We start from the raw sequence: 72089 nt of genomic DNA on the forward strand, positions 1-72089 counted from the left end.
CCTGAGGCTCCAAAGTCCCAGGTTCAGTCCCCACACCACCATAAGCCAGAGCTGCGCAGTGCTCTGATGTTTCTGTGTTTTTCTCTGCATCTCTCTCAAAAATAAAATAAATAAAGTACTTAAAGAGAGAGAGAGAGAGAGACCAGTAACACTGCTTTACCACACATGAAACTTGCCCCTTTGGAGTTGGGGAGCAAGGGCTCGAACCCAGCTCCTTACAAGTGGTGACATGTATCCAGAAGGAAATATTGTCACTATGCTGGTAATACTGCAGATTACCTAAAATCGTGGTGGTTTTGTTTTGTTTTGTTTTGTTCTGTTTTTTTGGGTTTTTATTGTATTTGGTCTGGTTTCCCTATATTCCTGTAATCCAGTCACCAGGGTAGGGGGTTGGGAGGGGTGCAAATTACGTGGTTTTTGTACAAATGTATTTCTCATGTTATTTTGGGAAAATAAAGTGAGGGAGTTTGGGGAGATTAGAATAAATTGATGAAGAAGATCTGATCCCCTTTTTCAGTGAATAAAACAGAACATCATTTGTGGAAAAAAAAAAAAACAACAAGTGGTGACATGTGCACGTTCCAGCATGTGCCATCGCTGGCTCCATTAACATAATCAGCCATGATGAAATTTAAGCTATGAACAGGGCAGGGGGTGACAGCACAATGGTTATGCAAACAGACTCTCATGCCTGAGGCTCCGAAGTCTCAAGTTCAATCACTAGCACCCCCATAAGCCAGAGCTGAGCAGTACTCTGGTTAAAAAAAAAAAAAAAAACTGGGGGATCAGGCGATAGCACAGCAGGTTAAGCACACATGGCAAAGCACAAGGACCAGTGTAAGGATCCCGATCGAGCCCCCAGCTCCCCATCTGCAGGGGGGGTCTCTTCATGGGCGGTGAAACAGGTCTACAGGCGTCTCTCTTTCTCTCCCCCTCTGTCTTCCCCTCCTCTCTGGATTTCTCTCTGTCCTATCCGACAATAATGACAGCAATGACAACAACAATAAAAAACAAGGGCAACAAAAGGGAAAAAAATAGCCTCCATGAGCAGTGGATTCATAATGCAGGCACTGAGCTCCAGTGATAACCCCAGCAGCAAAAAAAAAAAAAAGAAAAAGAAACAACTATGAACATATCATAAGTTGATATTTCAGACCCAAAGCTTTAAGAATAAACAGCTTTATTAGAAGATTAAAACAAACATGATTTCCGTGATAGCCTATCCACACCCACACTCGTCGACCACCATGTTTTCATAGTGCCGCAGAATGACATTGTCATTGTTGTCCTGGTAGAGCATGGAGATGGGGGACAGCTTGGTGGGGATGCAGACGGCCTGGGGGACCTGAGGGTCCACGGCGTGCATCAGCGCCTGCATGAAGGCATAATTGGAGCTGTTGAGAGAGGTGGTCAGAGAAAAGGGACACTCCCCATGGCAAAAATTGGCCATGAAGCCCTTGGGGGCGATGATCCACTTGTGCCAGTCCAGGTCCCGGAAGTTGATAAACAGCTGATGGCGGTGACACAGGTTCTTGCAGGTGGACTTAGGGGCTGGGACTGCTGCCCTCCTTTTTCGGGAAACCAGGTGGCACTGCTCAGGGTCTAGGGTCACCACCAGCAGGTACGTGTGCAAGGAACGTCTCAGCCTCGAGCAGGTGTCCTGGAGATGTCCATCCAGCTCCCAAGCTCCATCTCCCTTCACCAGTATCTGGAGCAGCAGACCTAAGCTGGGCCAGGAGTGGCTGTTCCAATTCCTAACCATACCCTGCAGGTTGAATCGAAGGGCCCCCTGAGGCCAGGGCACTGACTTCACCAGCAGCACCCTGCCTGCCTTAGGAACTTTTGAGCCCCACACTTGGGTATCTGGGACCAGCCACAGAGCCAACTCCAGTTCTGGCCCCAAGTTGAAATAAGTGTTGGGTCCCAAGTCCAGGCCGAGTTGGGCCATGGTTAGCTGTTGCTTCTCCTGAATGGTGGACAGGTTAAAATAGAGGAGCTTCTGAAGGCAAGGGGAGTCTTGGGGACGTGTCTTGGAGTAAAGAAAGAAACCTAGATGTAAACAGATTGAGTCACCACTCGTATTTTACTTCATATCCACCTATGATACAAATGCCAAATTACTCATATATATAATCCATATGTATGTGTATACATATAACGCATATACATATATTTATAAAAATATATACATATATCCATACGTACAAAACAATGGTAAGAAACTGTCAGTCATCCTCAGTCCCCACCATATGGGAGGAATTGTTTCTCACATTCCTCATGCAAAGCTAGATATTTTGGGCTGGCAAAATATCCATAGCTCACCTGGGTAGTGGTTCTGCTTTGTTATATGCACCACCCAGGTCCAAGCCTAGCCGCTGCACACTGGAGGAAGCTTCTGGCCAGAGCACTGGAAGTGCTGTGCTATCTTTCCATCTCTTTTTTTTTAACAAACTTTTTTCTTTCTATTTTTTTAAATTTATTTTTCATTGGGGAATTAATGTTTTACAGTTGACAGTAAATACAATAAATAGTTTGTACATGCATAACATTTCCGTTTTGTTTTTTAAAGCATCAATATATGTCATGCATATTCCAAACTGCTATACAGGTTGTATCTGGGACTTTGAAGCCTCCTCAGGCATGAGTCTCTTTGCATAACCATTATGCTATCAACACCTGCCCATATCTACAAAATAATCTAGTTTTTAAAATACAGAAATTAGAAATACTTCGCTAGTAATACAAATTCCATATAAACATTTCAAATCAAACTGACAACCAATAAAAATTTACTCAGTTAAAACATACAAACAAAAAAGAAAAAACAAGAATAGTATGAAATTGAATTTTTGCTAAGCACTATCTGGTTAGCATTAAAATTCTTCTTTACATATAGGAAAAAGTACATACATGAGTGATATGAGAAATAGAAAATCTGATTAGAATTTTATAGGTAAAATCAGAGATATACAGGATCCTGTTGCTCTAGTTCTTAATTGCTCTGAGAACATTGCTCAGTTTTCCATATAACAATACAACCTCCCACATGCCATCATGTTTTCTTTTCATTTTATTTTACCAGAATACTGCTCAGCTCTGGCTTACAGTGGTATGAGGGAAGTGAATCTGAGACCTTGGAGCCTCAGGCATGAGTCTCTTTGCATAACCATTTTGCTAGCTCTCTCACCCCATCTCTTTCTATCTAAACAAAAAAGAATTCTCAGGGCAGGGTGGTGATGCACCTGGTAGAGTACACAAATTACAGTGTGACAACAAGGGTAACAACAAGGGCAACAAAAGGGAGAAAATGGCCTCTAGGAGCAGTGGATTTCATAGTACAGGCACCAAACCCCAGGAAAACCTGGGGAAAAAAACTACAGTGCACAAGGAGCCAGGTTCAAGCCACTGGTCCCCACCTGCGGGGGAGAAGCTTCAGGAATGGTGAAGCAGTGCTGCAGGTATCTCTCTCTCTCTCTCTCTCTCTCCTTATTTATTTATTTACTTATAACTACCAGAGCACTGCTCGGCTCTGGTTTATGGTAGTGCAAGGGACTGAACCTGAGACTTTGGAGCCTCAGGCAGGAGAGTCTGTTTGCATAACCATTATGCTATCTACCTCTCCCCCATCATCCAGTTCCCTCTCAATATCTGGCTTTCTAGATTAAAAAAAAAAAATTAAATAGTATTCTTGGAGCAGGGAAGTCCCAATAAAAACAAAAATCAAAGTAAATAAATTATTTTATTATTAAAAAAAAAAAACTTTTTAACCAAGCCACTGCTCAGCTCTGGTTGAACCTAGGACCTCAGAGCCTCAAGTATGAAAGTAGTTGTTTGCATAAGGGGCCAAGTGATGGTGCACTAGGTGGATTCTACACATAATCATTTGCAACGATCTGGGTTTAAGCCCCCGGTGCCCACCTTGCAAGGGAGAAGATTCATGAGAAGTGAAGCAATGCTGCAGTTGTCTCTATCTTTCCCTCTCAATTTCTCTGTCTCAGAAAAAGAAAGTTAAAGGAAGGAAAGAAAGTTTGCATAAACACTATGCTATCTCCCCAGTCTAAATTAATTCATTTTTTAAAAGCTTGGGCCAGCAAAATAACTGACATGGATAGTTTGCTGCTTTGTCATGTGGGCAACCCAGGTTTAAACCCAGTCTCCACTTTACTGAAGAAAATTTTGTTGCACCTCATCAAAGCAAGGACTATAAAAGCTGAGTCCTGGCATACTTTAACGATGACTCTTTAGTCACTAACAGGCCACCCCATAAGCTGGGGCCCTATTCGGGGAGTCTGAGATTCGCAAACAGACATGATGGGCCTAGACCTCGAATGAATCCCTCTCTCCATTGTTACTGGTCATTCCTATCAGGAACAACACAATAACCCCTTTGTGGGCACCCCATAGGACCTTGCCCTCAACTTGGATCAACAATGGTCGAGAATGTTCCATCCTCTGAAGGGAGGCTGGGCAATATACTCTATGCTACACCTGAGGAAGATGGGTCCTGATATTGGGACAGCTTGGAATGTTCCAACTTATGACCATAGAATGTGAGCACAGAACTATAGAGAGGCAGAGGTCACGTAGGCTCCTAAGCTGAATATGGGCCCCAGATCACATCAATGATGTGGGTTTACAGTCAACAATATTTATACACCTTTCCTATATTTGGGATCTACTCTCTTTCCTGATCCAGCTTTCTAGTCCTTCTGCCAGCCATGACATCACTTCCTCAGACAATAATTAGGATCCACCTGCATATCAGGAAAAAAAAAAAAAAACTACTAATATAGCCATAGGCCCTTTGGAAAATAACTAAAATATTCCTACTAGCTTTCTACAAAATGGAGACCCCCACCTCCCCAACTCTTCATCTGGACTATTCCAGCCTTTAGGTCCATGACTGGTCAACAATTTGTTTGGCTTTGTAGGTTAACTCTATTTTCAACCACCAGGTTCCAGATACTAGCAGATTTCCCTGGACAAATCCCACCAACGTGTCCTGGAACTCTGCTTTCCCAGAGCCCTTCCCCACTAGGGAAAGAGAAATACAGGCTGGGAGTATGGATCGACCTGTCAATGCCCATGTTCAGCAGGGAAGCAATTACAGAAGCCAGACCTTCCACCTTCTGCACCCCACAGTGACCTTGGGTTCATACTCCCAGAGGGTTAAAGAATAGGAAAGCTGGGAGTCTGGTGGTAGTGCAGTGGGTTAAGCGCATGTGGCACAAAGCACAAGGATGGTGTAAGGATCCTGGTTGGAGGCCCCACCTCCCCACCTGCAGGGGAGTCTCTCCTCACAAGCAGTGAAACAGGTCTACAGGTGTCTATCTTTCTCTCCTCCTCTTTATCTTCCCCTCCTCGCTCCATTTCTCTCTGTCCTATCCAACAACCAATAACAACAATAATAACTATAACAATACAAAGGCAACAAAAGGAAATAAATAAATATTTAAAATATATATATACAAAAAGGTGAATGCTTAAAAAAAAAAAAAAAAAAAGAGGGAGTCGTGTGGTAGCGCAGCGGGTTAAGTGCACTATAGCACAAAGCGCAAGGACCGGTGTAAGGATCCCGGTTCAAGGCCCGGCTCCCCACCTGCAGGGGAGTCCTTCACAGGCGGTGAAGCAGAGTTTTCAGGTATCTTTATCTCCCCCTCTCTGTCTTTCTTTCCTCTCTCCATTTCTCTCTGTTCTAATAATGACATCAATAACAATAACAATAATAACTACAACAAGGACAACAAAAGGGAAGATAAATAAAAATTTATAAAAATTTTTAAAAAAAGGAAAGCTATCACGGGAGGATGGATACAGAGTTCTGGTAGTGGGAATTGTGTCAAGTTGTACTCCTTTTATCCTATGGTTTAGTCAATGTTTTCTTTTTATAAATAAAAAATTACATAAAAAAAAAGAAGGGGGAATCGGGCGGTAGCGCTGTGGGTTAAGCGCACGTGGCGCAAAGTGCAAGGACCAGCGTAAGGATCCAAGTTCGAGCCCCTGGCTCCCCACCTGCAGGGGAAGTCGCTTCACAGGGAGTGAAGCAGTTCTGCAGGTGTCTGTCTTTATCTCCCCCTCTGTCTTCCTCTCCTTTCTCGATTTCTCTCTGTCCTATCCAACAACGACGACATCAACAACAACAAAAAAAACTAAAACAAGGGCAACAAAAGGGAAATAAATAATAAAATAATTTAAAAAAGAATTGGAGACCAGATGTTGAAAATAACAAGGAAACTTAATGACCTTTAATTTTGTCAGTCATTGAGCTAAAACTGAATGTGTGTGTGTCTATATATCTGAAAGAAAAAAAAAAGCCCAGAATGATATTCCTGACAATTCACCCCCCCACCTCCTGACTGATGAAAGCATAAATATAAAACAGTGAAGTAGGTAAAAGTATAAAAGCATGTGCAAGAGGTAAAAGTATAAAAAACTAAGTCTAGGGGGCAGGAGGTGGCATAACTGATTGAGTGCACATGTTACAATGTGTAAGGAACCAAGCAAGGGCCAAGCTCCCAACCCCCACTTGCAGGGGGAAAACCTTGTGAGTGGTGAAGCAATGTTGCAGGTGTCTCTCTCTGGCTCTCTATCACCCCCTTCCTGTCCATTTCTGGCTGTCCCTGACAAATAAATAAATAAATAAATAAATATAATAAAAAAGAAAAGAAAAGAAAATTTTGTTGCTGTCGGCTCTTTTCTTCTCTCTGTTTCTAACACAGGTATAGGGACAGGGGTAGGGATAGGTAGATGTGTCTTTTTCTTCCATCACATTATGCTGATTGCATGTTCTTTATCATTTCTCCTACAAAAATTTACAGTTGAGCTACTTCTGGCTAAGAAGCAACTGGTAATAAAATCAGGTGTAATTCAGACATTGGAGTCATCCAAATCCACTGGGGAAGGAGGCCATTCTGCTTTTGCTTCTTGGCCAGAAATGGAGCACATATTAATGATGTGATAGGTCAGTAGCATCTCTGTCACAGCAGGCAAGAAAAGAAAAGCACCACTGGTATCTGGACAACAGGAACCCTTTCCTCCTCTGTTTCTGTTTGGAGACTCAGTAGTAAATATGTGAAAGCACTGTTTGAAAATGCACAGGTTTTGCACGCATGAGATCCACAGATGCCAGGCACTCCATCTGCCAGAATAATCTTATTTCATGTGCCAGAGTAGTGTTCTGTCCTCTCTCTTTCTCAGTCTCAGGAAATAATTTTTTTTTTTAAATTTTTTATCTTTATTTTTATTGGATAGAGACAGCCAGAAATTGAGAGGAATGGGGAGATAGGGAGAGAGACAAAGAGACACCTGCTTCACCACTCATGAAGCTTTCCCCTAGAGGTGGGGACCAGGGTCTGGAACCTGAGTCCTTGCACATCGTGACATGTGCACTCAACCAGGTGCACCACCATCTGGCCCCAGGAAATAAATTAACTAATATTTTTTTTAAAGAAGTGTGGAAAGACTTCAAAATTTTATTTTTCATTTTTCCCCTTTTGTTGCCCTTGTTGTTGATCATTGTTGTTGTTATTATTGTTGTTGTTATTGCTGTCATTGTTGTTGGATAGGGCAGACAGAAATCGAGAAAGATGGGGGATGGGAAGAGAGACACCTGCAGACCTGCTTCACCACCTGTGAAGCGAATCCCCTGCAGGTGGGGAGCCTGGGGCTAGACCCCAGTTCCTGATGCTGGTTTGTGTGCTTTTTAAACCCCCCTTTTTTTTTTTAAAGATTTTATTTTTATTTTTCCCCTTTTGTTGCCCTTGTTGGTTTTTGTTATTATTGCTGTCATCGTTGTTGGATAGGACAGAGAGAAATCGAAAAAGGGAGGGAAGACAGAAGGGGGAGAGAAAGATAGACACCTACAGATCTGCTTCACTGCCTGTGAAGTGAACCCCCTGCAGGTGGGGAGCCAGCGGCTTGAACCTGGATCCTTCAGCAAGTCTTTATGCTTCATCACGTGCGCTCCCTTTTAACACCTTTTTAACCCGCTGTGCCACTGTCTGGCTCCCGAAATAAATTAACTAATAATTTAACTAATAAAGCTATGTTAGGGGCCAGGTGGTGACACACCTGCTTGAGCGCATGTATTACAATGCGCAAGGACCTGGGTTTGAGCCCAGTCCCCGCCTGCAGGGGGAATGCATTGCGAGTGGTGAAGCAGTACTGCAGATGTCTCTCTGTCTCTATCCCTCTCTATCACCCCCTCGCTTCTTGATTTCTGGCTGTCTCTATCCAATAAATAATGATAATAACTTTTTTTTTTAAAAAAAAAAAAGCTATGTTAGGAAAAGATGACCAGAAGACTCTGAACTCCAATTCTATCAGGACCCAGATAGAGAAGAGGAAAAAAAAACAAGGGAGGGAGGGGAACACAATCAGACATAGTAGGAGTGATTTGGAAAAGGAGACAAGAAGGCAACAAAATGGGAAAAAATGGCCTCCAGGAGCAGTGGATTCCCAGTGATAACCCTGGATGCAGAAAAAAGAGTCGGCACGAGTATAGAATAAAATGGGCAAATATACAGAAATACAGATAGACAGTTATAGTCTACCCATATCTGTGATGTGATTTTTTTTTAAGAATTTGTTTTTTTAACATCTTTTAAAATTTTTATTAATTAATTTATTCCCTTTTGTTTCCCTTGTTGTAGTTATTATTGCTGTCATTGTTGGATTGGGCAGAGAGAGGTGGAGAGAAGAGGGGAAGACAGAGAGGGGGAGAGAAAGATGGACACCTGCAGACCTGCTTTACACCCTGTGAAGTGACTCCCCTGCAGGTGGGGAGCCGGGGGCTGGAACCGGGACCCTTACATGGTCCTTGTGCTTTGCGCCACGTGCACTCAACGGCTGCACTACTACACTACTCCCCATATCTGTCATCTTGGTAGAACTACTGCAGTTTCCAATGGAGGGAATGGGGATACAGAACTCTGGTAGTGGGAACAGTGCGGAATTATACCCATTATCTTATAATTTTCAATATTAAATCACTAATATAAAAATTTAAAAAGAAAATAAACCTTTGATTCAATACAAAAAAATCAAATCAAAGACATTTAGTCAATCAATTAATTTAAAAGAGCATTTGGTGTAGTTAGGGAAATAGTTCAACTAATAGAGCACTGGCCTTTCATGCCTGAGATTCCCAGTTTGATCCCCTGAATCATATGTGCCAGAGTGCTCTAGCTCCTTTCCCCCTCCCCTGTCTCTCCCTCTCCCCCCTCCTTCTCCCTCAGTCTCTGTCTCTCTCCCTTTCTTTTAAATATTTATTTGACTTACAGAAAGAAATTATCATAGGAAAGGGAGACAGAGAGTGAGAAAGACAAGACACCTGCAGCCTTGTTTCACTGCTCATGAAGCTTCTCCCATTCAACCAGCTGCACCACCATTCTTCTCCCACTTTTTTATCTCTGCCTCATATGAAACACTCTCTCCCTCACATTAATAAATGAAATGAATAATAAATGAATAAAATAAAAACATTTCAGCTAGAAGGTGAAGCAGTGGACAATAAAGCATTGCAGTCTCCAGCATGAAGTCCCAAGTTTGACCTCTGGCATTGATAGCATCTAGTTCACTCTGTCCTCCACTCTCTCATAAGTATGTAAATGAATTTTTTTTAAGTATTTATTTATTTATTCCCTTTTGTTGCCCTTATTGTTGTAGTAATTATTGTTGTTATTGATGTCATCATTGTTGGATAGAACAGAGAGAAATGGATAGAGATGGGGAAGACAGAGAGGGGAAGAGAAAGATAGACACCTACAGTCCTGCCTCACCACCTGTGAAGTGACTCCCCTGCAGGTGGGGAGCCGGGGGGTTCGAACTGGGATCCTCAAGCCCATCCATGTGCTTTCAGCCATGTGCACTTGTGAATCGACTCCCCTGCATGTGGAGAGCCAGGGACTCAAAACAAATAAACATTTTTAATGAAATACGTAAAAAGCATTCAGCTTTGGGCAAGTGGTTCAGTGTTAGAGCACAGGACTTGCAGGACCCTGAGTGGAATCCCAGGCACTGCGTACACCAGAGGGATGTACACATATAAGTAAATATAAGTAATAAGTAATAATAAGTAAATGCATGTTTTAGAAAATATTTAAAGATTACCTAAATATCTCTCCCTTTCTTTTCATTTACATGTATTTATTATTTTTAGATAAAGAGTGAAAGAAATCACAGCACTGAAGTTTCCTTTTACTCAGTGGGGGCCAGGTTTGAACCTGGGTCACACATAGGTCAAAGTAACAAACCATTCAAGTGAGTTTTTTCACCAGCCCACCATTTATTTATTTTTTCATGGAGCTAACAATGGTTGACATTAGTATACATGTTTCAGGAGTGCTTAAAAAAAAAAAAAAAAAAGATCTGGCACCAAAGTAAGAAAGCAGAAGTATACTAGAGTTTGCAGTGAGTACCTCCCTAATACTTCCTCTCTACTTTTCCAAGCTTTGGGTCCATGATTGCTCAACAATTTGTTTGGCTTTGTATGTTAACTCTCTTTTCAGTCACCAGGTTCCAGGTGTCATCAGGATGCCGGCCAGACTTCCCTGGATTGAAGACACCACCAATGTGTCCTGGAGCTCAGCTTCCCCAGAGACCCATCCTACTAGGGAAAGAGAGAGGCAGACTGGGAGTATGGACCGACCAGTCAACGCCCATGTTCAGCGAGGAAGCAATTACAGAAGCCAGACCTTCTACCTTCTGCAACCCTCAATGACCCTGGGTCCATGCTCCCAGAAGGATAGAGAATGGGAAAGCTATCGGGGGAGGGGGTGGGATATGGAGATTGGGCGGTGGGAATTGTGTGGAGTTGTACCCCTCCTACCCTATGGTTTTGTTAATTAATCCTTTCTTAAAAAAAAAAAAAAAAAAAAGATCTATTTATCTATTTGTTTTGGGAGAGTCTGAGAGAGAACCAGATTATCACTCTGGCACAATCAATCAGTGCTTGGGATCTCATGCTGAAGAATCCAACACTTTAGCCACTGCACCAGCTGCTGGGCCTGCTCAGCAGTGCTCTTTACAACTCTTCAAAAGTAAGCTGTCACACCCTGATGTCACCAAACTGTTGGGATTCCTCTATCACCATCTGTTGTACCCTCTACCCCCTGCTTCCGCCATGCGCACCCCCTCTGGCAACCTCAGTTCTGCAGTCTGAATTCAAAGACTGGTCTGTCTGTCCCCTTGCACTGTTTCTTCATATCTCTCATATTTAGTCACTAGTTACCTTTTTGAAAGACTACTTACTGCCTCTACTTCATTTCCTTTCCTTTTTTAAAAATTTTTTTTGTTTATTACTGAACAGAGACAGCGAGAAATTGAGAAGAGAGGGTGAGACAGAGAGGGAGAGAGAAAGACACCTGCAACACTGCTTCACCACTCATGAAGCTTTCCCCTTGCAGGTGAGGATCCAGGCTTGAACCTGGATCCTTGTGCACTGTAATGTGTGCACTTAACCAGGTGTGCCACCGCCTGGCCCCTCCTTTCTTCTTCTTTTTTTTAAAGATACAGCCATAAAAGCAGAGAGAGAGTGAAAGAAACCACAGCATCAAAGCTTCCTTCAATGTGGCTGGGACCAGGATCCAGCCTTGGTCACACATCTGGCAAATCAGTATACTAACTATCCAAGTGAGCTGTTTTACCAACCCTACTCCTTCCACTTCTTATCACATATTCTTCTGTACTCTTCCACTTGAGTGGTAAGTGTAAGTACACCATTTTATATCTTTCTTAGAGTTGTCTTACAGTTGTCTGCACAGATGGACATGTTTTCCCAGCACTTATCCTGAACAACTACTGTGGACAGTGGATAGCTAGCTATCTCCTGCTCAAGCCTAGCTCTACTACATTGGTCTCCCTTTTTATTTATACCACGGTATCACATTTATTATAACACTGGTGTATAAGACTATGTTTTCTGCACGAAGCGCAAGGACAAGCATAAGGATCCCGGTTCAAGCCCTCAGCTCCCCACATGCAGGGGAGTTGCTTCACAGGCGGTAATGCAGGTCTGCAGGTGTCTATCTTTCTCTCCCCCTCTCTATCTCCCCATCCTCTCTCCATTTCTCTCTGTCCTATCCAACAACGACAACATCGATAACAACAATAACTATAATAATAAAACAACAGGGCAACAAAAGGGAAAATAAATAAATAAATATTTTTAAAAAGGACTATGCTTTCTGCAGACACAACAGTTTCATACTTCTTCATTCTTCATGGCTGCCACTGAAATAACACTATCCCTTCAGCAAAGTCCACTGGCTAAATTACATTCTTTTTTTTTTTTTCCTCAAGATTTATTTATGTGACAAGAATGAGAGGAGAGAGGGAACCAGAGCATCACTATGGCACATTCAATGGGAATCAAACTTGAGATCCCATGTTTGAATAGTCCAAAGCTTTAGGTACTATGCCACTTCCTGGGCCACTATTCTTTTTGTTGGTGGCTCTTGGTTTTAACAAATCACATTCTTTAGGTATGAAACCCCAAGAACAGGAATAGAAAAGATGCTCAGCTATGGCTTATGGTGGTTCCACTTTGGAGACCCATACATGAAAGTTTTTGTTTATTTTTACATAAAAATTATGCTATCTCTCCACCACAAATAAGTTATTAAAAAAAACAAAAGGTTCTTCAAGGACCTGTATTTGAGCTCCTGGTCCACACCTACAAGGAAGAAGCTTCATGAGCAGTGAAGCAGGGCTGCTGCTGCTTCTCTAATTCTTCACCAAAAGAAAAGGACTGAGAAGATAACACAATAGTTAATGAAAAAAAAAAAAAAGACTCTCATGCCTGAGGCCTTGAGGTACTAGGTTCAATCCCTTACACCATCATAAACCTGAGCTGAAGAGAGGGGAAACAACATTAGGGGGAAGATGACCAGAGGGTTCTAAAATCCAATTCTATCAAGACCCCCAAGACCCAGAGAGAGAAGAGGGAGAAAAGGATGAGCAAGGGGCCGGGTGGTGGTGCACATGGTTAAACACACACATTACAGTGCACAAGGACCAGGGTTCGAGCCCCCAGTCCCCACCTGTGGGGGAAAGCTTTGCAAGTAAAGCAGGGCTGTAGGTGTCTATCTGTCTCTCTCCATCTCTATAGCCCTCTTCCCTCTTGATTTCTGGCTTTCTCTTTCCAATAAATAAAGACAATAAAAATTAAAAAAAAAAAAAAAAAAAGGATGAGCATTTGGAAGTAGCAATATATGTACGTGTGACTTAGAAAGGAAGGGAAGGCAAGATCATAGAAAAATGGGCAAATATATCCCCACACCTATGGGCAGCTAATCTTTGATAAGGGGGCCCAAAGGATTAAATGGAAGAAGGAGGCTCTCTTCAATAAATGGTGCTGGGAAAACTGGGTTGTAACATGCAGAAGAATGAAATTGAACCACTTTATCTCACCAGAAACAAAAATCAACTCCAAATGGATCAAAGACCTAGATGTCAGACCAGAAACAATCAAATACTTAGAGGAAAACATTGGTAAAACAGTTTCCCACTTACACCTCAAGGACATCTTTGATGAATCAAACCCAATTGCAAGGAAGACTAAAGCAGAAACAAACCAATGGGACTACATCAAATTGAAAAGCTTCTGCACATCCAAAGAAACTATTAAACAAACAGAGAGACCCCTCACAGAATGGGAGAAGATCTTCACATGCCATACATCAGACAAGAAACTAATCACCAAAATATATAAAGAGCTCAGCAAACTTAGCACCAAAAAAGCAAATGACCCCATCCAAAATGGGTAGAGGATATGAACAAGACATTCACTACAGAAGAGATCCAAAAGGCTAACAAACATATGAAAAACTGTTTGAGGTCTCTGATTGTCAGAGAAATGCAAATAAAGACAGCATTGAGATACCATTTCACTCCTGTGAGGATGGCATACATCAAAAAGGACAGCAGCAACAAATGCTGGAGAGCCGGTGGGGACAGAGAAACCCTTCTGTACTCCTGGTGGGAATATAAATTGGTCCAGCCTCTGTGGAGAGCAGTCTGGAGAACTCTCAGAAGGCTAGACATGGACCTTCCATATGATCCAGTAATTCCTCTCCTGGGGATATACCCCAAGGACTCCATAACACCCAACCAAAAAGAGATGTGTACTCCAATGTTCATAGCAGCACAATTCATAATAGCTAAAACCGGGAAGCAACCCAGGTGCCCAACAACAGATGAGTGGCTGAGAAAGCTGTGGTATATATACACAATGGAATACTATGCAGCTATCAAGAACAATGAACCCACCTTCTCTGACCCATCTTGGACAGAGCTAGAAGGAATTATGTTAAGTGAGCTAAGTCAGAAAGATAAAGATGAGTATGGGATGATCCCACTCATCAACAGAAGCTGAGTAAGAAGATCTGAAAGGGAAACTAAAAGCAGGACCTGACCAAATTGTAAGTAGGGCACCAAAGTAAAAACCCTGTGGTGAGGGGTAGACATGCAGCTTCCTGGGCCAGTGGGGGGTGGGAGTAGGTGGGAAGGATGGGTCACAGTCTTTTGGTGGTGGGAATGGTGTTTATGTACACTCCTAGTAAAATGTAGTCATATAAATCACTAGTTAATTAATATGAGAGGGGGAAAATTAATAGTATGTCTCGAAGTTTTTCAAAACACAAACTGAATCTTTTTAATATATAGGCTGTGTAATTGATATGCAGACTCTCTCAAAAGCCTAGACCAAGTAGATCAGAAGCAACCAATAGCACAGCTATATACAAGATACTGGGTACTGTACAGCAAACCATAACAAAAGGACTTTTCAAAGTTAACCCAATTACCAAATAATGTGATGATAACATTAACTATCCATTGTCTTTTTGAACCCTAAGACAGCAGGAACCTCACATCTCCACTATAGAGCCTCTACTTCCCCCGGTCCTGGAACCCTTGGATAGGGCCCACTTTCCCATATGCCTCTCCCAATCCATATCAAATAATATTGCATCTGCCGATCACAACCTAACCAACGCAGCGATTGCCACCTCAACATGCTTCACTTCAGACTGTGTTCAGAGACTTCACGTGTGGAATGACAACCCTTCAGCTTCATTACTCGGGTGAGACCTTTCCTTTCATAGTATACTCTAATTCCATCTCAGGTGGTTCACTTTCTAACAAAGTCCCAAAACCTAGATATACACCAATTTCTGTGAGAGAGAGCATATGTTCACATGTATCCGTAAACTAGTGCAAAATATATACCTGAAAGCAGAAGTACACTAGAGTTTGCAGTGAGTACCCCCCTAACATTTCCTCTCCACTATTCCAAGCTTTGGGTCCATGATTGCTCAACAATTTGTTTGGCTTCGTATGTTAACTCTCTTTTCAGTCATCAGGTTCCAGATGTCATCAGGATGCCGGCCAGGCTTCCCTGGACTGAAGACCCCACCAATATGTCCTGGAACTCCGCTTCCACAGAGACCCACCCTACTAGGGAAAGAGAGGCAGACTGGGAGTATGGACGGACCAGTCAATGCCCATGTTCAGCGGGGAAGCAATTACAGAAGCCAGACCTTCTACCTTCTGCAACCCTCAATGACCCTGGGTCCATGCTCCCAGAGAGATAGAGAATGGGAAAGCTATCAGGGGAATGGGTGGGATATGGAGATTGGGTGGTGGGAACTGTGTGGAGTTGTACCCCTCCTACCCTATGGTTTTGTTAATTAATCCTTTCTTAAATAAAAAAAAATTAAAAAAAAGAAAAATGGGCAAATATATATAAATAGTTATAGAAATAATAGTCAGCCCGTAACTGTGACCTTGGAAGACAGTTTCCAACTGAGGGAATGGGGATGCAGAACTCTGGCAGTGGGAACGGTGTGGAATTAGATCCCTGTTTTCTTAGAATTTTGTAAATCAATATTAAATCATTAATAAAAATAAAATAGAGAAAAAGGAAGGAGGAGGAAGGAAAAGAGGGGAGGGAACGGAGGGGAGGGAAAGGGAGGAGAGGAAAGGAGAGGAGAGGAGGGGAGGGGAGGGGAGGGGAGGGGAGGGGAGGGGAGGGGAGGGGAGAGGAGGGGAGGGGGGAGGGGAAGGGGAAGGGAGAGGAGGAGAGGGGAGGGGAGGCGAGGCGAGGAGAAGAAAAGAGGAGGACAAAAGAAAGCCAGGAGTCAGGCAATAGTGTAGTGGGTTAAGCACAGGTGGCACAAAGCATAAGGACCTATATAAGGATCCTGGTTCAAGCCCCCAGCTCCCCCACCTGCAGGGGAGTCACTTCACAGGTGGTGAAGCAGGTCTGCAGGTGCCTTTCTCTCCCCCTTCTGTCTTCCCCTCCTCTCTCTATTTCTCTCTGTCCTATCCAACAACGACATCAATAATAACTATGACAATAAAAAACAAGGGCAACAAAAGGGAATAAATAAATAAATATTTTTTTAAAATTTTTTTAAAAAAAGAAAGAAAGCCAGCTACTGGGAGAGGTGGTAGAAATGTGCACTGTTTTCAGCCCATCTTGAACGGAGCTTAAAGAAATCATGTTAAGTGAAATAAGTCAGAAACAGAAAGATGAATATGGGATGATCTCACTCACTGGCAGAAGTTGAAAACCAAGATCAGATGAGATAACAGGAAGCAGAACCTGGACTGGAGCTGATGTATTTCACCAAAGTAAAAGACTCTGGGAGCGGGGGGGGGGGGGGGGGGGGGGGGGGGTGAGGGTACAAGTCCTGGAAAAGGATGACAGAGGACCTAGTGAGTGCTGTATTATGTGGAAAACTGAGAAATGTCACACATGTACAAACTATTGTATTTACTGTTGAATGTAAAACATTAATCCCCCAATAAAGGGGAAAAAAGAAAGAAACATGCAGGCCTGTAACTCCAGAGATAGCTCTGGTGTCAAAAATCTGAGCTGATGTTTTAATACCAGGTTGGTAAAAAGTTAAAAGAGAAAAGAAATAAAGACTGTTAAGGTGTTCCGGGAGGTGGTGCAGTGATAAGGCTTTGGACTCTGAAGCATGAGGTCCTGAGTTCGATTCCCGGCAGCACATGTGCCAGAGTGATATCTGGTTCTTTCTCTCTCTTCCTATCTTTCTCATAAATAAATAAATAAATAAAAATATTTTTTAAAAAAAGACTGTTAAGACAGAATGGTGATTACTAGAGAGGAGAAGGAAAGGCAGATCTGGCAGAAATGAACAATTAGCTGGTGGTAGCTGGTGATTGGACATTTAAGATGGGCATGATGTGATAGGTGCAGTTATAAGATGAAAAACTGATACAGTGTTATAAAGGAATGATATCTCAATTAAAAGAAAAAAAAATCAAGGGCTACAGGCATAAATCACTGGCAAGTACCTGCATGGCCATGCATACACTCACACAGCCCAGATCTGAGTTCCAGCTCCAGCTCCAAGTGAGTGTCCTAGCCCCAGGGGGCAGCTCTGACATTATGACAACTTTCTTACCCTCTCTCCCTCCATCTGTCTCTACTTAATGAAAAGCAGCCCTGGACTCGGGAAATCACAGTGTGCAAAGCACTGATCTGTATATTATTTTACCAGATGGTCATCAAATATAGCAATAAGAATGAGCTGCAAGGGAGTCGGGCGGTAGTGTAGCAGGTAAAGCGCACGTGGTACAAACACTGGTGTAAGTAAGGGTCTGGGTTCGAGCCCCCAGTTCCCCACCTGCAGGGGAGTTGCTTCACAGGCGGTGAAGCAGTCTGCAGGTGTCTTTCTCTTCCCCTCTCTGTCTTCCCCTCTTCTCTCCATTTCTCTCTGTCCTATCCAACAACAACGACGACATCAATAACAACAACAATAATAATAACAATAAAAAACAACAAGGGAAACAAAAAGGGAAAAAATATGTATATAAATAATGAGCTGCAAATATAGACAGGCTGGTTAGATTTCACTAATATGATGCTGAGTGAAAGAAGTCAGACGCATTCCATGTCTGTATTCTTAGGAAGTTTATAAACAGGCAAAGCAGGGAAGATAGCATAATAGTTATTAGGAAAAAAAAAAAAAAACTCTAATGCCTGAAGCTCCCAAAGTCCCAGGTTCAATCCTTCACACCACCTTAAACCAGTTTGGCAGTACTTTGGTGAGGAGAAAAAAAAAAGCCATGCACACACAGGAAAGCTACTAGGTAATGAAGACTATCAGGCTAGAGGTTACCATTCATGAAGCAGTGATGTGGTTAGGGAAACAGCTCAGCTGGCAGAGTGAAAGATTCACATGCCCAAGGAAAATGAAAACAAGAGTAAATAAATGGGATTACATGAAATTAAAAAGCTTCTAAACGCCAAAAACAAAATACATAATGATAATCACACACATACATAATGATAATCACAGTAAATGGGAGAAGTTATTTGCACATCACACATCATACAAGAGGCTGATATAAAGCATCTATACCAGAATTGGTACAGATCTACAAAAGCAAAAACAACCCAATAAAAAAGTGGACTAAAGAATTAAATAGTTTTCTTTCTTTTTTTATATTTATTTATTTATTCCCTTTTGTTGCCCTAAATAGTTTTCTAAAAAAGAAATACGCATGGCCCACAGACACATGAAGAGATGCTCCACTTCACTTCTCATTAGAGAAATACAAATTAAAACCACACTGAGATACCATCTCACACCTCAGAGAATGGCTTCCATCAACAAACCAGGAAATGACAGGTGTTGGAGAGGTTGTGGAGAAAAGGGATCTCTGCTACACTGCTGATGGGAATGCAAACTGGTACAGCCCCTTTGGAAGACTGTATGGACAATCCTTAAACAAATAAAAATGGAATTGCCTTATGATTCAGCAATGCCACTCTTGGGGCATTTATCTAGTGTACACTGAAACACTAAGTCAAAGGAACATAAGCACCTCTATATTCATTGATGCACTATTCACAATAGCCAGAGTGGAAGCAGCCTAAATGCCCATCAACAGATGACTGGCTAAGGATGTTATTGGGTAAATATTCCATGGAATACTACTCTACAATCTAAATATATATATATATAATGTCCTTTGGAACACAATCAATGGAACTAGAGGTATTATGCTCAGCAAAATAAGTAAAGAGACGAAAGACAACTATTAGATGGTTTTACTTTTATGTGGAATCCAGGTCTCTTTCACTCTCTCTGCCTCTCTTTCAAAGGGGTGGAAAAGAAAAAAGACATGGAAGCACTAATTTGAAAGGACATATGCACCCCTATGTTCATAGCATATATATATATTTTACCAGAGTACTGCTCATCTCTGGTTTATGGTGGTGTGGGGGAACTGAACTTGGGACTTTGCAGCACACAAAAAAAGTTTAGCTTCTCTCTGAGTCACATATGAATGGTTTTTTCTGTTTGTTTTGCTTTTGCTTTTGTTTTCCCCAGAGCTCTGCTCAGCTCTGGCTTATGTAGCACTGGGAATTGAACCTGGGACCTCAGAGTCTCAAGCACAAAAGTCTTTGCATAACCAATATGCTGCCTCCACAGCCCCACATAAATTTTTTTAAAGACTTATTTATTAAAGAAAAAGAGGAGAGTGAACCAGTGCGTCACTCTGGCACACATGATGCCATGGGCCTCATGCTTCAGAGTTCAATGGTTTTTGTTGTTGTTGTTTTTACCAGAGCGCTGAAACCAACTTTGGTTTATATTGGTGCAGGGGATTGAACCTGGGACTTTGGAGTCTTGAGCATGAGTGTCTTTGCATAACCATTGTTTTCTACCCTTGTCCCAGAGTTCAATGCTTTATCTGCTGTGCGACCTCTCAGTATGGTATGCCCCTCCAACCTCTTTAGCCTACCTCCAGGAAGTTTCTCTGAACCCCTACTTCCAAAGCTCTGACATACTCCTTAGCACATATATGGAAACCATCTATAAATCCTAAAACAGAGGCTTTAAGGCTAGAGAGATAACACCGTCAACAGGCTTTCATGCCTGAGGCTCAGAAGTCCCAGGTTCAATCCCAGCACCACTATAAACTAGAGCTGAGCAGCATGCTCCATTTCTAATTAATTAATGCAGCATTTAACCTCAGTATTCTCAAGGTCATACAACTTCCAGCCAGCAGTGGGTGTCCAATCCTTGCTTTTTGGACAAATAAGTATTGTAATCCCATCTCCGGTTGCAGTAAAAGTAATTGAGGACGACTCTCAATTTTGCATCTGAACCACCTGAAAGGTCTGTATAGAAATGCAAATTACAACACCTAGCTTGGGCTTTTGAATAAGAATCTGATAGGAGAGCCAGGGGCTGGAGCTAGGGAATCTATTTTTAACTCAGGACCAGTTGGTGGGTGGTCATTTGGTAAACTATTGAAAGACAGCTACGTGTGCATATACAACGGATATGACAAAAAGAGCCCATTATTGATCGATAATCACAAACCAAGGGCGGCCATTTCAGCAAACAAAGTTGTCGAGAAGTCTCATCAAGAAAGAAGGTGAACAAACTGTGTGCTTCTGTTTGCCATTCCAGAGGCACCAGGGTGAGTACATTTTAAGCTAAAAAATGAGAGACTGAGCCCTTCTCCCACTTAAATCGAGAAAAAGTTACAGGTTCAGAAGAACCTATTTTGAATCCTGACTTTGTCCGTGCACTGCCTATAAGATCTTACTTAACTAGATTGCAAGCTATCTGCTGCTGAAACTTTAACATCTCTACTGTTAAAAAGTTGATAAGAATAACCACCTTCTAGACAGGATCATCGAGAGAGCTGTTAAGTGAGGATAAACACACACACATATACAATAGGGCTGAGGAGACAGCATAATGGCTCTGCAAAAGATTTTCATGCCTCAGGCTCTGAGGTCCCAGGTTCAATCCTCAGCACCACCATAAACTAGAGCTGAGCAGTGGTTTTCTCTCTCTCTCTCTCTCTTCCCTCCTTCTCTTAGACCTTTCATCAATAAATAAATTTAATTTAAAAATATAAAACACAAGGTGATTGTGCCTAGTGAGATAAATAAAAAGAAGACAACTACCAGCTGTTTTCACTCATATGTAGAGTCTAGAGAAATGATACACATGAACTTGCCAAAAACGGGAAAAATATCCAAACAAAACAGACACAAGAAAAATGGTGATTATTTGGGGGAGGTGGGAGGGTGGGGATTCAGAACTCGATGGCTGTGGTGTGGAACTATACACTGTAATCTTACAATTTTGTGACAAACTATTAATAATAAATTAATATATATACATATATATATATATCATACAATGCCTGATCAAGGCCTTCCTGAAACCACTCAGCCATTGCCACTTTCTTTCTTTCCTTCCTTCCTTCCTTCCTTCCTTCCTTCCTTCCTTCCTTCCTTCCTTCCTTCCATGCCACCCACTGCCAAGATTCTCTCTAGGGGACACACAGGGGTCCGTACCTTGATCTGGGAGAAGTCGGAGGACGTTCCCACGGACACCCAGCTCCTTGATGTAACACACGTCTTGGGGGACCCCGGCGGTGGACGCTGCCTCTCGATCTTGGAGAATTTTCCTCAAGAGAGTAGGCACGGGTTGGAACTTTTGGGGAGAAGGCACCTTGTTTAGCCCCAGGAACTGAAGGAAGACATATTCCGGGAATTGGAATGCCTGGCCCAGGGCCAGAGCTAGCAGGAGGCCCGGCACCCAAGCGAGCAGGGACGGAAGCATGGCCCCTGAGCCTCGCAGAGGTGCCTGCAGGGCCGGAGGCAGCTTGGGCGCCTGACTGCCCCCAAGCTCGGGTGCTGCTAATTTATGTGATGTGAGATAATCAAGTGTGAATTGCTCTCTTCCCAGCTCCTCAAAAGCAATTGGACGTGAAAAGACAGCCCACCCCCCCCTTCCCTTCCTCTACCCTTCCTGAAAACATTCACTAAACAAGCTCATCAGTGCATGAACCTAACTAAAAATCTGAGGTCCATCAGTAACAGGTACTGTGGAAGGAATAGACTGTTAAACAGACTAGATATTCAGATGAGCACTTGGGAACACAGCAATGAATAATTCTGCCTGGTAATTCATAGTCTAATTAGACAAATGCATAGGGAAATTTCTATTTGACTATATTACCCTCTGTACAGGAAACCAAACCGGGAGAACATCCCATAAGAGGGGTTATGTCAACATTCCCCATTCGTTTTCAATTCTAAGAAGGACTGAATTTTGTTTATCTAAGTTGCGTTTCTTCTTTCCTTTCTATTATTTTTAATAGTTTTATTTATTTATTTATGAAGGAGAGATATTGAGAAAAAGGTAGAAAAGGAGACACCAGCCCTGGTTTATGATGGTGCCTGAGGACTGAACCTGGGACCTTTGGTGCCTCAGGTATGAGAGGCTTTTGCAAAGCCTTTATGCTGTCTCTGCAGACCTTTAATAGATCTCTATTTGTGATTCAGCCATGTTTTACAAAATTATAAAATTCCAGGGTTAGTGGCTTAGTGGCTGGGGAAATAGCTCAACTGGTAACACATTGGACTTTCCTGCCTGAAGTTTCTGACTCAGTCCCCAGTACCACACATACCAGAGTGATGTGCTTCTCTCTCACTCCCTCTCCCTCTCTGTTTCCTCTCTGCTTCATGTAAAATTCTGTCTCATATGTAGCAGATAAAATAAATTTTGGGGACTAAGTGTAGATAGCATAATAGTTATACAAACAGACTCATGCCTGAGGCCCCAATGTCCCAGGTTCATTCCCCAGCACCACCATCAGCCAGAACTGAGTAACTGCTCTGGTAAAAAAAAAAAAATCAATTAATAATAATAATAATTAAATAAATAAAATAAATTTTTCAAAAAAGATTTCAGGAGTACAATTTCACACCCATAGATGGTATGTGGGAGTCACCTTACCTTCCACCAAACCTTTTTATGGTTCTCTCCCCACTATTACGCATACATAACCACAAAATCTTTCATACAGTCCAAGAGATAATTTGGTCAATTTCGTGTTTGTGTGTGTGTGTCTTTTTTTTTTTTACTTACTTTATTTTATTTATTTATTTATTCCCTTTTGTTGCCCTTTTTGTTTTATTGTTGTTGTCATCATTGTTAGATAAGACAGAGAGAAATGGAAAGATAGACACCTGCAGACCTGCTTCACCACTTGTGAGGTGACACCCCTGCAGGTGGGGAGCCCGGGGCTTGAACCGGGATCCTCATGTGGCTCCTTGTGCTTTGCACCGCCTGTGCTTAACCCACTGCGTTACCGCCCAACTCCCTGCTTTTTTTTTTTTTTTTTTTTTTAACAAAAGCACTGCTCAGTTCTGGCTTAATGGTTGTGCTGGGGATTGAACCTGGGACTTTGGAGCTTCAGGCATGAAAGTCTTTTGCATAACCATTATGCTCTCTCCTCAGCTCTTTGCACATCCATTTTGTTCCAAATGATAAAAATCTCATCTTTTTTTATTGCAGAGTAGTATACCATTGAGTATACCATAACTTCTTTATCCTGGAACATATTTTTAGCTGTTGTGAATAGTGCAGCTATTGGGCAAGGGTTGATAGCATTATATTTATGCAAAGAGACTTTTGTGCCTGATGCTGCAAAGTCCCAAGTTCAGTTCCCCCATACCACCATAAACCAGAGATGAGCAGTACTCTGGTAAAATATATATATATGCTATGAACATAGGGGTGCATATGTCCTTTCAAATTAGTGCTTCCATGTCTTTTTTCTTTTCCACCCCTTTGAAACAGAGGCAGAGAGTGTGAAAGAGACCATAGCACCAAAGCTCCCTTCAATAGGGTGGGGGCCAGGTTCAGACCTGGGTCATGCACATGTCAAAGCAACTATCCACGGGAACTATTTCACTGACCCTCCAAGTTCTCTAGATGTATGCTGAGGAGTGGTATTGCTGGATCATGCAGTGTTCCTATTTCTATTTGTTTGAGGGCTCTCCAAACTGTTACCAATGGGAAGCTGCAGCACTTTGCATTCCCACCAACCATGTACCAGAGCTTCTTTTTCTCCACATCCTCTCCAACACTTGTTATTTCTTCTTTTGTTGACATAAGCCATTCTCACAGGTGTGAGATGTTTATCTTTGCCTTTCTTGATTGACAGTCACAAGTCAGACCAAATAGGCCTTATTGCTGTCTGATATTAGACATGTCACTTAACCTTTCTATTTTCTATCCCTGCTGAAAATTTTTTTAAAATTAATTAAATAAAATAAACAAACAGCCTTCTGTGCTATGTAGTCCTAGGCTTTGGCATGCATCTTGTAGAAATAAAGCATGCCAGCAGATTGCAAACTCAAGATATGTTTTATCTATTACCAAATGGGACTGATAGTGGGGAGAGTGAGCTGAGCTAGTAATTTGCTATAGGAATTGATAAGACAAGACAAAGCCTTTGAAGTGCACGGCATGATGCCTACCAAGTGGTAAGCACATGCAGTGTTCACATAGCAGAGAGCTTCAAAGTTTGAGTAGATATTTGCAGTAAGACAGCTCAAGACTGAAGGAGCTTTGTGAGAAAAGGCAGACATGCTGTTAAAAAGGTTAATGTAGGTGCCAGGCAGTGATGTACCTGGTAGAGTGCACTTGCTACCATGTATGCTGGCTTAACCTCCTGGTCCTGACTGGCATGAAGGAAACTTCATGAGTGGTGGAACATTGCTACAGATGTCTTTCTCCATCCCTTTCTCTTTTTCTCTTTGCATCTATAAAAAAAGGGAGGGGGAAGGCCACTGGGAGTAGTGGCAACATATACCTATTTCTGGCCTTATCTTTTGGACAAATTATTAGAAGGTTTTTAAATGTTATAGAAGAATTAGCGAATCTATTGCCAAAATCATTTGCAAGCTTTTTGAAAGCAGGTACTGAATCATTTTACATTATCTTGCAAGAGCTCTCTCTCCTCAAAGAAAAAAAAAGGTATGTCTATTTTATTTATTTACTTTTGTAACTAACGTGCCATCATTTCCTGTGATCATCAGGATCCAATCTAAACTCTTAGGTTTGGTATCCAAAGGCTTTCTTGGTCTGACACCCACATGCCTAGCCAACCTCATTTCCTTCTACTTCCCATAGCCGCCATCAGTGCTAATGCTCTGATGATATGAACCTATTTGTAGTTCTCCTGTGAGCATCTTTCACCTCACAGCCTTGCACAGACCAAGTCAAAGGTCACTCTACTGCAAAGACTTCTTGACTCTCGCCAAAATAGATTCAGAGGTTTCTAGTTTCTCCCACTGAGACTGGAGGCATTCATTACAGCACTTATCACTGTGTCTTTCATTGTTTTCCCTGTGTCCCTCCCCTCTGCGGTTTGGAACCATGTCTTTTCTAAGTGTCTCCACTGCTGAGGAAAATATCTGGCAGTGAGCAGTTACTCAATAAATGCCCTGTGCAAGAATGTATGAATTAATTCATGAATGGGTGCTATTTCTAGATGTCTAGGTGTTTTACTTTTTCACAGTCTTATTTTCTTCATTCCTATGTCTCCTATCTCTTCCTACATGGTCTAGTTAGCAGTTATTAATTAATCTGCAGTCACACTGAAGAAGACTTTAGTGCTATGGTCTCTCTTGTCTCTCCCCCACCACCACCACACACATATCTGTCTCTATCTTAGAAAAGAAAGAAATTTTATCTTATGAAATAGCAGTCTGGGAGGTGGTACAGTGACTAGAGTGTTGGACTTAAATACATAGGGTTCAGAGTTCAATCCTCAGCATTGCATGTTACAGAGTGATGGTCTGATACTTCTCTCTCTCCTTTCTCTTTCTTTCTTTTCTTCTTTTTCTCTCTTCCATCCTTGATAGAGACAAAGAGACAGAGAGAGAGAAAGTATAAGAGAAAGAGACCACAATACCAAAGCTTCCTTCAATGCCATGTGAACCAGACTTGAACCTGAGTTGAGTGCACATGACAAGGTGGCACACTGTCAAAGAGAGCAATTTTGCCAGCCCAGATACACTTATTTCTAAGATATTACAGTAGGGCTGGAGCAATAGCATAATGGTTATACAAAGGACTTTTGTGTGCTCGCTTTGGTAGCACATATATTAAAATTGGAACAATACGGAGAAGATTAGCATGGCCCCTGCGCAATGATGATACGCAAATTCGTGAAGTGTTCCATATTTTTTAATAATATTTAAAAAAGAAATCACATTCATGAAGACCAGGAAAAAAAAAAAAAAAAGAACTTTTGGCGGAGGGCAGATAGCATAATGGTTATGCAAACACTCTCATGCCTGAGGCTCCAAAGTCCCAGGTTCAATCCCCCACACCACCATAAGCCAGGGCTAAACAGTGCTCTGGTTAAAAAAAAAAAAAAGGACTTTTGTTCCTGAGGCTCTGAGGTCCCAGATTCAATCTCAAGCACCACGATAAGCCAGAACTGAGAGTGCTCTATTTATCTCTTTATATTTCTCATTAAAATAAATAAGTTAATTTTTTAAAGATATTATGGAATTTGTAAGTTGCTATCTTTTGAAGTGGTTCAGAATATGCTACTGCCCACCATATGATACCTGGGCACACATACACACAGATATTTATACATATGGGTTTAGTTTTTGTTTTGTCATTACTGGGGTTTCACCTCTCCAAATCAACTTTCTTTTTTTAAAAAAATATTTATTCCCTTTTGTTGCCATTATTATTATTGTTATTGATGTTGTCATTGTTGGATAGGACACAGAGAAATGAAGGAAAGGAGGAGAAGACAGAGCTAGAGGAGAGAATGATAGACACCTGCAGACCTGCTTCACCGCTTGTGAAGCAGCTGCCCTGCAGTGAGTCCCCTGCCCAACTCCCCAAATCAGTTTTTTCAGACAGAAAGGCAGAGGGGGTCAGGCGGTAGTGCAAGGCACAAAGAGCAAGGACCGCATGGCATTAAGGATCCTGGTTCAAGCCCCAGGCTCCCCACCTGAAGGGGAGTCGCTTCATAAGCGGTGAAGCAGGGCTGCAGGTGTCTATCTCTCCTCTCTGTCTTCCCCTCCTCTCTCTGTCCTGTACAACAAAAGCTGTAACAACAATAACAACCACAACAAGGGCAACAAAATGGGAAAAATAGCCTCCAGGAGCAGTGGATTCGTAATGCAGGCACCTATAACCCTGGAAACAAACAAACAAAAAAACCAAAAAAATAAACAACTTCTGGCTGTCTCTGTCCAATAAATAAATAGGGGATAATTAAAAAAATTAGTAAAGGGGACGGGGTGGTGGCGCACCTAGTTGAGCACACACGTTACAGTGCTCAAGGACCCGGGTTTGAGCCCTTCCTCCTCACCTGCAGAGGGAAAGCTTTACAAGTGGTGAAGCAGGACTCAGGTGTCTCTCTCTCTCTCCCCTACCTTCTGTCTCTATCCAATAAATAAAGATAATAATAATTTTTTAAAAAATTAGAAAAGAAAAGGATACCAGGGTGAAGGGTAGATATCATAATGGTTATGCAAATAGACTCTCGTCCCTGAGGCTCCCAAGTCCCAGGTTCGATCCCCTGCATCACCATCAGCCAGAGCTGATGTGCAAATACTTCTTTTTTTAAAAAAAAACAACACTCTTTTTTGTATTTATTTATTTTCCCTTTTGTTGCCCTTGTTTTTCATTGTTGCTGCAGTTATTATTGTTGTTGTTATTGATGTCGTTGTTATTGGATAGGACAGAGAGAAATAGAGAGAGGAGGGGAAGACAGAGAGGGGGAGAGAAAGATAGACACCTGTAGACCTGCTTCACCGCCTGTGAAGCTACTCTCCTACAGGTGGGGAACAGGGGTCTTGAACTGGGATCCTTCTGCCGGTCCTTGCACTTTGCGCCACGTGTGCTTAACCTGCTGTGCTACTGCCCGACACCCGCAAATACTTCTTTAGTGTTCAAGTCCTGAAATGTTTCACCAATGTATCCCATGTGTTTTATAATTTCAGGTCTAATATCCAGATCTTTAATCCATTTTGAGTTAATTTTGGTTAATGATGTTTGGTGTTAGATGTTAGATGTCTAGTATATCATTGGTTGTCTAATTCACCTAACACCGTTTGTTAAAGAGGCTTTCTTTCCCCGTTGAGCAGTTTCGCCTCCTTTATCCTATATAATGTACACATACATGTGTGTATTTAGCTCTGGACTCTCTATCCTGCTCCATTTGTCCATATGTCCATTTTTGTTCCAGTACCACACTGTTTTTTAACTACTATTGCTTTGTAATATAAACTCAAGTCGGAAATTGCATTGGGTGGTGGCACACCTGGTTGAGTGCACATGATACAATGTTCAAGGATGAAGGTTCGAGCCTCCATTGCCACCTGCAGGGGGAAAGCTTAATGAGTGGCGAAGCAGTGTTGCAGGTGTCTCTCTTTCTCACTCTCTCTCTCTCTTTTTTTTTTTTTTTTTGCCTCCAGGGTTATCACTGGGGCTTGGTGCCTGCACACAAATCTACTGCTCCTGGAAGCCATTTTGTCCATTTTGTGGCCCTTATTGTTTATTGTCATTGTTGTTGTCATTGCTGTTGCTGTTGGATAGGACAGAGAGAAATCAAGAGAAGACAGGTAGACAGAGAGGGGGAGAGAAAGATGGACACCTGCAGACCTAATTCACTACCTGTAAAGCGACCCCCCTGCAGGTGGGGAGCCCAGGGCTCCACCGTGATCCTTATTTAGGTCCTTATGCTTCGCGCCATGTGTGCCACCACCCAGCCTCATCTCTCTCTCATTTAATTTTTTTTTTTTACTGATTAGCTCTGGCTTATGCTGGTGTGGGGGACTGAACCTGGAACTTTGGACCCTCAGGCATAAGAGTCTCTTTGCATAATCATTATGCTCCCTACCTCTGCCACTATCTCTCTTCCTCTCTATATCCCCTGTCCCTCTTGATTTCTGGCTGTCTCTATCCAATAAATAAATAAAGATACTTTTTAAAAAAATTTTTTAAGTCAGGAATTGTGATGCTTTCATTTTTCTTCTTTTTCCTTAAGAGAGCTTTTGCTATTTGTGTTTTTTTTTTATAGTTCCATATAAATTTTTGAATAAGTTGTCCAATTTCCTTGAAATATGTCATTAAGGTTTTCTTTTCTTTTTTTTTTTTTTTATTTATTTTCTCTTTTGTTGTCCTTGTTGTTTTTCGTTGTTGTTGTAGTTATTATTGTTATTGATGTTGTCGTTGTTAGATAGGACAGAGAGAAATGGAGAGAGGAGGGGAAGACAGAGAGGGGCAGAGAAAGATAGACACCTGCAGACCTGCTTCACCGCTTGTGAAGCGACTCCCCTGCAAGTGGGGAGCCAGGGGCTCGAACCGGGATCCTTGTGCTCTGCGCCACCTGCGCTTAACCCGCTGAGCTACAGCCCGACTCCCGTCATTAAGGTTTTCATAGGGATTGTACTGAAACTGTAGATTGCTTTTAGCAGGATTGACATTTCAATGATATTTGTTCTTCCAACCCATAAACAGGGGATGTTCTTCCATTCTTTTATGTCATCCTCTATTTTAACAGTGTCTTATAGTTTTCCTTGATAAGGTCCTTCGCCCCCTTTGTTAGATTTATTCGTAGGTATTTTATCTTTTTGGGTTCACTTGTAAATGGGATTGCTTCCTTGAGATCCCTTTGGTTTGGCCTATCTTTTGTATAAAGAAATGCCACAGATTTATGTATATTGATTTAATAACCTGCTACTTTACTGAACTTACTGATGATTTCCAGTATATAGATATTGACAGAATTTTTGGGGTCCTGTATGTATAACAGCATGTTGTCTGCAAATAATGATAACTTACCTTCATGTTTTCCGATTTGAATTCCTTTGACCTCTCTTTCTTGCCTGATTGCAATGGTGAGGACTTCTAGGACTGTGTTGAATAGGAGTGGTGAGCATAGACATCTTTGCCTAGTTGTTAATTTTAGGGGGAAAGCTTTCAATTTTTCCCCGTTGAGCGTGATGTTAGCCATGGGTTCGTCATATATTACCTTTATTATGTTGAGGAACTTTCCTTCCACTCCCAATTTTTTGAGGGCTTTTGTTATAAATGGGTGTTGGACCTTATCAAATGATTTTGCTGCATCTGTTTATAAAATCATGTAACTTTTATCTTTCTTTTTGTTAATACGGTGTATTACATTGATAGACTTGCTGATGCTGAAACCATTCCTGTTTCCCAGGGATGAATCCCACTTGGTCTGTATGGATTATTCTCTTAATACATTGTTGGATTCAATTAGCCAGGATTTTGTTGAGGGGGCAAGAGGAGATTGAGTAATGATTATACAAAGAAACTTTCATGCCTGAGGCTCCCAAATCCTAGGTTCAATACCACCATAAACCAGAGCTGATCAGTGTTCTGGTTTAAAAAAAGGTGGGGATGGGGGGCAGGTAGTGGCACAACTGGTTGAGCATACACATTACAGTGCACAAGGACCCAGGTTCAAGCCTCCTGTCCCCACCTGCAGGGGGGAAGCTTCAAGAGTGATGAAGCAGTGCTGCAGGTCTCTCTCTGTCTCTCCTTCTTCTCTCTCCATTTCTGGCTGTCTATCCAATAAATAAATAAAGATAATAAAAAAATTTTTTTAAGTTTTTTTTTTTTTGAGGATCCTCTTATCAATGTTTATCAGGGATAGAGGTCTATAGTTTTGTTTTTGTTTTTTTTTTGTGAAGCCCCTTTCTGCTTTGGGGATCAGAGTGATATTAACCTCCTAAAAATGTGTTTGAGAATGTTCCTTCTTCTATTTTCTGGAAGAGTTTGAGAAGAATGGTGTTAGTTTTATAAAATTCATTACTATAGCCATCTGAACCTGGGCTTTTATTCTTGGAGACGCTTTTGATTACTGTTTCAAATCCTGCACTAGTGATTGGGCTGTTAAGTTTATTTACTTCTTCGTGTGTCAAAGTTGACAGGTGGTGTGACGCTAAGAATGTGTCCATTTCTTCTAAGTTATCGAATTTGTCTCCATATAGATGTCCATAATAGTCTTGTATGATCTTTTGTATCTTTGCCTTGTCTGTTGTATCTCCTCTTTCATGTCTGAGTGATTTTACCGTAGCTTTTTCTCTTCATGAGTGTAGCTATTTTATTTATTCTTTCAAAGAATCAGCTTTTGGTTTCATTAATTGTCCTGATGGTCTTCTTGTTTTCTATTTTGTTGATTTCTGCTCTGATTTTAACTATTTTCTGTCTCCTGCTGACCTTTGGATTTCTGTTTCTCTGTTTCTAGTTGCTTCAGTTGGGTTGTTAAATGCTTTATTAATGATTTCTCCACTTTATTAATGTGGGCCTGTACTGCTATGAACTTCCCTCTCAAGACTGCTTTTGCTGTGTCCCATAGATTCTGATAACTGGCTTTCAATTTCACTGATATCAAGGAATTAAAAAAAATTAAATATTCATTTATTTCCTTTTGTTGCCCTTCTTGTTTTATTGTTGTAGTTATTATTATTGTTATTGATGTCATCATTGTTGGGTAGGACAGAGAGAAATGGAGAGAGGAGGGGAGGATAGAGAGGGGGAGAGAAAGAGAGACACCTGCAGACCAGCTTCACTGCCCATGAAGCAACTCCCCTGCAGGTGGGGAGCCGGGGCTCAAACCGGGATCCTTAAGCCATTTCTTGCACTTTGTACCACATGAGCTTAACCCACTGTGCTACTGCCTGATTCCCTTAATTTTTTTTTTTTTTTTACCAGCGCTCTGGCTTATGGTGGCATGGAGGATTAAACCTTTGGAGCCTCAGGGCTTTGGAGCCTCAGGCATGAGAGTCTGTTTGTATAACCACTATGCTATTTACCCCCGAACCAAGGGAAGGAAATATATATTTTACTTTTACCAGAGCACCACTCAGCTTTGGCTTATGGTGGTGCAGGGGAATGAACCTGAGACTTACCAGCCTCAGCCATGAGAGTCCATCTGCATAATCATTATGCTATCTATCCCCGCCCTTTAAAAATATTTTTAAATTTTTAAATTATCTTTATTTATTTATTGGATAGAGACAGCCTGAAATCAAGAGGGAAAGGGATGATAGAGAGGGAGAGAGACAGAGAGACACCTGCAACACTGCTTCATCACTTGCAAAGCTTTCCCCCTTCAGATGGGTCTGGGGGCTTGAACCTGGGTCCTTGTGCATTATTATTATTTATCTTTTTATAGTAAACTTTTTAAAAAAGATTTTATTTGTTTATTCATGAAGATAGAAGGAGAGAGAGAAAGAACCAGACATCACTCTGGTACATGTGCTGCCAGGGATTGGACTCTGGACCTCATGCTTCAGAATCCAATGTTTTATCCACTGTGCCACCTCCCGGACCACTATTTTTTTAAATCTTTATTTATTTATTGGTAAAGACAGCCAGAAATTGAGAGGTAGGGAGATAGACACGTGCAACACTGCTTCACCACTATTGAAGATTTTCCCCTGCAGGTGAGGACCAGGGGCTTGAACCTGGGTCCTTGTGCACTGTAACATGTGCGCTCAACCAGGTGCGCCACCACCTGGATGCATGTGTATTTATTTTTTGGGGGGATGGAAAGTTCTGTATATATCTGTTAGGTCAATTTTGTCTATAGTTTCATTTAAAATCGCTATTTCCCTGTTGATTTTTTTGTCCAGATGATCAGTCTCTTGCTGTGGGTGGTATGTTATGATCTACTACTGTTATTGTATTTCTGTCAATATCTCCCTTGAATCCAGTATTTGTTTTATATATTTGTGTGCACTTAAATTTGAAGCATGCATATTTATAATGGTTATGTGTTCTTGTTTTCTAATTGCTTGGAGAACTCGGTTTGGAGTTCTTCCTTTGTGTTTCCTAACTCCTTAATAAAATGTTCTTTTAACATATTTATTTATTTATTTATTTTCCCTTTTATTGATCTTGTTTTTTATTGTTATTGTAGTTATTGTTGTTGTTATTGATGTTGTCATTGTTAGATAGGACAGAGAAAAATGGAGAGAGGAGGGGAAGACAGAGGGGGGAAAAGATAGACACCTGCAGACTTGCCTCACCCCCTCTGAAGCGACTCCTGCAGGTGGGGAGCCAGGGGGCTCAAACCGCGATCCTTCCCTAGTCCTTCCATGGGCCCTTGCACTTCCTGCCACATACACTTAGCCCACTGCGCTACTACCCGACTCCCAATAAAATATTCTTTCAACACTTGAGTATGTTTCTCAATACTGTGTTTAGACTCTTGGAGAGACTTCATAATGCGTTTTCTATAGTTTTTCTCTGATAGTCCCTCTATATTTAAAATTTCCTGGAGTCCTGTTGTGCGTGTGTGTGTGTGTATGTGTGTGTTGAAGTTCTGAAGTTTATTTTTGCTGTTTCTCTGCTATCTGCACATTTATTGTGCTGGCTATTGCTGAGCCAACAGGTAGTGCTATTATAATTACTAGATTTCACTTTGTTTATATATCAGGTGGTGGGTGGGGCTGGGGTTATGTTTCTTGTTACTCCCTTGAGTTGTTTTTAACTATGTAGTGTGTATACAACTATGTAGTGTAGTCTGAATTCAAGTTACGGGGGTTTGCTATAAGGTGGCAGTTGTGTTTGAAGAACTGATCTCAGTTTGCCATTTGGCCTTCAGCTGTCGCCTATTACCTTTTAGCTGCCAGCTGCAGCAAATAACCTTCTGAATGTCTGCCTTAGTTTGGGAGGCAGACCAGACTGGTCAGTCAAATACCTTGCGACTGTGTGACCTCACCACCACCAGTTCAGCAGACTCACACCCCTGAGGCCATGGGCTAAAGCTCAGAGGTTCCCCCCTCTCACAATCAGCACACTGTGCAGCCTTGTCTGTTGTTGCTCAGAAACAAAATGCTGCCATTTGTTGCCAGAGCTCCCAGCTTCCAGGTGCTTGGCTTCAATCTTGCGCCCCTCTCACCCTGTCCACACACCAGCACCCACCTGAGGCCTCAGTGGGCTTGATAGTTGTCAATATGTGTTGTTTTGGGGGGGAGGATCTTTGCTACTCATTGTTAGTCCATAGCCATGCCTCCCAGAAGTCTCCACCAATTTTTTCTTCCTAATTTATTATAGAGCACTTCATTATTGCATTTATTTACATTTCTAGGATTATGGTGTTGAGGGTTCTCAGACATAGATTACCTGGTATACTGTGTACAAGGAGCCAAGTTTCTGTTCTCAGATGCTACATGGGAACACTATGCAAAGGGGAAGCGTCATGAGCATTGGAGCAGTGCTCATCCTCTATCTGGGAGAAAATAGTATACAGGGAGTGCAAACGTGTGAAGTCCTAGCAAAGCACACTTGAGAAAAGAAAAAGAAAAAGAAAAGAAAGAAAGAAAGAAAAGAAAGAGACAAAAGAAGAAGAACTTGTAATACAACGTTGTCCTTTATGTATTATTGCTTACATGTATATTAACTATTTATTTGGTAGAAGTCAAGAGAGAAAAGAAAGTGGCACAGGCCCTGCCATGTGAGCTGCTTAACACAGTACCAGCTTCGCAGGAAGTGCAGCATGGCTGGACTCTCCAGGCCAAACTGAAACCATCTTGCCTTTTGCCATGTATAGGGTTTGGGATTAAGCTCTGTGTGGTCTTAATAATATTTAATATTGGCCAGGCTCAGAGTCTGACCAATAACAAAAGTAATGACAAAACCTGCACTGCACTCTGTAAAATAAATCATAATGAACAAGCAATACCAATAATGCAGAATTTTTTAGAAGACTCCAAGAGGAAGAAATGTTTTCCCCTTTATCTACACCACTTCCTTTAGTATTCCCACTAAAATATAGGGAAAGACTGGTGCTTCCCACAGTAGAGGGGCCACCTTACATAGCATAATTAGTAAATGGAATGTTGGGGGCCAGGCAGTGACGCACTTGGTAAAGCGCTGACATTACAGTGTGCAAGAACCCAGGATCAAGCCCCTGGTCCCCACCTGCAGGGTGAAAGCTTCACAAGTGGTGAAGCAGGGCTGCAGGTGTCTCTCTGTCTCTCTTACTATCTCCCCTTCCTCTCTCAATTTCTCTCTATCTCTATACAATAATAAAAAAATAAATTTTTAAAAATAAATGATAAATAAATAAATGGAAAGTTATGGTACCCGCCTAGATACAATGGGCCTTTTAGTCTACCACCCACCACTATGCTTCCACTTCCTTATACAGGAATAGTACATGAGAACCTAGGTCACATAGTGAGTATACAAGAAATATGGATTCCAGTTAGAGAGCTTAACTTTATGAAGAGGCTGGCCAGATCAGCACCACCTTGGTGCTTTCTCAGTAAAGAACAAAACAAAACTTCTTGATCAAACAATGGAACAGATATTATGAAAAACGGGCTGCTCAATTTGTTTAAGGCCCCTAGAAATAGAACAAGCTTTAACTTTCTATGAACTATGCTTCTGATGCAGAGGGGCAAGATAATGGCATAAACATACAGGTATAATATTAATCTTAATCAGTAGGACATCTGCCTAGCACACAGGAACAGGAATAACAAAAAACATAGGAACTGTGATGTACTCTCTAGGGAGAAAAGTGCCCCTGGAATGTGAATGTCCCACAAAGCAGGAGATGTTCCCTACTTGTTCTGTTCTTACTTGGTGATTTTTGTTTTAATAATCAAAGCCTTGGTGACATATGTATTAGTGACCAAAGCCTTGGTGATTTTTGTATTAATAATCAAAGCCTTGGTGATTTTTGTTTTAATGAGCTAAGCCTTATGAGACTATAAAAATAAAGTTCTGCTTAAGTATGACAGAGATATCTGCTTGAGCTTGATTCAGCATCAACTCACTCGTCTCTCATTCTTCCTCATTCCATGCCGACACCCCTCCTCTTTCAGGTTACCCATATAACCTGCTGGGGCTGGCCACCCACTGGCAGGAACGATAGAGAGGGAGAGAAAAAGAGATACCTGCAGCACTGCTTCACCACTCTTGAAGTTTCCCACCTGTAGGTAGGGGCCAGGGGCTTGAATCCAGGTTCTTGCACATTGAAATATGTGTGTGCTATTGGGTGCACCACGATTTTTATATTTTTTAAGAGATTTTATTTAATCATTAATGAGAAAGAGAGAGAGAGAGCACTTGGCATCACTCTGATACATATGCTGTCTGAGACTGAATTTGGGGACCCCATACTTGAGAGAGTCTAATACTTCATCTGCTGTGCTACCTCCTGGCCCACTGTGATACAATATTTAAAGCAAAATAAATGAATAGGAATACTGAGGGTGAAACACATCCCTGGATGTGGATACAGCTGAGTCAAAATCATGCACATTTGTGGCCCAAGAGGTAGCACAGTGGACTCTCAAATAATGCCTTGGACTCTGAAATATGAGGTCCCACATTCAGTCTCCAGCATCAAATGTGCTAGAGTGATGTGTCTTTCCCTCTCTTTTCTTCTCTCATTAGGTATCTCTCTCTTTCTGTCTCGATCTCATTCCTCTCTCCCATCCAAGTACTAACCAAGCCCAACCCTGCTTAGCTTCTGAGATCATACGAGATCAGGCATGTTCAGGGTGGTATGGTCATAGACTCACTTCTCCTCTCTCAATTTCTCTCTGTCTCTATCCAATAAATAAAAATAAACAAATAAATAGAGGATTGGGAGACAACATAATGTTTCTGTAAAAGACTCATGCCTGGAGCTCTGAGGTCCCAGGTTCAATCTCCTGCAACACCATCAGCCAAAGATGAACAGTTCTCTGGTAAATAAATAAATTAAATTTTAAAAAAGAAATGACAAAACTAAATAAAAAAATTCCTTAAAAGAAAAAATGAGGGGAAGGACAGAGGAGATAGCATAGTGGTAATGTTGCAGAAATTATCCCCAAACACAAGACCAGAGCCAGTTATAGTGACATAGAGAGGAGTTTAATACCAGTGTATATAGGAGACTCCGGATCAACTCAGGGAAGTTCTCCCCACACCTTGGAAAAGCACCCAGTTTTATTCTGGTTACATTGCAGTCCCCCAAAAGGGGTGGGGAAACAGACCAGATGGACTTACCTCATTACTTCAAAGTGAGCAGAAAACAGACAAAGGCAATCTTCCACATAGTTACTGTGCATGCACCTGATCCTTGGCCTTGGTACAGGCAGAGATAGGGAGACCTGGCATGTATCAGTCCCAGGCCAGCTGGATTCCTCCCTAGTCATCTTTATCTTCAAGCACCTTTGCCTTGGGCCTACTAGTTTTGGAATGTGGAGGGAGGAGGTACAGTAGCTGCAGTCACTGCTATGAGGTCCATCAGGCGCAGAGGAAATACAGACTTGGGCTATCTGTCCCTATATCACAGAGGAAATACAACTCTCTACCAGGCACATAGATTAAAATACCTACGTAGGGGGGCCGGGAGGTAGCACACCGGGTTAAACACAAGGACCGGCGTAAGAATACTGGTTCGAGCCTCCAGCTCCCCACCTGTAGGGAGTTGCCTCACAAGTGGTGAAGCAGGCCTGCAGGTGTCTGTCTTTATCTCTCCCTCTCTCTCTTCCCCTCCTCTCTCGATTTCTCTCTGACCTATCCAACGGTGGCAGGAATAACAACAGCAACAATAATAATAACAACAACGATAAACAACAAGGGGGAAAAAATAGCCTCCAGAAGCAGTGGATTCGTAGTGCAGGCACTGAGCCCTAGTAATAACCCTGGAAGTAAAAAAAAAAAAGAAAGAAAGAAAGAAAAAAAGAAAACCTACATAGGGTGAATCAGGAGAATATCCACTATGTGTTGATCTATTTTTCCATTTCAGTAATGCAAAAAGACTTTGATGCCTGGAGCTCCAAAGTCCCAGGTTCAATCCCCAACAGTGCTTAGTGTTCTGGTTAGAATATATATATATATATATATATATATATGTAAATAAATAAGTAAATATACTTAACAACAGCAACAAAAAAGTGTGCACATTTAAGATTTTTCTACATGTGGCCAGAGTCAGCAGTTCATCTTCACGCACAGATTTTGGTCATCTGAAAGCCAGCTGTCTTTCCTGAGTCTATCCTGTAACTTCATTTGAGAACATGTCTCTCCTATGTGTGTTATCAAATGATGCTGAGAATAAATGGTGATTGGACTTTGGGTATGTGTGAAAGAGCAAGAGAAAAAGAGACTCTAGAGCACAGCTCAGCCATTCCATCCATGTGCTATGAATAGAAGTCAGAGCTTCTCACAGCAAGAAACGTGCTCTGCTGCTAAATCACCTCCCCAAGCCTCACTCATGCTCTTTGTTTTATTTTGCAGTGCTAAGGGATGAACCCAGTGCTTCAAATGTAGCAGCTCAAAATCCTCCTCTGACTGATTTTTTTCTTTGTTTTAATTTTTAGCAATTTTTAAGATTTAGGGACCAGGTGGTGATACACCCAGTTGAGTGCACAAGTTACCATGTGCCAGGACCCAGGTCCAAGCCCCTGATCCCCACCAGCAGGGGGAAAGCTTTGCAAGCAGCTAAGAAGTACTATGTGTATCTCTCTTTCTCCCTTTCTGTCTCCCCCATCCTCTTAATTTCTCTGTCTCTACCCAGGACAGCAGTCATAATAATTTTAATATTTTTTATAATCTTTAATATTTATGTAGTTAGCTGTGAGAGAAGGGAGAGAGAGAGACAGAATAGCCAGTGAAACTTGGGTAATGTGCTGCTTTTGAGGGAGGAGATAGAGAAGGAGAGAGACAGAGACACCTGCAGCACTGCTTCACCACTTGTGAAGTTTTCCCCCTGCAGGTGGGAACCAGGGACTTGAACCTGCATCCTTGCACATTGTAATGCATTTGCTTAGCCAGCTGGCCCCCTGGACAGTGTTTTTTTGTCATGAGTATGAACCAAGTTTGAGTCTGGCCCTCATCTTATAAGACATTAGTGTCTCTATCTGAAAAAGTTGATCTGTGTTGTTGTGCGCAGGCTGCAGAGAAGAGAGAGAGGAGGGGTCCGGAGCAAAGAGGAAACACAAATCTTTATTTGCACTGGCACCTCAGAGTTGAGTGCTAGAGAGGCAGGTTGGGCCACGTGGAGGTAGCAAAAATGGCCGCCTCATGCAGTAACCTTTCCTGCGTCTGAACACCAGAGTGAAGCGCTGGCAAGAGAGCGAGGTACAGAAGAAGAAAGGCTTTTATAGGAGCAGCTTTCGCGAGAATGGGAAGGGGGAGGAGTAACCATAGCACTCCAGGATAGGATGATAACTCTCGTGAGAATGGGAGGGGGGAGGAGTAACCAAAGCACTCCAAATATCACGGGGATATAGACAATGCCCTGAGGGCACAACATGGCTGAACAGGCACTCCGAGAATGTCCCAATTCTCGTGGGAACTAGCAGTAGCCTGAGGGGACAACATGGCAGATGTGACTGCATCTGCACAATTTCCTAGCATCTCCCCCTTTCCTTTTATCTAATGCCCAGGGCAACAGTGTGTAGAGTCTATGAACTACTCAGGGTCAGTCTATGAAAAACCAGCAACATGAAGGGAAGGAAGCTGCTGTAAAATTGTCTAAAGTGTCCAAAGGGTATACCAGCAAGTCCAATAGAAGTCTTAGTCCAAAGTAGGCGACTAGGGGGAGAAATGGCAGGGGATGAAATGCTGCATGAGGAAGGTCAGCCTCTGGAATTCCGCTTTTCTGTAGATTGTGAGCTGGAACCACCAAAACGTGACAGGCAAAGCAGAAGCAGGAAAGGCAGACAGACAGTAAAAAAGTTCTGTCCTTGGAGTCTGTGAATCAGGTTCTTCAGATCGCGTCAGGTGACATCTAGGGTTTTGGGGGTGTGTGCCACTGTAGTCGTGCCATCTAGTGGGTGATGTCAGGGTGTGCAGGGGTCCAGATGGTTGTTTCTGGGAATCCTGTGGAAGAAACACAAACAATCTGCTTCTCGTGGTTAGCAGGGCATCTGATTTGAATGCTTTATAGAAAAATAGGTTTGGTGCCTTAGCCAACTGAGTATTGGGGGATGTATCTTTCCTATTCATTTATTATTATATATTCATGGGGAAAAAGAACTTATCTTTTAACAAAGACTCTAAGGTGTAGGGAAGCGGGAACTATCTTATCCCTTTTTTTTTGTATGTTGCCTTTTGTTGCCCTCGTTGTTTTATTGTTGTAATTATATTGTTGTTATTACTGATATTGTGGTCATTGGATAAAACAGAGAGAAATGGAGAGAGGAGGGGAAGACAGGGGGAGAGAAAGACACCTCTAGACTTGCTTCACCGCCCGTGAAGTGATTCCCCTGCAGGTGAGGAGCCAGGGGCTCAAACTGGGATCCTCAAGCGAGTCTTGCACTTAGTGCCACCTGCACTAAACCCACTGTGCCACCGCCCGAGTCCCAGGAACTATCTTTTAACATAAACTCTATGGCTATGCCAATAGCAACCTTGAGGGCACATGTGGCTCCCCACATGTCCCCCTGTCTTATATCATGTTTTGATGTTTGGCGCACTTTGTTTTGTGGCAGGGTGGACTGTGCCTGTCTTAGGTTGGGGATCAGCCTTCCGTCTTACCCGACATTGGAACACCTGGTCATTTTTGCCCAGTAGTACCAGGTGCCCTGTCTTAGGTTGGCTGGAAAGCGCTAGTTTCCTCTTACCCGTCATTGGCTAGCCAGCCCTCTACATGGTGGACGTTCTGATGGAGGGGGGCAAATCCTCCACAGCAACTCAATATTCTGCCATGTCCAGCCTATGATAGTGAGTTTGTATAGGTTGCATCTTTATGGCATCAATCTGTTGCCGGAAAAGGCCATGAGCTTGTTAAGAATTATAGGACCGTGGTCTGGGAGGTGTCACAGTGGATAAAGCGTTAGATTCTCAAGCGTGAGGTCCCAAGTTCGATCCCTGGCAGCACGTGTACCAGAAAGATATCTGGTTCTTTCTCTTTCCTCCTCTCTTTCTCATTAATAAATAAATTAAAATGTTGAAAAAAAGAATTATAGGACCTATTGTGAGCAGAAGAAGTAAAACAAGCTAGGGTCCCACAACTAAGGGTAGACAGGTAAGGAAGGGGGAATGTATCCATTGGTATGAAGAGGTAGGATCATATCTTAAGTATAAGGGAAGCAGTCAGTGGATGTGATGTCCAGGGGAACAGCCATTTGTCTTTGGGGGTAGTAAAGGATGTCCATGGCATGGGTGATGTTATAAAGGGAAACATCTTTAAATTGTTGGCTGACAAAGGCAGGCCTATGGTGGCAAGACAAGATACACCAGTTAAGTGTACAAGAATATGTGAATTCACATAGGTTGGATATGGAGGAACTTCTTACAGTTTAATACCTTACCATATGAACAGATGATTCCTCATATGAAGGCTTGATAGCTGTAATCACTTGTGAAAAAAATAAAACTTGTAACAAGTTAGAGGTTTACTATAATTGACTTTGGACTATAAACAGACTCAGGTTACTTAGAGAGTTAACGCATGTTAGTGACAATGGTTTTAACATTTAGAGTACTCTGAGCAGATGGGTCATACAAAAATTTTTGGTCATTCAACACACTCACTCACAAAACACAACTGGCCAGTCATAACATAAGACATTCAGGGAAGGGGTAGGAGAGAGGGCTCTGTGAGCCAACTTTTGTAGGTTCTGCCATGTCATATTATGGATCCTGGGATGTATCCTGCATCTAGTCCTCTTGTATTATTTCTAGTTCTTCAGGGATAACAGTGCCATCATGAGGGTATTGTCGGACATGGCGGGCAGGGATCCAGACAGGTTTAGAGTAATTATGAGGGAAAATGCATGCAAAAACCTCTTCCCATGGTCAATAGAGGGTCAGGCCCTTTCCAGACTTTATCAAGGGGGTTTTTCCATTTGACCTTAATAGATGGGAGAGGAGTTGGTGTTTGCCAGTGAAGAATAATAGGAGGTAAGTCCGAGTTATTGTAAATATTAAAGAGATTTAACGTAGTTAAGGCTTTTGCTAGCTGGATATTGGGGGGAGGGGTTAAATTCCTCCTTTATCTTTATTTAATTGAGCCTTAAGGGTTTGATGGGCCCTCTCGACAATGCCTTGTCCCTGTGGATTTTAGGGAATGCCTGTGGTATGAGTAATGTTCCAGAGGAAACAAAAATCTTTAAATTGTTTGCTGGTAAATGCAGGTCCATTGTCAGTTTTCAGTTGAAGAGGTAAGCCCATCACAGCAAAACAGGAGAGCATATGGCTTATAAGCTTTTTAGAGCTTTCTCCTGTCTGAGCTGTTGCCCACATAAATTTAGAAAAGGTATCAATTGAGACAAACACATTTTTTTTTCATTTTTTTAAAATTTTTTGTTTAAGAAAGGATTAATGAACAAAAACATAAAGTAGGAGGGGGACAACTCCACACAATTCCCACCACCCAATCTCCATAACCCACCCCCTCCCATGATAGCTTTCCCATTCTCTAGCCCTCTGGGAGCATGGACCCAGGGTCGTTGAGGGTTGCAGAAGGTAGAAGGTCTGGCTTCTGTAATTGCTTCCCCGCTGAACAAGGGCGTTGACTGGTCGGTCCATACTCCCAGTCTGCCTCTCTCTTTCCCTAGTAAGGTGTGTCTCTGGGGAAGCTGAGCTCCAGGACACATTGGTGGGGTCTTCAATCCAGGGAAGCCTGGCCAGCATCCTGGTGGCATCTGGAACCTGGTGATTGAAAAGAGAGTTAACATACAAAGCCAAACAATTTGTTGAGCAAAACACATATTTTTGTTTGCCAAAGTTTGGTATGTGGGTGACATCAATTTGCCAAATAGCATTAGCTTTTAAGCCTTGGGGGTTAACACCAAGAGTCTGAATAGCAGCTGTTTTTATGAGACTTGCACAGGAAGAGCATATAGCTAGGATATGTTTTAATTGTGGTAATGGAACATCAGGAAATCAAGCTGGAAGGCCTTTAAGATTAACATGGGTTAGGGAATGAAAGTCAGCAGGATCAGAGACAGAGACTAGGAGAACTCCTGTGGAGGCAAGGCGGTCAGCTGCAGCATTCCCTTCAGACAGAGCACCAGGAAGAGGGCTGTGGGAACGAAGGTGCTGAATATATAGTGACTGGGTTTGAGAAGAGAGCATAGAGGCGATTTGAATCAAGAGAGGGGAAAGTGGGTTGTCATCAATTTTCACATAGGAATGAGCAAGCCATGGAAGTAAGTTAACAGTATACACACTGTCAGAAAAAAGGTTGAAGGATTCTGGTACAGCTTTTAATGCAAGGAAAACAGCATAAAGTTCTTTGTACTGAGGGGAATTCTCAGGAAGCTCAGTAAAGAGAGGTTTAGGGGGTTATTTGTCCAGGTAATATATAAGGGCAGCAGCTCCCTTTTTTCCACCATCAGTGAAGACTGTAGGAGCAGAAGGAATGGGATCTCGAGAGAAAAGTTTAGGTGCTAGTAGAGGCAAAAGAGGTAAAGAACCTATCAATTTATTAGAAGGAATATGGTTATCTATTTGTCCTGGAAACCCCACGAAGCTTATGGCAAAGCAGGAATGATGGCATATAAGCCACTCTGTATCTGTGAGAGAAAAGGGCAGAATAATTAAATCCGGTTCTTTCCCTAAGACCTGCACAGACCTATTTCTCCCTAGGCGAACCATGAATGCTAATGCATCTATCTCAGTGAGGAGTCTTGGAGCTCCGCCTACTGGTGTGTGAAGCCACTCGAGAACCCCATGGTTCTGCCACAATGCCCCTACTACTGTGGGGGTGGAGTTAAAGATTAGAAGGTTTACCGGAGAGGAGGAGGAGAATCAAACAAGGTGCATGTCCTGGAGGGCCTGGTTAACCCTTTCCAGTGCCAAGGAGGCCTCGGGAGTTAACTTACATTTTGAGGAGGGCTATTTGTTTCCTTTTAACAGGTCAAACAGTGGTTGGAGGCAGCTTGTAGGCAGATAGAGATACTTCCTAAGCTGATTTAAATTTCCTAGAAAACTTTGTAAAGAAGCAAGAGTAAGGTTAGAAGGAAAGGTGACATTAGGTTTTAAGGGACGAATTTGCGTTAAAGAAATCTCTGAACCTAAAAAAGATATTGGAGGAATTAGCTGTATCTTCTCAGGAGCCACATTAAGGCCGCTTTTCTTTAATGCAGGAATGAGAAAATCACGTAAGGCATAGAAGATCTGTATCTGATTTTCCCCATATTAATAAGTCATCCATGTAATGAAAAACATTAAGGCCCTTATGGATATATGGGAAAAGGGCAGATTTAACAGCCTCTTGACAAATCCTCAGGGGAAGCAGGCGGTGGGGCCAGAGAAACAGAAGGAACTGAACACGTGTCTGCCACAGAAGGAACCAAACACGTGTCTGCAGAAGGAGCCAAACATGTGTCTGCAGGGACAGTGGGTGAAGGGGTCATGGAAGCCGCAGAAGGAACTGAGCACGTGTCTGCAGGGACAGAAGTTTGGGTGCTGACTGCAAATCGCTTAAGGCGTTTAGGTTGTAAGCACATATCTCTTAACTCTTGTATCTCAGGAGAAGCTGAACCCTGGGCGGCAGGGGGCGAGGTCGGAGGAGGAGCTTCCGAACACGTGTACGTGTCTGTGGGAACGGAAGTTCTGGGTCTATCTGCTGATCGCTGAGGGCGTCTGAGTCTTAAGCACATGTGCTTTAACTCTCGTATCTCAGCCTCAAGGTCACTTATCCTCATGGCAGACCACGTTGTACATATCTTGTAAGTGGCGACCACAGTTATAAAAATCCAAGAGGTAGCGAAAATTATACCGTCTGTGAGAGCGCGAATCTGTCCCAGGGCAGAAGGAGATAATAACTGGGACACCTCCTCATAAATTGAAAAAATTCCCATGGTGGAGGGAAACGCGGGGCCACAGAGGTGGGCGGAAGCCACTTACCTGTGTCTGGGCAGCTTTCGGGGACCTCAGGCCGGGCCACACAGCGGGGCATGGGTGCGGAACACGATGGGTGCCAGATGTTGTTGTGCGCGTGCCGCAGAGAAGAGAGAGAGGAGGGGTCCGGAGCAAAGAGGTAACACAAATCTTTATTTGCGCTGGCACCTCAGAGTTGGGTGCTAGAGAAGCAAGTTGGGCCATGTGGAGGTAGCAAAAATGGCCGCCTCACGCAGTAACCTTTCCTGTGTCTGAACACCAGAGTGAAGCACTGGCAAGAGAGCGAGGTACGGAAGAAGAAAGGCTTTTATAGGAGCAGCTTTCACGAGAATGGGAAGGGGGAGGAGTAACCATAGCACTCCAGGATAGGATAATAACTCTCGTGAGAATGGGAGGGGGGGAGTAACCAAAGTACTCCAAATATCACGGGGATATAGACAATGCCCTGAGGGCACAACATGGCTGAACAAGCACTCCGAGAATGTCCCAACTCTCTCGGAAACTAGCAGTAGCCTGAGGGGACAACATGGCAGATGTGACTGCATAGGCACAATTTCCCAGCAGATCTGGAATAGTGAAAGAGAAAGTGAAAGATCAAAGCCACAAAGCTGCAGTACCAGAAAAAAAAAAAAAAGCTGCAGTACCATGGGGGCCAGGCTTAAACCTGGGTCAAGTGTGTGACAAAGCAGGCACACTACCCAGATGAGCTGTCTTGCTGGCCCTAAAACTTTATTTTGGGCCCAGACAGTTGTGTACCTGATTGAGCACACATTACCATGTGCAAAAACTGGGGCTTTAACTGCCAGTGTACACCTGCATGGGAGAAGTTTCAGGAGCTGTGACTAGTGCTGCAGGTGTCTCTTCTCCTTTTCTCCCTCCTACCCTCCTTCCTCCTTACTGATTTTGATTTCTTTCTGTCTCTATGCAATAAATTATATATCCTTTAAAAAAAAAAAATGACCAGAGTACTGCATAGCTCTGGCTTAAGGTGGTGCTGGGGATTGAACCTGAGATATTGGGGCCTCAAGCTCAAATCTTTTTCATAACCATTATGCTATCTCCCTAGCAATATGTATGTGTGTATTTAACTGGCTATTAATATATATATACTGGTGGAGGGGTAGCGTAATGGTTATGCTAAAAAAAAAAAATCAAACCTGAGGCACAAAAGGTCCCAAATTCAATCCCCAGCACCATCAGGAGCCAGTTTAGCACTGCTCTGGAAAAGAAGACAGAGAGAGAGAGAGAAAAAACCAGGGCATCACTTTGGTACATGGAATATTAAGGATGGAACTCAGGACCTCATCCTTGAGGAACTGATACTTTATCCACTATGCCACCTCCCTGGCCCTCTAGAATGGCAACTTTAAATTTAAATAATTGGTGGGGCTGGGCACCGGGTTAAGCGCACATAATGCTAAGCACATGGACCCACACAAGCACCCCGGTTTGAGCCCCCGACTCCCCACCTGTGGAGGCATGTTGCTTCACAGGCAGTGAAGCTGATCTGCAGGTACCTCTTTTTCTCTCCCTCTCTCTGTCTCCCCCTCCTCTCAATTTCTCTGTCCTGTCCAATAAAATGGAAAAAATGGCCTCCAGAAGCAGTGGATTCGTTGTGCAGGCACGGAACCCCAGGGATAACCCTGGAAGTAACAACAATAATAATTGGCTGAAGGAAGTGCAGTGGTTAGAGCACATTCTTTGTATGCTTAAATCCTGGGCATGAACTCTGGCACCACATAGGGCCAAGAAACATTCTGATTTCCCTTTCTCCAGAAATCACTAAGTAAATAAATATATTTTTTATTATCTTTATTTATTGGATAGAGACAGCCAGAAATCAAGAGGGTGACAGAGAGGGAGAGAGACAGAGAGACACCTGCAGCACTACTTCACCACTCACAAAGCTTTCCTCCTGCAGGTGGGGACTGGGGGCTTGAAACTGGGTCCTTGCGCATTGTGATATGTGCGCTCAACCAGGTGCGCCACCACCAGCCCCAATAAACTTTTTTTAACTGTTGACTTTTTTTTAAAGAATTTACTTATTCATGAAAAAGAGGCTGAGAGAGAGAGAGGAGGAGAGAAAGAACCAGACATCACTCTGGTACATGTGCTGCCAGGGATTGAACTCAGGATGTCATAGTCAAGAATCTAATAATTTATCTACTATGCCACCTCCCGGATCACATTTATTTATTTGTTTATTTATTAACTTATTTTCCTGAGCACTGGCTTATGGTGGTGCTGGGAACTGAACCTGGGATCCCAAGGTCTCAGGCATGAGAGTTTGTATGTTTGTGGATAATTCCCTTCTAATGGATTTGTAAATCTTTGTGCAAAGGCAAGAATTATAAAATATTAATGCTTAGGGTGGGGGGTAATTCAGTTGGTAGAGTTTAGGACTTGCATGCCTGAAGCTCCTGGCTGGATCTCCAGTTCCTTAAGTGGAGTGCTGTTCCAGCTTCTCTCTCTCTTTCTCATATGAAAGTCTGATACAAAAATGATTGTTTTTGTTTTTTTTTTAGAGAGAGAGAGAACACCAGAGCATCATTATTTCATATAAGATGTCAGGAATTGAACTCAAGATCTCATGCTTGAGAGTCCAATGCTTTACCTACTGCACCAACTCCTGGGCCATATAAAATTTAAAGAATAAAATAAAACTTAAAAACAACATAAAGTTAAATTTGCCACCTTTAAAAAATATATAAATATTGGGGCATAGGGAGATAGCATAATGGTTATGTACAAGACTTTCATGCCTGAGGCTCTAGAGGTCCCAGGTTTAGTCACTAGCACCATCATAAGCCAGAGCTGGGCAGTAAAATAATAATGTATTAATGCCTAAATGTTTAAATCACCTACCCTATCTCAGACTGTCCTTGTTTATCACCTGGGCTCAGAGCAGAGAAAACAATGTGTAGTCCTCCTTTCCCACAAGGATGCAATAGATAAGAAGTGGCTCTTGTTTACTGCCTAAGTCTTTTCTTGGAAGATAAGGAATTCCAGAACAAATCACAGAGATTTGATTTAAAAGGGTCAAAAGACAATAGAAAAAGTGTTGCTCTTGATCTTTACTCTTCTGACTCACCTGCTTAATGGGTTTTGAGATTCTGGAAATCTAAGTTTATCTTTTCTGTTTAGAAACTAGAGACAGGGGACTGGGTGGTGGCACACCTGGTTGAGCTCAACACGCAAGGAACTGGGTTGGAGCTCCCAGTCCCCACCTGCAGGTGGAAAGCTTTGCGAATGGTGAAGCAGGGCTGTAGGTGTCTTTCTGTCTCTTTCCCTCTCTATCACCCCTTTTCCTCTCGATTTCTGGCTGTCTCTACCCAATAAATAGATTTTTAAAAAAAGATTTTATTTATTTATTTATTCATGAAGATAGAAGGGGAGAGAGAGAGAAAGAACCAGACATCACTCTGGTAAATGTGCTGCCGGGAATTGACCTCTGGACCTCATGCTTGAGAATCCAATGCTTTATCCACTGTGCTACCTCCTGGACCACAATAAATAGATTTTTAAAAATCTAAAATAAATAAATAAAAAGAAACTAGTGACAGAATTTTTAGGAAGAAAATGAAGGGGCCGGGTGGTGGTGACACACCTGGCTGAGCGTATGTATTACAATGTGCAAGTAGCCAGGTTCGAGTCACCAGTCCCCACCTGCAGGGAGAAAGCTTCACGAGTGGTGAAGCAGTACTGCAGGTCTCTCCCCCTTTCTAGGAGGAGAAGACAGAAGGGGAGAGAAAGATAAGACACCTGCAGACCTGCTTCACCACTTGTGAAGAGACCCCTCTGCAGGTGGGGAGCCGGTGGCTTGAACTGGGATCCTTAAGCCAGTTCTTAGGCTTTGCGCCATTTGCGCTTAACTGGCTGCGCTACTGCCCAACCCCTTCCCCTCAATATTTCTTTCTTTTTTTTTTTAATTTTATTTATTTATTAATGAGAAAGATAGGAGGAGAGAGAAAGGACCAGACATCACTCTGGCACATGTGCTGCTGGGGATCGAACCCAGGACCTCATGATTGAGAGTCCAAAGCCTTATCACTGTGCCACCTCCCAGACCACACTCAATATTTTTCTTTTCTTAATTTTTTTCCCTTTATTGGGGGATTAATGTTTTACATTCAACAGTAATTACAATAGTTTGTACATGCATAACATTTCTCAGTTTTCCACATAACAATGTAACCCCCACTAGGTCCTCTGTCAACTTTTTCCAGGACCTGTATTCTCCCCCATACCCAACCCAGTCTTATACTTTGGTGCAATACACCACCCCCCAATATTTCTCTTCTTTTTTAATTTATTTAATTTACTATTTCTTTTTGTTTTTACCAGAGCACTGCTCAGCTCTGGTTTATGGTGGTGCAGGGGATTGTACCTGGGACTTTGGAGCCTCAGGCTCTTTGCATAACTATTATGCTATCTATCCCCCAATGACTTTTTTTTTTTTTAACCAGAACACCGCCCAGCCCTGGTTTATGGTAGTGTGCAGGGTGCAGGGAATTGAACCTGGGACTTTGGAGCCTCAGGCACAAGAGTCTCTTTGCATAACCACTATGCTATCTACCCTGCCCTATTTATTTTATTTTTGAGAGAGATGGACAAAGAGAGAAACCCTAAATATTTCTTACCATCAATTCAGCTATGCTTTTTATTTTATTTTTTTAGTTTGTAGGGAAAAGAGTGTCAGTGGAATCACAGCACATTGAATAGGGGATGGAGTATAGATAACGGTGTATTTGGACAAAAGAAGGGATGATTGGGGTGTGGAGAGGGTGGCGGTTTATAAAATTAGTTGTCATCTTGACCCAGGAAGTAGTGCATAAAGTACTGGACTCTCTCAAGCATGAGGTCCTGTGTTTGAGTCCCAGTATTGCATGTGCCAGAGTGATGCTTTGACTCTCTCCCTCTCTCTTTCAAATAAATAAACTTTCATTTATTTTTCAAAGATATACTAATAAGAGAGAAAAGAAGAATGTGGAGGAGGACAATGACAAGGAGGATGAAAGAGAGAGATATGGAACCAGAGCCTCACTTTGGCATATGTGATGCGAGGGATCATACTCAGGACCTCATCCTTGAGAGTCCAACATTTTATCCATTAACCCCACATCCTGAGCATTAATCTCTTAAAAATTAGTTTGCGGGGGCTGGGGAGGTAACATAACGGTTTTGCAAAAAACTCCTATGCCTGAAGCTCTGAGTTCTCAAGTTCATTTCCCAGGATTACCATAAGCCAGAACTGAGCAGTGCCCTGGTCTCTCATTAAAAAAAAAAAAAAAAAAAACAGTGAGTCGGGCGATAGCGCAGCAGGTTGAGTGCAGGTGGCACAAAGCACAAGGACCAGAGGAAGGATCGCGGTTCGAGCTACCGGCTCCCCATCTGCAGGGGCGTCCCTTCACAGACGGTGAAGCAGGTCTGCAGGTGTCTATCTTTCTCTCCCCCTCTCTGTCTCCCCCTCTTCTCTCCATTTCTCTCTGTCCTATCCAGTAACAACAACAATAAAACAAGGGCAACAAAAATAAATAAATAAATAAATATTTTAAAATCTTTAAAAAAAAAAAGTATTAGGGTTAAGCTCACATGGCGCGAAGCACAAGAACCAGCGGAAGGATCCCAATTTGAGGCCCCAGCTGCAGAGGGGTCGCTTCACAGCTTCACACGCAGTGAAGTAGGTCTGCAGGTGTCTTATCTTTCTTTCCCTCTCTATCTTCCTCTTCTCTCTGTCCTGTCCAACGACAGTGACAGCAATAACAACAATAATAACCACAATAACAAGGGGAACAAAAAGGAAAAAATAGCCTCCAGGAGTAGTGGATTTGCAGAGCCCCAGCAATAACCCTGGAGGCAGAAAAAAAAAGTATTAGAAAATTGGCTTTCAGATATCCTAAATGGTAAGTGAAATTAAATGTAGAATTTACAAAACTAACGGGACCATAGAGACAGTATAATTATGCAAAGCACTTTTATGCCTGAGGCTTTGAGGTCCCAGGTTCAATCCCCAGCACCACCATAAATTTAAATTGAGATTTACTTTATTTTATTTTTAATTTATTTCTCTATTGGGGAATTAATGTTTTACATTCAACAAGATTTATTTTATTTTATTATTGAGAGAGATAGGAAAAAGAGAACCAGAATGTCACTCTGAAACACACACTACATGGAATGGAACTTGGGATCCTATGCTTGAGTCCAGCACTTTATTTACTGCACCACCTTCCAGACTGTCATATTTTAATTTTATTTTTTTATTAATGATTTAATAACGTTTTACAAGAGTACATGGGGTGTAGTTATACACTGTACCCATCAGGGTACGGTGTTTGGGCTCAAACTTGGAACTCCTTTATAAACTCAGTGCTTCACCAACAGCGCCACCTCCTGGGCTCAGATAAAACACAGGCTGTTTTTTGTTTTTTGTTTAATATTTCCTTTTGTTGCAGTTATTATTGTTGTTGTTGGATAGGACAGAGAAAAATGGAGAGGAGGGGAGGGAGAGAGGAGGAGAGAAAGAAAGACACCTGTAGACCTGCTTAACCGCTTGCGGGCAACTCCCCTACAGGTGGGGAGCCAGGGGCCTGAACCCGGATATTTACACCGGTCCTTGTGCTTTGGGCCACATGTGCTTAATCCGCGGCTGTTTTAATGCAGAACAGATGGAGCGTATTTCCTTTAATTTCCAGAGATAAGACCACGCCCCAATTACTTTAGTCCTTTTGCTATTGGGTATTTACATCAAAATAGGCTTCCAGATTGGTTTATCTGCTGTGATAAAAGGTAGGCCCAACAAACCTACCTTCACTCTTGCTTCAGAGCTTCGGAAGAGTTCACCTTTTTTATTCTTTCTGAGCTAGTGCAGTTCTTTCCAGGCTACTTCTGTGGCAGTCTGAACATCGCCTGGCTTTCCAGACCTGCTGAGTGGAACTTTAGGTGGCGATTAGATTCCTGATGGAGTCCTTAAGAAAGAGAGGTAAGCCTCCATGGGGAGGGGGGGTTGGGGAGAGGGGAGGGAGGCGGCAGCAGTAATAGCAAAAAGGTTATCAGTTTATGTATTTTGCCTCTAGAGTTATCCTTGCTTCTGACACTGCCAGTCCACTGCTCCTGGCAGCCATTTTCCCACTTTATTGACTAAGAGAAATTGAGAGAGGAAAGGAAGATAGAAAGACACCTGCAGACCTGCTTTGGCGATTGTGAAGCTTCCCCCTTGCAGGTGGGGGGGACCATCAGTTTAATAAGTCACTTCCAAGGCTCTGGAGAGTAAGTACTTGGTTTGGTGGAGGATGGAATACTTAATTTCCCCCCCCCCAACTCTGGTTTATTGTGGTGCTGGAGATTGAACCTGGGACCTCGGGCTCAGGCATGAAAGTCTTTTTGCATAACCACCATGCTATCTCCCCAACCCTACTTCAGATATTTTAAGACCAATTTTTGGGGAAGAGCCATTAGGATGAACATTTGATTGAGCCTTGTGCTGAGATTTTTTTTTTCCCCAAAATAAGTCAGAATCCAAACAAGAGTTCTACTTAATCTCACCACCATTTTCCGGGAGTAGAGAAGTGACTTTACAGAGGAAAGTGAGGGTGTCAAGAAGTGCTAAAAAACCCTTGAGCCTGCTGGAGTGCAAATTCCCAGCTCTACTCTCAGCAGCTCACAAGGCTCCCTGGCTTCCGGTCTTTCTCAGTTCCTCACAGCTTCAAGGTCACAGGCTTTGGCTCAGACCCACCCAATTACATTAGCAACTTGATTACATTTTAACCAGCTGGAGTGGATGGGGTTCTAGGCCTGGAATTAACACCCCTTACCTATCAGGCAACTAGTAAATAGGACTGATGCTCACTGGTAGCTCCCCAATTCCCTCATCCCACGCCACCCCGTGGACACATCTCAGCTGGCAGCACCAGAAGAATTAATTAGCATACTATATAATACATTCAGTCTTTTTTGTTGAATCTACCTGACATTTCCAGCAGATAGCTTTCCTTCCTCTCCCCAACCTCATTTATCTTTTTTTTTTTTTTTTTTTAGCCAGAGCACAGCTCAGCTCTGGTTATGGTGGTACAGGGGATTGAACCTGGGACTTGAGAGCCTCAGGCATGAGAGTTTCTTTGGATAACCATTATGCTATTTACCCCTGCCCTATTTATCTGTTTTTTAATAGGAGATAGGACAGACTACTGCTCAGCTCTGGTTTATGGTGGTACTGACATTAAGCTTGGGACTGGGAGCCTCAGGGTAGTGACTCTTTTGCATGAAGCAAAGATTAAGAAAAAAGAACTTCAGTTGTGAAGCTTTATTCCCCAGATTCCTGTCCAGTGTTAAGACTTAATCAGCTGTTTTATGGTGGAGTGGGAGATTAAACCTGGGTCAAAGCTTCAGGCATGAGAGTGCCTTTGCATAACCATTGTGTATCTACCCCCACCCTAAAAGCCCTGTGTTTTTTTTTCCAAAGCACTGTTCAGTTATGGCTTATACAGGGAATTAAGCCTGGGACTGTAGCCTGAGGCTCCCTTTGCATAACTACTGTGCTACCCATGAAAGTCTTTATGAAAGAAAAGAGAGCCAGAGCATCTCCTTGGCACTTGGCATGTGGGATCAAACTCAGGACCTCCTGTTCTTCCCCATTCTAATAAGTCATCTACCTCTCAGGCTGCTTCTGCCCAATATTTTACCTAGTTGGAATCACATGCTTAGTTTTTATTGTTTTATTTACTCATTAAGGAATAAGATAAGAGAGAGAGAGAAGGAACCAGACATCTCTCTAGTACATGTGCTGCCGGGGAATGAACTCTGGACCTCCTGCTTGAGAATCCAACGCCTTATCTAATGTGCTATCTCCTGGACCACCATGCTTAAATCTTTTGGCTCATTTGAAGAGATTGAAACCCAGAAGTGAGACAATGGAGGAAGTATTGAACTCTCAGGCATGAGGTCCACAATTCAGTCTCCAGCTGCACATAGGCCAGAGTGGTGCTGAAGTTCTCTGCTTCCCCTCTCCTCCTCTTTCACAAATGAGAGTAAATAAGTAAATAAATCTCTATTTAACTTTATTTGTTAGTGACAGAGAGCCAGAGCATCATTTGGACATGGAAACAATGCATTAAATCTGGGACCTTATGTTTGACTGAGAGTCCAGTGCTTTATCTACTGTGTCACCTCCTGGTTGCCATGGCGACTTCCTCAAAGTATGTGGCCATGCGCAGCTGGCCATGCATGTGGTATGCCTACTCCACCTGAGAAAGTTGCCATAGTCTATTTTATGTGCTAGAGAGGTGATGGACTTCGGATATCATGAATGAAGAAAGTGATTTTTTTGGATGATACAGTTCACTCCTATACATTTCCTTTTTTTGTCCTTTAAGGAAAATCTTTATTTCATATTTTTAAACTTTTTAAAAATATTTATTCCCTTTTGTTGCCCTTGGTGTTTTTCTTTTGTTGTTGTTGTAGTTATTATTGTTTCGTTGTTGGATAGGACAGAGAGAAATTAAGAGAGCAGGGAAGACAGAGGGGAGGAAAAGATAAAGACATCTGCAGACCTGCCTCACCACTTGTGAAGTGACTCCCTGCAGGTGGGGAGCCAGGGGCTCCAACCAGGATCCTTATGCAGGTCCTTGCGTTTTGTGCCACGTGTGCTTAACCCGCTGTGCTATTTCATGTTTTTTAACCAGAGCACTGCTCAGCTCTGACTTATGGTAGTACAGGGGATTGAACCTGACACTGTGGAGCCCCAGGAAGGAAAGTTTATTTGCATAACCATATGCTATCTACCCCCACCCCCATCTTCAATTTCTTACAGTTGCTGCTCGACAACGACAACGACGTATCTTTGAAGGTTTACTAGACAACCTTAATAATCTAACTATCACTGCTCAAAAAGAGCCCCCTGCCCCTACACCTGAGTACCCTTCGATGGACCAAAAGATCGACACACGCAAGGCTGGTGGGGGTGCAATGCCCAGGAGGAAGGGAGTAAGAACCCTCCTGATGGCTCAGATAGAACGAAGGCAGAAAATGCTGAGGAGAATGTACCAATTCTGCAACCCCAATTTGGTAAGTTTAGGGGCCGTGGTAAACAGCACTACTGAAATGGGAGCTCCACCCAGAATTTAAAATATTTTTTTAAAAAAGTTTTTTATTATATTTATTGGATAGAGATAGAAGTAGAGAGGGGAGAGAGATAGACACCTGCAACCTTGCTTCACCACTTGTGAACCTTTCCCCCTGCAGATGGCGACCAGGGGCTCGAATCGGGGTCCTTGTGCATTCGTTGTAACATGTGTAACATGTTGTAACATGCTGCTCAAATCAGGTGCGCCACCACCTAGCCCCCTGAAAAATTAAGATTGATAGAAGGTGAGACAAAAGTAGAGAGGAGGAAAGGACCCCCTCCTCCCCCAGCACTGTTCCACTGATCCTTGAAGATTTTCCCCTTGCTGGTGGAGGCTGGGGGCTTGAATACATATCCTCACACATAATACACATAATATATGCACTTACTAGATGAGCCACCATCCAGCTGGCTTGTTCGGTCTTACAGTGTAGATGTATAATGGTTTTAATCTCAACTTGCCTGATAGCTTGTAACATCTTTTTTTTTTTTTTTTCCAAAGAGGCTTCATGAAGAACTGAATCGGAAAGACTCTGAGGTAAGCAATTGTGTTCTTTTATTTATTTTTCCTTTTGTTGCCCTTGTTTTTTTATTGTTATAGTTGTTATTGATATCCTTGTTAGATAAGACAGAGAAATGGAGAGAGGTGGGAGGAGGGTAGATAGCATAATGGTTATGCAAACAGACTCTCATGCCTGAGGCTCCAAAGTCCCAGGTTCAGTCCCCCGCACCACTATAAGCCAGAGCTGGACAGTGTTCTGGTTAAAAAAAAGAAATGGGGAGGGGGGAGAGAAATATAGACACCTGCAAACCTGCTTCACTGCTTGTGAAGCGACTCCCCTGCAAGTGAGGAGCTAGGGGCCCAAACCGGGATCCTTACACTGGTCCTTGCACTTTGCACCACCTGCACTTAACCAACTACACTACCGCCCGACTCCCAATTTGTGCCTTTTTTTTTTTTTTGCATTATCTTTATTTATTGTATAGAGATAGCCAGAAATCCAGCGGAAAGGGAGTGGTAGAGAGGAAGAGAGACACCTGCAGCACTGCTTCACCACTTGCAAAGCTTTCCCCCTGCAGGTGGGAACTGGAGGCCCGAACCTGGGTCCCTGAGCACTGTAACATGTAAGCTCAACCAGGTACACCACCACCCAGCCCCTAAATTTGTACTTTTTATATGTTATCAGAAACATGTTTATGACAACACTGTGTAGGAAGAGGATATAAACCTGAGCACAAAGTGTCTAGCACTCAGATATTTGGAGAAATTAAACTAAGATGTATTTTGATTATCCACAACTGTGTTACTATTATAAAACAACTACTTAATGATGAAGGAAGAGAGAACCAGAGCACAACTCTGGCACATGTGATGCTGGCAGTTGAACTTGGGGCCTCATACTTGAGAGTTCAATTCTATTTTTTATTTATTCCCTTTTGTTGCCCTTTTTTATTGTTGTAGTTGTTATTGAGGTCGTTGTTGGACAGGACAGAGAGAAATAGAAGAGGGGAAGACAGGAAGGGGGAGAGAAAGACACCTGCAGAACTGCTTCACCACTTGTGAAGCGACTCCCTTGCAGGTAGGGAGCCGGAGGCTCGAACCAGGATCCTTACGCTGCTCCTTGCACGTGGGCACTTCCGAGCCACGTGCGCTTAACCCACTGTGCTACCACCAGACTCCCTCTATTTTTTTTTAATGTATTTTTTTCTTAACCAGAGCACTGCTCAGCTCTGGTTTATGGTGTAGGGGATTGAACCTGGTACTTTGGAGCCTCAGGCATGAGAATCTCTTTGCATAACCATTATGCTATCTACCCTTGCTCTTCCCCCCCCACCCCCAGAACACTGTTCAGCTCTAGTTTATTGTGGTGGGGGGATTGAACCTGGGATTCAGCCTCATCTCTGCAAAATTACACTACCAACCCCCACCCGAGAGTTCAGCTCTTTATTAAATTGCTCACTATTCCAAAGATTATTATTATTACTTTAATTTTTATTAGATAGGGATAGCCAGAAATCAAGGGGGTAGGAGGAGATAGAGACACCTGTAGCACAACTTCACCACACACAAAACTTTCTCCCTGCACATGGGGACGGGGCTTGAACCCCTGTCCTTGTACCTTGTAACGTGTACTCAGCAAGATGCACCACCACCAGGCTCCCCAAAGATTATTCTAATAATCCTGTTACTATCCTTTGTACATTTTTTTCCCATTTCATTTTAAATTAACCGAATTCTCCTTTTTCTTTCAGGATGAAGGGAGTGGACAAAGATTTCAGTGTGGCTGTTCATATTGTGAGGTTCAGAGAGAACTGGTCAAGAAAGATACTCCCAAAACAGATGCAGAGTCTGATTCTGACTGAATTCCATTTGGCCAGAATATTTATTCTTGTGCCATTCTTTCTTGGTAGTTCTTTTATGTACTGACTTGTGAAAGCTCCTGTATGCTGAGATTGTCAATTGGAAACAAATTTGATATAATCTGTGCCGTAAATTCGGTAATGACTTTATTTCTTGGCATCTTCTCTCCTGACTCAGTGACAGTTATTTATATAGGAAATTGATGTAGAATGATTTCAGTGTACTTGTAATTTTATGTCTTTGCTCCCAGGAAGGATTGATGCATGACTTGTCTGTATTTTGGTAGTCTTGAATGAGATGAAACTCAACATAAGAATTTGAGAGTAACATATATAGGAGGAATACAAATAAAACATAGAGTAATTTGATTTGAAATATCACTTGATAGGGTATTGTAACTAGATACTCCCAGCTTCCAAAAATTTCTATTGTAATTTTGTTTCAATTTTTATTTACAAATACATAAGCACAGAGCACCTCATTAAAGTTGGTATGTTAAAGCACATTTGAAAATTCTTCTGTGATTTTTTTTCCTTGCTATATACACTCAGTGAGCAGTTTTTTTATTTTAATTTTCTCTTTTGTTGCCCTTGTTTTTTTATTGTTGTTGTAGTTATTGTTACTGATGTCATCCTTGTTAGATAGGACAGAGAGAAATGGAGAGAGGAGAGAAGACAGGGAGGGGGAGAGAAAGACACCTGCAGACCTGCTTCAGCACCTGTGAAGTGACTCCCCTGCAAGTGGGGAGCAGGGGGCTTGAACAGGGATCTTTACGCTTTGCACCACGCGTGCTTAACGCCGTTGTGCTACTGCCCTACCACCATGAGCAGTATTTTTTAAAAATTCATTTGCTGATGAGGGAATCAGAGCATCACTGTGGCACATGTAATATCAGGGATCACATTAGCTTTTATTTTTTTCCAACTCTCAGTATCACTTTATTCAGGAAATGTTGATTTACAGCATTTTTTTTTTTACCAGAGCACTGCTCAACTCTGGTTTATGGTGGTGCAGGTAACCTCAGACTTGAGCCTCAGGCATGATACTCTTTGCATAACCACTATGCTCTCTACCCTCACTTGACTAATTTTTTAAAAAAATTTTATTCACTTTTTGGGGAGCTGGGGTGTTATAATAGTTTAGAGTATAGTTGACACGAGTACAATTTCTTAACCTTGTAATAGGTGTAAGCCAATTTAACACTAGTGTTAAATTTTATACACTGGTGAGATTTAATCCCAAATGCGGGTGAACAGAACACATCTACAAAGCCTATAGTGTCTGTCCCTTAGATTCTTAAAATCTAAGAACAGGGAGCTGGGAAGTAGCGTAGTGGGTTATAGCGCAAAGTGCAAGGACTGACACAGCCCTGGGTCCCCACCTGCGGGGGTGGGGGATCCAATTCACAAGTGGTGAAGCAGGTCTTCTGCAGGTGTCTTCCCCCCCCTGTCTTCCCTTCCTCTCAATTTTTCTGTCCTATCCAACAATGAGCAATAGTAACAATGGGCAACAAACGGGGGGGGGGGGAGCCTCTAGGGGCAGTGGACTATGACCCAGCAATAACCCAGGAGGCACACACACATTAAGAACAAGGAAGATTTTGCTGCATTGGTTTTTTTTTTTTTTTTTTCAAATTTTTATGTTTATTGAATAGACAGTCATAAATCAAGAGGGAAGGGGGAGACAGACACCTGCAGCACTGCTTCATCACTTGTAAAACTTGGTTGTGTGCCTGGCAAAGCAGATCACTATCCAAAGTGAGCTGTCTTCATAGGAACAGAATTAATTTTTTCAAAAGACATGTTCATTAATGACAGTTCCATTAACACAATCAATGCCAGGGTCAGAACTCAGGACCTCAACCACACAACGCCAGTGCCAGACTGCTCAAAACCCCTCCCTGGATGCTCCTGATAGTTCCGTTTTGTACTCATAGAAACCTGAAGTAGAGACAGTTTGTTGAAGGCCACACAATGTGACATAGGGCCTTCTGTGAGACAAGTTGAGGAAAGTCAGTACTCTTAGCAAATCTATTACATCTCACAGCTTCTTCTTTAGTTTCTTCCTTGGAGGTTTCTGAGGTATTTCCACTATATTGCAACCAGTCAGAATGCTGACAGTACTTGACATTTTTTAAGTTTTTAATGGTGAAACTCCATAAAAATGTCCACAATGAACTTCTGCATATGCCTTACACCAGTTGTTACTATTAGTCACATTTACTTTAACACTGATTTTTTGGGGAGGGAGGGAGGGAGCAGTAAAGAGCAGGACTTTCTGGCTGGATAGCATAATAGTTATGCAAAGAGGCTCTCATGTTGGAAGTTCCAAAGCCCCAGGTTTAAATCCCATTATCACCCCCACCATAAACCAGAGCTAAACAGTGCTTTGGTAACAAAGCAACAACTTCAACCTTACAGTTTGTGTGGTGAAGAGAGGATTATGGTGTGAGGTCTGGATTTTTGCATTCAGAGGGTGTCCCTCAGTGGAAGACAAAACTTAGTTCTTTTTTATTTTAAACCAGAGCACTACTCAGCTCTGGTTTATGGGTGCCACGGACTAAACCTGGGACTTTTGGAACCTCAGGCATAAGAGTACTTTTTGCAGAAATATTATACTATCTCCCCAGTACTCTTTCTTGGTTATAAGAACAGCCAGGTAGTTAGTTCTTTTCTGGAAGAACTCCTGTTACTAAGCTAGACCTCTAGTTTCTTAGGCATTTTCCTCTTCTCATGCACTTGTTTGTTTCTTCCACTTGGGGGCAACCAAGAGCTTTCTGCTGCACCTTGTTCCATTCCTCCATCACAGTCCCTCTGGAGGGGAGATAATTTTTTTTTTTAAAGTATTTATTTTACTTTTGTGAGAGATGCAGAGAGAAATACCAGAGCACTGATCAGCTCTGGCTTATGGTGGTGCAGGGGATTGAACATGGGACTTCGAAGCCTCAGGAATGAGAGTCTTTGCATAACCATTATGCTATCTACCCCCACCTGATTTTTTTTTTTTTAACCAGAGCACTGCTCAGCTCTGGCTTATGGTGGTGGGGGGATTAAATTGAACCTAGGCCTCTGGAACCTCAGGCATGAGAATCTCTGCTAGTATCATTACCTTCTAAATTAGCAACTCTTTCATGTCAATGTTCAAGTCTCCCCAGTTATCTAAAAAAAGTTTTTTGTTTGTTTCTTTCACTTTAGATCCCCAAACAAGTCTCAACTATTTGGTTATAGCTCCTAAATCTTCCTTTTATATCTTGCCATTTGTTGGGGGGGGGGTCTTTTTAATATTCTTATTATATTTATTTATTGGATAGAGATAGTCATAAATTGAGAGGGAAGAGGGAGGTAGAGAGACTCCTATAACACTGCTTCAACACTTGCAAAACTTTCCCTCTGCAGGTGGAGACCAAGGTTCGAACCCTGGTCCTTGCACATTATAACATGTGCACTTAGCCAGTTGCACCACCACCCAGCCCTCTAGATTTTTTTTTTTTTAGCATGATCTAAAAGTTTGATCAGATTTAGTTATTTTGGAGGTAGAAGGGGGATAAGAATGCTTTCTGGTGTTGTACCTCTTATTGTATCAGAGAAAGAATCTTACTATAGCTGATTTATATTTTTATGGGAGAACTCAGAGTACTGTTCATATGAAGTGCTGGCATATGAAGTGCTGGGGATCAATCTAACTTGGAACTTCATGGTTGAAAAATAAGAACAGAGTGGTCCGGGAGATGGCACAGTGGATAAAGAACAGGACTCTCTCAAGCCTGAGGTCCAGAGTTCAATCCCCAGCAGCACATGTACCAGAGTGATGTCTGGTTCTGTCTCTCTTCCTCCTATCTTATTAATAAATAAATAAAATATTTTAAAAAAAAATAAGAACAGAATCGGAAAAGTACCTTGCTGGGTAAAGTGCATTTATTGTATGCAGCCCAGATCTGGGCTCCAACACTTGGATTTTTATTCCTTTGTTTGAGAGCACTGCTGAGCTCTGGTTTATGGCTGTGCTGGGGATTGAACTGGAGCCTCAGGTATGAAAACTTTCTGCATAACCATTAGGCTATCTACCCTGCCCTAAAAAACCATTCTTTTTTTTTTTATTATTGGATAGAGACAGCCAGAAATTAAGAGGAGGGAAGATAGAGAGGAGAGAGACACCTGCAAACCTGCTTCACCCCTCGTAAAGCTTTCCCCCTGCAGGCAGGGCCTGGGGGCTCGAACCCAGGTCCTTGTGCACTGTAATATGTGCACTCAACCAGGTGTGCCACCACCCAGCTCCACCTAAAAACCATTCTTAAAGCAAAATGGAAGCAGGAACAAAATTAATGACAGGAAGAGAGGAGACTGGCTGGATAGAGTCTTCACAAGTAGGACTCAAGGTCTTCTTTATTTACTTGCCTAAAGGATTTGAAAGAGCATAGCCAGGTCTGGGTCTCTTGTTTTTAGCAAGGTCTGATTTAAAGCTTAAAAGAGGCTTCTGGCAGAATAGGTTATGGGGTGTAGAGAGTAGACATAGAAATCAGTTAAGAAAGTGCACATGGCTGCAGGCAAGAGTTAATATTGGCTTAAAAGCCCTCTCCACATTCCAGACACCACCGCCTATTAAAATGGTGTCTTCTAAGAAATATTTTCAAGTTTTCAAAGAAGTCCACTAAAAGCAGTCACAAGATTGCATTCCCCTCCCTTTGAGTTGAACAAGCCATTTATAAAACACAAGAGCCAAGACAGGCAAAACAGCTCACTATACAATTGTTTCACTTTGCCATGTATAAGCCTAGCCACCACCATTTTTTCCTTTCTGCCTCTCTAAAACAAGAGGTATTTAACCTCCACATGTTCACAGAATTGCATTTGCATAGACTATACACATTACAGGCCATACATAAATATAAGATGGAGAGACCAGATATCTATATTAAATGCTTTTTAAAATATTTATTCATTTCCTTTTGTTGCCCTTGTTTTATTGTTGTTGTCATTGATGGATAGGACAGAGAGAAATGGAGAAAGGAGGGGAAGGCAGAGGGGGGAGAGAGACACCTGTGGACCTGTTCACCACTTGTGGAGCGGCTCCCCTGCAGGTAGGGAGCCGGGGGTCGAACTGGGATCCCTACACCAGTCCTTGTGTTTTGTGCCATGTGCTCTTAACCCACTGTGCTACCGCCGGACTCCCATTAAATACTTCTTACTCAGACCGCTGCTCAATGCAGGTTGATGGTAATCCTGGGGACTGAACCTAAGACTTCAGATCATCAGACTTGACAGTTTTTGTGTATAACCATTGTGATATCTCTCCAGCCTAAGACTGCATAACCTATTAATAGATTGTAGAACTCAAGGATCCTTCTTCATTATTGATCTTTTCTTCTTTTTAACCAGAGTACCACTCATCTGGTGCAGGGGATTGAGCCTGGGACTTTGGAGCCTTAGGCATGGAAGTCTTTTGCACAACTGGTGTGCTATCACCCTGGCTCTCCATCTGTGGCTCTGACTCAGGATCCACCACAACCAGCTTGGGAAATCAAACCACATCAGTGACCCAAGCAGGAAGCCAAACCACAACCTGTGTAGCAATGGGCCTAAACCAGGAATCGCTAATTGACAGCATCCTTCATTTTTATCCAGAAGTCCAATTTAGGACTAACTGAGGGAGGTAACAAATAACTGTGTTCATCACATAGGATGTTTACTTGCCCCCAGTCTCCAGTCAAGGCATTTCTCAAGCCCTGCCTCTAATAAGTTGCCTTCATTAGTTCCTGATTTTTTTGTTTGTTTTCTCCAGAAGATTTGTTTCTTTTTACTATTTTGAAAGGAAACAAAGCCAATCTATTGTTCTGGGGAGAAAAAAAAAGAATATAGTACCCCTAAAATATAACTCTTTGACATATATATTTTAAGGAACAAGTTAGTGGCTCAGTGCCAGATCATATACCTTTTAAAAGGTCCTGAGTCCAATGTCCCTGGCACCACATAAAAAATTATTTTAGGGAGTCAGGCGGTAGCGCAGTGGACTAAGCGCAGGTGGTGCAAAGCACAAGGACCCATGTAAGAATCCCGGTTCAAGCCCTGGCTCCCCATCTGCAGGGTGGTCGCTTCACAAGCGGTGAAGCATGTCTGCAGGTGTCTATTTTTTCTCCCCCTCTCTGTCTTCCCTTCCTCTCTCCATTTCTCTCTGTCCTATCCAACAATGATGACATCAATAACTACAACAACAATAAAACAACAAGGGCAACAAAAGGGAATAAATAAATATTTTAAAAATCATTTTAGCGGCCCTGGAGGTGGTACAGTGGACTCTCAAGCTTGAGACCTAGCATTTTATGTGCCAGAATGGTGCTCTGGTTCTTCTCTTACTCCTCTCTCATAAACAAGTAAGTCTTTATAATAAATGGGGCTAGAGATAGCATAATGGTTCTGTAAAAGACCTTCTTGTTTAAGGCTGTGAGGCCCCAAATTCAATCCCCAGCACACCAATAAACTAGAACTAAGCAGTGTTCTGGTAAAATAGATACTAAAAAGTTATTTAAAACAGAAAGCCCTGAAGGAGCATCCAATGCAGGAAAAGACTGCTCCTCCCTCTTTTCTGCCTAAAGGCAGATTCCTATCAGCCCAGAGACAGTGGCCAAAGGAATTTGCAAGCAGACTTACTCTGGTTTTTCTCCGATAAATTCCACAGTTTGCTGCCCTTTGAAATCCAGAACTATTTTCCTTCACCCCCCCCCCATCATTTCTTTACAGATACATTACGTTTTGTTGAAGATGGCACACCAGAGTTTTAATCTGCTGTTTTAAATGATCTTTTTCTTTTGTCCTGTTTCTCATACTTTCTGATTAGTCACTAATAAAAGAGAAAAGAAAAATATCCAAGTGGAGATGCTAAGTAGGTAGTTGGATTTATGAGACTTCAGTGTGAGGAGTAGATCAGGGATAAAGAACTATTACTAGGAGCTGGGTTGTGGTGTACCTAGATGAATGCATATGTTACGATGTGCAAGGACCCAGGGTTCAAGCCTCCAGTCCCCACCTGCAGGCAGAAAGCTTCACAAGTGGTGAAGCAATGCTTCAGGTATCTGTATCCAGTAAATAATTTTTTTTTAAAAAAAGGACTATTAATATATTTGAGAGTCAAAAGATAGCATACAAAGCCAAGCATCAAACTCAGGACCTCATGCTTGAGAATCTAATGCCTTATTCACTATACCACCTCCCGGAGTGCACTGTAATCACTTTTTTTTTTTTTTTGTAATCACTTTTTTACATTAACTCTGGGGTTTCTTAATCCTAATTTCCAGTGACCTATTTGGCATCTTCATCTGTAATTCTTTATTAAAATCAATGATTATACAATAGAGACTGGGACAGATGGTAAATAAGATGAGTACATAATGAGCAAAACAAGGGATGACAAAATGGCTCACCTGGGAATGTACCTGTCTGCTATGCGCACAGCACAGGTTCAAGTCTGGTTCCTACTATGTTGGAGGAAGCTTCGATACTGTGGTTTCTTTCCTATTTTCATTTTTTCTCCTTCCTTCATTCCTTCTTTCCTTGCCCCCTCCCTTTCTTTACTTCTCTCTTTCCTCCTTTTCTTTCTTTTCTTCTCATTTTAAAGATTTATTAATGAAAGAGAGAGAGGACACCAGAGCAGCACTCTAACAAATACAATGCTAGGAATTGAACTCAGAAACTCATATTTTATAGTCCCAATATCTTATCCACTGGACCACCTTTTGGGCCACTGTTGTTAGTCTTACTGTGTCTGATTTATACAAAAATATGTATAGGGAAAACAATATATAGAGGATTTGGTTTCAGACATGGGATGGATGACTACGGTAATGGAGTATCTGATTAAATAAACAGAGGCAGGTCATTCATGGACTAATGATAACTCTAGGTCATGATTATAACTAACTAACATGTATAATAACTAACTGAATTCAGCATACCCAAGACTGCCAGGTTATGAGAAGAATAAGCTTTACATCAATGATGAATGACATCCAGATATTTGACAAGTATTCATCAGTGAGAACCCACAAAGTTGCTTGTTCTCAACCTGTTTGAGCACCTCTATGGAATTCCAACTTTTGTCTTTTTAGGTTCCCTGACCAATACCCTTCAATAAAAGGTCACACAGGGCAGATGTGGCAACATTCCAGAGGCAACAGGAAAATTCTGTCTGACAGGAAAAGTTAGTGCTTAGTCAATCACTAGGATCAAGACTTGCTGAGTTCCCATTCTGTCTCCACACAAGAACAGTGCAGTGTCTTTAAAATGTTTTCTCCACTGTACATGTTTCAAATAGCTTTCTTTTCAAGGAAGAATCCCGTTTGAAAGCTATGATGCTAAGGAAATTAATTATTTTAGCAGTAATCAATCCCCAGCACCACCATAAGCCAGAGCTCAACAGTGATCTGGTGTGTGTGTTTGGGTGAGGGGAGGAGGGTCAGCAGCAAAAAACAGTTTCTCATATTCACTCTGTAAATTCAAGATCTGGGTAACAAGGACAATTTTTCCCCCAAGCACCCCCAGAGTGTGTGACCTTTCTCTCATAAATCTGACTGTCCCTAAAGTTTAAGCTAAGTACTATGTGTAACATTACTCTGCACAGAAATGATTTAAGGTGAATTGCAAGTATTGTATTAATAGAAAGGGTTTTTTTTTTTTGCCTCCAGGGTTGTTGCTGGGACTCAGTGCCTCCACTATGAATCCACTGTTCTTGGAGGCCATTTTTTTCCATTTTGTTGCCAGCCATTGTTGTTGTTGTTGGATAGGACAGAGAGAAATCGAGAGACGGGAAGAGGAAGATAGACACCTGCAAGCCTGCTTCATCACTTCTGAAGTGACCCTCACCCCCCCCCTGCAGGTGGGGAGCTGGGGGCTTGAATCAGGATCCTTATGCCAGTCCTTGAGCTTTGTGCCATGTGTGCTTAACCCTCTGCGCTACCACCCAGCCCCTAGAATGGGAATTTTATTTAAAAATTAATTTCAGGGGTCCGGCAGTGGCACAGCTGGCTGAGTGCATACATTACAGTTCACAATGACCTGGGTTTAAGCCCCCAGTCCCCACCTCTAGCAGGGGAAGCTTCAGAAGTGCTGTAGGTGTCTCCTTCCCTCTCAATCTCCTCCTCCCCTCTCAATTTCTCCATTTCTCTCAAAAGAAAAAAAAAAAAAAACTTTTGTAGACCAAAACCAGAGGAGTTCAAAAATCCATCTTTGGGGTGAAGGACCAAATTTATTTATTTTTTTAATTTCTTTATTGGGGAATTAATGTTTTACATTCAACAGTAAATACAATAGTTTGTACATGCATAACATTTCCCAGTTTTCCATATAATACAACCCCCACTAGGTCCTCTGTCATCCTTCTTGGATCTGTGTTCTTCCTACCCACCCACCCCAGAGTCTTTTACTTTGGTGCAATATGCCAATTCCAGTTCAGGTTCTACTTGTGTTTTCTTTTCTGATCTTGTTTTTCAACTTCTGCCTGAGAGTGAGATCATCCCATATTCATCCTTCTGTTTCTGACTTATTTCACTCAACATGATTTTTTCAAGGTCCATCCAAGATCGGCTGAAAATGGTGAAGTCACCATTTTTTATAGCTAAGTAGTATTCCATTGTGTATATACCACAACTTGTTCAGCCACTCATCTGTTGTTGGACACCTGGGTTGCTTCCAGGTTTTGGCTATTACAAATTGTGCTGCCAAGAACATATGTGTACACAGATCTTTTTGGATGGATGTGTTGGGTTCCTTAGGATATATCCCCAGGAGAAGAATTGCAGGCTCATGGGTAGGTCCATTTCTAGCCTTGTGAGAGTTCTCCAGACTGCTCTCCACAGAGGTTGGACCAATTGACATTCCCACCTGCAGTGTAGAAGGGTTCCTTTGACCCCACACCCTCTCCAGCATTTTCTGCTGTTACCTTTTCTGATGTATGATATTTTCACAGGAGTGAAGTGGTATCTCATTGTTGTCTTAATTGCATTTCTCTGACAATCAGAGACTTGGAGCATTTTTTCCTGTGTTTCTCAGCCTTTTGGATCTCTCCTGTGGTGAATATTCTGTCCAAGTCCTCCCCCCATTTTTGGATGGGGTTATTTGTTGTCTTGTTGAGATTTGCAAGTTCTTTATATATTCTGGTTGTTAAACTCTTGTCTGATGTATGGCTTGTAAAGATCTTCTCCCATTCTGTAAGGGGTCTCTTGGTTTGGGTAGTAGTTTCTTTAGCTGTACAGGAGCTTTTTAATTTTTTAAAATAATTTATTTATTTATTCATAAGAAAGATAGGAGGAGAGAAAGAATCAGCTATCACTCTGGTACATGTGCTGCCGGGGATCGAGCTCAGGAGCTCACACTTGAGAGTCTAGTGCCTTAGCCACTGTGCCACCTCCGGACCACAAGCTTTTTAATTTTATGTAGTTCCATAGGTTTATGCTTGTCTTAGTCTTCTTTGTAATTAGATTTGTTTCATTGAAGGTGTCTTTAAAATTTATGCAGAAAAGAGTTTTGCCAATATTTTCCTCTAAGTATCTGATAGTTTGTGGTCTAACATCCAAGTTCTTGATCCACTTGGAATTTGTTTTTGTATTTGGTAAAATATAGTGGTTCAGTTTCATTCTTCTGCATGTTTCAACCCATTTTTTCCGACACCATTTGTTGAAGAGACTCTGCTTTCCCCATTTAATAGTCTGGGCAGCTTTGTCTAAGATTAGATGTTCATAGGTGTGGGGGACCAAATTTATTTTTAACCAGAGCACTGCTCAGTTCTGGCTTATGGTGGTGCAGAGGACTGAACCTAGGAGCTCAGCCTCAGGCATGAGATTCACCAGCTGAAGCTTTATGGGCAGTATAGTGGTGCTGTGGTGTTTCTCCTTCTCTGTCTCTATGTATCTCTCTAATGAAAATTAAAAAAACTAATTAGAAAAGGAAAAAAAAAAAGCTGGGGAAATACAGAGAAGCAGCTGTCTTCCAGATTTTCATCCCTGAAGACTAGAGGTCTCAGGTTCAATCCCTGGCACCACCATAAGCCAAATATGTATGTTTTAAAAACTTGGTCTTGGAACACATAAGATTCTGGAACCAATGGGAGTCGGGCAGTAGCACAGCGGGTTAAGCGCAGGTAGCACTAAGCACAAGGACCAGTGTAAAGATCCCGGTTCGAGCCCCCGGCTCCCCACCTGCAGGGGAATCGCTTCACAAGTGGTGAAACAGGACTGCAGGTGTCTATCTTTCTCTCCCCTTCTTTGTCTTCCCCTCCTCTCTCCATTTCTCTCTGTCCTATCCAACAACAATGAGATCAACAACAACTACAACAATAAAACAACAAGGGCAACAAAAGGGAATAAATAAATAAATAAATATTTTTTAAAAAATTCTGGCACCACAAAAAGTAATAAATAAATAATGCGACAATGAAAAATAATTTACTAATATTATTTTGTTTATTTTTACCAGAGCATTGCTTATCTCTAGCTTATGGTGATGCAGGGGATTGAACCTGGGACTTTGGAGCCTCAGGCATGAGTCTCTTTGGATAACCATTATGCTATCTTCCCAGTAGTATTTATTTCTAATAAAGAAAAATCTAAAAGGTTGGAGGGAAAGTATGCTTTTATAGAAATATATTTCATATGTCTGTATTTTCTATGTATCTGAGGAAAGAAAAGCAATCTAAAGAATGGTATATGCATTTTCATTTCATCTTATTAAAGATTCACTTGTTAATGAGAGAGAGAGAGCAGGATTGCACAGCATTACTCTGGCATAAACAATGCCTGGGATCAAATGTAGCTTCTTGTGCTTATATGTCCAGTCCTTCAATCCCCATACCACCATAAACCAGAGCTGAGTAGTGCTCTGGTAAAAGAAAGAAAGAAAAGAAAAAAATCCAGTTTAACACTTTATCCACTGCACCACTTTTCAGGCTGCTATATATGTCTTTTTGTTTTTATTTATTATTATTCATTTTTAATTTTTTATATTTATTTATTTTCCCTTTTGTTGCCCCTTTTTTATTGTTGTTGTAGTTATTGTTGGTGTTATTGATGTCGTCGTTGTTAGATAGGACAGAGAGAAATAGGAAGACAAAGAGGCTGAAAGAAAGACAGACACCTGCAGAACTGCTTCACCACCTGTGAAGGGACGCCCCTGCAGGTGGGGAGCCGGGGGCTCGAACTGGGATCCTTATGCAGGTTCTTGCGCTTTGCGCCACATGCGCTTAACCCGCTTCGCTACCACCCAACTCCCTATTATTATTTTTTAAATAGAGAGGATTGGGAACTTGGAGCCTCAGGCATGAGAGTCTTTTTGCATAATCACTGAGATAACTCATTAAATTTTTGGTATTCCCATCAGAAAAGGTAACAGCAGCAAATGCTGGAGAGGGTGTGGGGTCAAAGGAACCCTCCTGCACTGCTGGTGGGAATGTCAATTGGTCCAACCTCTGTGGAGAACAGTCTGGAGAACTCTCACAAGGCTAGAAATGGACCTACCCTATGACCCTGCAATTCTTCTCCTGGGGATATATCCTAAGGAACCCAACACATCCATCCAAAAAGATCTGTGTACACATATGTTCTTGGCAGCACAATTTATAATAGCCAAAACCTGGAAGCAACCCAGGTGTCCAACAACAGATGAGTGGCTGAGCAAGTTGTGGTATATATACACAGTGGAATACTACTCAGCTGTAAAAAATGGTGACTTCACCATTTTCAGCCGATCTTGGATGGACTTGAAAAAATCATGTTGAGTGAAATAAGTCAGAAACAGAAGGATGAATATGGGATGATCTTACTCTCAGGCCGAAGTTGAAAAACAAGATTAGAAAAGAAAACACAAGTAGAACCTGAAATGGAATTGGCGTATTGCACCAAAGTAAAAGACTCTGGGGTGGGTGGGGAGAATACAGGTCCATGAAGGATGATGAATGACATAGTGGGGGTTGTATTGTTAAATGGGAATCTGGGGAATGTTATGCATGTACAAACTATTGTATTTACTGTTGAATGTAAAACATTAATTCCCCAATAAAGAAATATATTAAAAAATTTTGGTATTCCATGTATTTTCTTTTAATTTTGTTCACAGTTTTTAATAGTGACTTCATACTATTTGAGGGAGGACACATGTGGCCGCGCGTGGAAGTGGGGTCCCCCTTCGGAGGGAGTTTTCATTTTGTTCAGCTTTCCCAAGGAATGCTGGTGTGAGTGAGGAGTCATCATTGATCGAGGTCTCCCTTCAGGCTCATCGTAGTTCTGATGAAAACGAATTTCCAAAGGACAGGAGTTCAGGTGTACGATTTCTGAATTCATTATTTAAATGTACAAGGTGAAAGTTTAGAAAAAAAAAAAAGAGGGGCCAGGTGACGGAGCACCTGGTTGAGCGCATGTATCATAATGTGCAAGGACACAGGTTCGAGCCCCCGGTCCCCACCTGAAGAGGGAAAGCTTTGCGAGTGATGAAACAGTGCTGCAGGTGTCTCTCTGTCTCTCTCCCTCTCCATCACCCTCTCCCCTCTTGATTTCTGGTTATCCTTATCCAATAAATAAAGATTAAAAAAGTAAAAAGAAAAAAAGAAAGGGGCTCATGAAAAGACTACCCTGAGGGTTTATGGACCCGAAATCCCAAGGTCCCGAAGACCCCTCCTCGTTCAAGATCCTGTTATAGTCCTTGCTTATGTCACCTTGGAATTCACTTTTCATTGGCCCGATGGAGTAAACTCCTCCCCCTTCATATAGTAGAAAAAAGAAAAGAACCCTTCACCCAGTGAACCTCCTCTCCTCATGTGCAGATTCAGTGAGAACATCTTTGTGCTATAAGCGTGTATCCCTCATGTGTGCAATCTTAGAAAAAAAAGACGTGCCCTCCAGGACCCCCTGCATCCTGAATTCTCCCTCAAAAATACCCTTTTTTCATTTATTTATTTATTTATTCTTTTTTGTTGCCCTTGTTGTTTTATTGTTGTAGTTATCGTTATTGATGATGTTGTCGTTGTTGGATAGAATAGAGAGAAATGGAGAGAGGAGGGGAAGAGAAAGACAGACACCTACAGACCTGCTTCACCGCCTGTGAAGCGATTCTCCTGCAGGTGGGGAGCCTGGGGCTCAAACCGGGATCCTTACGCAGGTTATTGCGCTTTGCCCTCGTGCACTCGACCCGCTGTGTTACCGCCCGACTACCAACAATACCTGTTTTTAATTTACTTTAGAACTTTATCACAAGTGGAAAAATAGATTGGATTATTATGACAACATCCACAGGTTTAAAATATCAATATATACTGAGTCCCAAACATTTCTCACTCAACTCTCAGTCTAAGAGGGTTCAGAATAAACAGCATCAGGGGAGACAGCTATTTGTCAATAACCACTAACTGTTCTGTCTTTGTCTAAACTGTTTCTTACTCTGACAGCAGACAGACCCACTGAGATATGTTGTGTATCTTTCAGGAGGACCAGAAAAAAAAATTGCATCTTAAAGATTTTCCTTCCCTATTGTTCTGCAGTTTTTCAAACGCAAGCCATTGTTTGTGTGATGAGTCAAAGCTATTCTGAGCTCTCAGCTTCATCAGAATTATTCCACCAGAATGGAAGCCAACTTAACACTGCCTGGCACACCTGCCAGTCTCCTTTGCCTCCGGGTTTCTGGGCTTCTGTTGCCAGGTCAGTGCTGTGAATCTGGAGCTGGGAGAGGAGGCAGGGATTCTGGGAATTTGTGAAAGAGAAATACCAGGTTACCAGGCATGACTAAGAATGCAAAACCCACCCAGCAGCCACCTGTTTTTCCTCTGTGTGGGACTCTCTCTCTCTCCCTTCCTCCTCTGCCCTTCCTCCTCCCCCCCCCCCCTTGTTAGCCTATTTTCAGTTTTCTTTTAAAATTACCTCCTAGGAGACACAGGCATATACTAAATACTGGGGACATTGGATTAGTGG

The 72089-nt window shown here is 42.2% G+C and overlaps 1 protein-coding gene and 1 non-coding gene across 2 annotated transcripts; one reads left to right on the top strand and one right to left on the bottom strand.

Moving 5' to 3' along the window:
- Nucleotides 1–329: 329 nt before the first annotated feature.
- GDF3 (growth differentiation factor 3) lies at nucleotides 330–29850 on the bottom strand. The gene is made up of 3 exons (XM_007538837.2): nucleotides 29679–29850; nucleotides 21362–21703; nucleotides 330–2049 (listed from the first exon to the last, which is right to left on the bottom strand). The coding sequence occupies exons 1-3, from the start codon at nucleotides 29848–29850 to the stop codon at nucleotides 1220–1222; spliced, it is 1344 nt and encodes a 447-aa protein (XP_007538899.1). The 3' UTR covers nucleotides 330–1219.
- Nucleotides 25946–26052, top strand: LOC132538407 (U6 spliceosomal RNA). The gene has a single exon (XR_009549775.1). It is a non-coding gene; the product is annotated as a U6 spliceosomal RNA (small nuclear RNA).
- Nucleotides 29851–72089: the final 42239 nt, after the last annotated feature.

This window comes from Erinaceus europaeus, chromosome 4 (genome assembly GCF_950295315.1).
Source record: "Erinaceus europaeus chromosome 4, mEriEur2.1, whole genome shotgun sequence".
Classification (NCBI taxonomy): Eukaryota; Metazoa; Chordata; class Mammalia; order Eulipotyphla; family Erinaceidae; genus Erinaceus; species Erinaceus europaeus.

Excerpts from the sequence above, each read along its gene's own strand:
- GDF3 (XM_007538837.2), bottom strand. The coding sequence starts at position 29,850 with ATGGCTAACATCACGCTCAACGGGGAAAAATTGAAAGCTTTCCCCCTA. Across the intron at positions 21,704-29,678 it reads TCAAATCGGAAAACATGAAG|CACCCGAGCTTGGGGGCAGT; the intron begins GTAAGTTATCAT and ends ATAAATTAGCAG. Across the intron at positions 2,050-21,361 it reads CCGACTTCTCCCAGATCAAG|GTTTCTTTCTTTACTCCAAG; the intron begins GTACGGACCCCT and ends GTTTACATCTAG.